Source organism: Rhyacophila brunnea, unplaced genomic scaffold, assembly GCF_057557595.1.
Source record: "Rhyacophila brunnea isolate RB1 unplaced genomic scaffold, BYU_Rbru_1.0 scaffold_11, whole genome shotgun sequence".
NCBI lineage: Eukaryota > Metazoa > Arthropoda > Insecta > Trichoptera > Rhyacophilidae > Rhyacophila > Rhyacophila brunnea.
Window position 1 is genome coordinate 8,894,106 of NW_028232763.1, and position 72,089 is coordinate 8,966,194.

Here is a 72,089-nt window from a genome sequence, read left to right on the forward strand (position 1 = left end):
AGCAGTGGATTGACCCCGGCTGATGATGATGATATGTTGTTACTTAACTCAGCATGTTAAAGAGTGTTCTGTGATTTCAAAATAACTTAAACAAGTTCCGGTTTGTTTTAAGTGCCATTTTTCTATGCCACATCAAGGAACTGCTCCTCTATCTCTTCACAATATTTATATAATTTAAAAGACTAATGACTCTTTTTAGATTCATCTTCATTCATTTACGTTCAATCATAATAAAATAAAGGTTTGTTCAACATCTTTAGTATACGTATAAATAATAATTCAAAATAATAACCAAATTGTAATTTCAATAATTACTATATTACTTCACCAATATCTTTTATTTAAAATAATCTATCACTTTGTTTTTTGTTTATAAGTTTCCATTAACATCATAATGAAGAGTATAATACTATTTAACTATTATAGTAATAAGATCAAACATCCGACTAGTAGTTAATCACATCAAATTAGTATTGAAAAAGAAAACAGCTTATATTTTTTATAAGTAAATTGAGTTGAGAGATCAATAAATTTCACTTTTATTTAACGTCTGTTTGATGAATCTATACAATAATGATACTCGTATCTTATTATCATCCGTTTTGTTCAGATTCATTTTAACTCGACATAAGTAAAAATGTGTATACTGTCAAAAATAATCACAAAATTTTAGAACCAATATTTAATTAAGTAATTAAAATATTGTGCTACAACAATAATTATTATATTATAACAATGGTGTATTTAAGCCAAAGATTTTGAATAAAATTTTATTCTTTGAAGATGAATCTAAATAAATGAAAGTAAAACTGAATAAACGGTTTATCAGATTGATGGTTAGATTACTTGCAACTAATTTCATTTTGTAGCAAGCTAAGCACTTGTGCTCAAATATTTATTGACAGTGCTACACTGAGATACAAAAAAACGCTTTACAAGAATATGTATAGCTTAAAAATGTTTTGTATAGAATAATGTCATTATTTATACGTATAATTTTAAAATACCGTTCTACATTTGTTATCAAAATATCAAACATTGTAAAATATTTTTTTTCTGATTTTTGCTTTATAAACTCCAAAATTTTTAATTTTATCAGAATTTTGACATAACAACTTGAAACCAATTTGGTTATAAGAATAAAATTTAACTTTTTTTATACAATAAAGTATTTTAAAGATTTAACTAAAAATCGAAGATAATAAATAGTTGTCAGTGATAAAATCCACCGCCTACTATGCACTGTTCATATAATTATTTCTGTCAAAACGTTTAAAATATGTACGATAACGTTATAGTTACAGTACAGTATTATTATATAATCTGTTAATAGAGGTACAATGTATTTATAAGTGTCAATTATCATCATTTGTCGTTAAATAATTAATTCGTCAAAAGTTTCGCCTGCGGCGCTAATACGCTGTTTTCTTTAACATTTTTTTTTTTTGTAAAATACTAAAGTTGTCGTTTTCGTCTACATATAAAGCATTCAAACGACACTTTACCTATGTATATCACTACCAACTGCTTTACATGTATATTTTATAATTTTCATCGAGTTTCTTAAAAATGTATTAGAAATCTTTTCCGCCAAGAAAATATGCTGGAAATCACTGAATCGGGACAAAGATACTAAAACACGTTATCTTTTGGAGAAATTTAGGGATGATTTCATATTTATTACTTTATCGTAATAATGCGCGGAGAATACTGTGTAATGTGTGGCAATATTTTATGAACAACACGATTTCACAGCACCTTTTAGGGAACACTGTTTGTAATTATAACTAACTACTATAAAAAATATTAAATTATATGTATATCATCTTGAATAAACGTTTTTTTATGAAAATGGTTCGACATCTCATACTATAATAACTTCGCGCGCAATGTGCATTCACTGCGGAGATGTAATCCACCACTTTCACTATTTATAATACTAGCATCTCAAGTTCACGGCTATAGCGCTAATAAAACGTCCAAAAGGTAATATATTTATTTGTATGTATATTTTGCTCGCGTCGATTTATCTGTTTTGCATATTAGACGATAGGAGTTCAAATATGACCGGAATTTTATAATGCCAGAATTAAAATATTAAACAATTCGACGACAATCTTCAGGTGCCTGGATGTCAGTGAATCATAGTAATTAGTAACAGGATAGTGATATGAAATAAGTATCAATATTTTTTATAAATATTAAGATATTTTTATATCGGTACTTTTTTTGTGAAATAATATTATAATTGATACATACTTTTTCGTAGTTAATGAGTTTATATTAAAACATGGCATAATTATTATTGTATGTTCTATAAAATACTTTCAATATGATTTTTCAATTTTCAATTTTTTTTTTTTTAAATATTGTGGACATTATAAATTATAAGTTTAAGACGTTCCCAACATGACATTTAGAAACAAATATATATAATATAACAGTATTACATAAAAAAAGAGATAGATCAGTAGATAAATTAGATAGGTACAAGGAAGTACACCGAATGAGTTAAGCAGACCCTATTTTAAGAATTTATAAAACAGCATCCACCTGAACTCATTCTCACGTAGGTGGAATATATCAATACCCTAAGCAATTTCGTTGAACATAGTTATCGCCCTCCCAATTGGCATTACCAGTGGCAGGTTGGTTATGCACCTTGGGAGAATAAACAACTGATGGTCTCTATTTCTAAGATAGTTATCAGGGACACACAGGTCAACACTGCCCAGAATGGCAGAGTTCTCATTTATACCTTGTATAAGTCGAAAAAAATACGTAGCAAAATAAAGATTTCTTCTAAATTGCAGACTGCAGTATGTAAGCATGCCTAAGAGAAAGTCAGTTGGATAAAGCCACGGATAGTATCCATACAACCTCAAGTAAAGGAGTCTAAAGAATTTCTTCTGTACCCTCTCCACCATAAGGCCATACTTCAACTGATGCGGTGCCCCAACAATAGGCCCACTCTCAATGATATGTTTTTTTCCCAATAATATACCAGTATTAATAGTTTTGTTGGGTCACTACTGTGGTATTCGATGTGTGGGTTGAGGATGATGACAATGAAGTCTACGATGTAGCAGGGTGAGATTTATTAGCGGCGTATCGGTACAATAGTATATTATACAATGATAGTACATATAATCTACTGAGATAGTTACGAGCTAGGTACTTGGATTCGAGTGACATTTAGATAAATTATTCTTCTTATTTATACAATAAAAAGTAATACATTAACATTTTATTCTGGTACATAATCATATTGGACTAATTATAAAGTCAGCGTTTTAAACCGAGTAGCGAAATGAAATATTATTTATTATTACAGTCGTAAGAAAATATGATACCATGAAAAATGATTATTCGGCTAATACACCGTAATGATATAATGTGCTGTGGTATGATTTAATAATATACCGTATCTAATATTGCCAATCAACTTGCTGATCTAGCTAAGAGTAAAGTTGTTTGCTGGAAATTGATTCGCTGGGAATATATTACTGCAGGGTAATTTGATACATTAAACAATAGATATCTGATCGCTATTTTTCTGCAGCTACAGTTTTATACGATATGATTCTGATACCAAGGATTTCTTTTTAGTTTATGTCGTCTTTTGTGAGCGATTTGTTTTCGCTGGTTACTTTCGTTACAATTTGTATGTATAGGATAAGGATTTCTTTGTATATTCACATTTTCCATATTTAGATTAAAATAGAGATAATGTAAAACACTACAAATACAAATTATTTTACGACACGTGTTTCGCTCATACGGTGAGTTTTATCAAATATTTATTTAAATTCTTATAGTAGATAAAACTCACCACATGTGCGAATGCGTATCGTGAAGCAGTTGTATATGTGATGAATAATAGGTAATAAATTATAAATTACCTCTAAGTAAATAGACGATGCCCACGATGGCCTAGTAGCTTACGCGTCGACTTATAATGTCGTGAGTCTCAGGTTCAAATTCTAGATCTGACAAATACACATTGTTTTTCAATTTGTGTTTGGAGTCAGAGTATGGAACTAATAAGTTGAGCAAGTGGCTAACATCCAGTTCTCTTTAAAAAAAACTCTGTTACGAGGTACAAACTTCCACTCTTTGGAAGCTCATATTATGATCTTATTAGGATCAGATATGGTCAAAAAGAATAAATGGAAAAATCATTTAATATTAATCATCGATGTGTTTACTTTGACGTTAACTTAAATGTATTTTATAATACATATATCTAAATATATATATTATTAAGTATATAATATTTATAACATTTTAAATGCATATTATACATTAAATTTGAAAGAATGTTACTTGATTACATTATTGTGATATAAATAATTGTTATTTAAATATTTTAAATTGTACATTTTAGTAAGAATTAATTGATTGATTTTATTGACTAGATACACTAACGACCGTGAACTTAGTATCTATAGGTACACAATATTATATTTTACCCTTGAAAATAATCCGATCGATATTAAATAAATATTTTATAATATTAAACTACCCACTTCCATCTCATATATTATACAATTTTTATAATACAATGAATAATAATATCAACTAATTGAAAAGTTATTGCTTTCCTGTATAATAAATTAACAGAGTAATATTTCAATAGTATATTACTACGACATTCAAGACATGCAGAATTTAAATTAAATTAACACAGCATGGGTTTCCATATTATAATAATGGATCAGGAAAACGTATTATATGTACGTATTTGAATTACTCAGTGGTTTTTAACCATCAGATATTCTTCTAATACAATATTATTAACAAAAGATTAGTAGCATATCCCACATAAAAATCAATATCTAATTTTTAAGGCATACTCGCATATTTTATCTAAGAATATAAAAATAAAATAAAGGATTTAATGTATATTATGATAACCATACTTATTTATTACCACCTCAAACGTCTTAAAGAATAAATAATTACAAGGTAAAAAGAACTTTTTATATACAACGTTTTTAAATTTTCTGTTGAATTATTATGCTCAAAATGCTCAAACTTGTACTTGATATGAATTAAATAAAAAAAACAAACAAACATTTTCATTTTACAAGTTATTTTGACATTTCATTTTGATTTCCATAGAAACGCACGTATACATTAATAATTTAGTTGCTAGGACCACCCCCTTAGCAACCAATAATAGTCATTTACTTTTTACGGATTTTTCTGAAATAACTTTTCCATACAAAACAGAATTAACTGAAAATGAATTCAATTCTACTTAAAGATGGCTAAAAGTATTAAAATAATGCATTGGTATCATGTTCTGATATATTCTAAAAGTTTCAAATGTCTAGCTAGTCGGGAAGTTAGTTAAAAATCGATTGCAAGATTTATACTGGATAAACAACCACCGGAAAAACAAGAAGATAAGCTAATAAAAACGTTGTTATAAAGCATTAGATGTTAAAAGTACCAATAACACCTATTAATTTGAAGAAAATTATAGATTTTTTAAATGTAATTAGGACTACAAAATTGTCTTTATCTCACCCCAAAGAACGATTTACATAATAAATATGAGAATTTTTGTTATAATTTATCTATTATTATAAATTAATAGGATACTTTATTTCACTTGTTTTGAATGATTTATACATAAAATTTGGAATCAAATACTTGCTTCCCTTATATATGATAATATTTATATTTATCAATTTTGGTCTCGTGTATATTTAATACGTCAAATAATTTTACTTCAATAATCTTTCTAATAAGCTTTTTCAATAGAAAGTTCGTTAAAAATTTAAAAATATACGATAGTATAAGAAAAGCTCAAAACTTTAACAAAGAATACTTATACTTATTTATATTTTATATTTTTTCTTCTTATAATCAAAATTATACGTACTAAACGTCAGTATTTGTCAGTATTGCGTTTTATTTGTTTGATTTTTATCGTATGTCAATAAATTTTTAATATTTTGTTGTTAAAAAAAAGTTTACCTAAACGGAATTATTAATTTTATTTAGTGTAATTTCTTGGTAGAAAGACATGAAAGTTGAACAATAAGAACGACAAAGATATTTTAAGCTGCTATTGCTTTTTATAAACGTGGCAAAATAACTATACCAACATGAAAATATATAAAAAAGATTATTATTAATGTAATGGTACATACAGTACTAATATTATTTTTAAATATCCGGATTTTTCACCAAGAAATAAATACACTAAACCAATAAATTGATTCTGTTGTTGACAATGTGAAACCATCAAAACTTTAAATAGGTTTTTTAAAAAAAATCTAATAATAAATCACTCAATATATTGTATATTATAATGCAAATATTGGAATATTTTTTATTAGATTATTCTTATGATTAAAATCTTAAGCACACGATTAATAGTATCGTAATCTAATTACTTGGTTTGGCTAATAAAATATTGCTTATTTGCGAAAAATGTTTGCGTACAATCACCCAAAATCGTAATTTAGTATGTACTACAACGAAAAGTCACTGTCATCAAATTCAAACTAAACGACCGCTTTCAGTAGTAGTCACAGGTACACTAATCCACGATTGCTGTTATCACCTTGACCATTGCGGTCGTGTGTGGAGCTTGAGCAATCGGCCAGCGAATCGTCTCCGTATCTTTCCGGGTTTAAGCACACTCGCTCCGAGAAGGTCACCACCTGCTTTGCGAATCAGTATAAAACGGTCCAGACGTGACCACCAAAACTATTCCAAAACCACAAACACTCCACGCAACACCTACCGTGACTCATCAATCGAGACATCAATCAAGACGAGCCTACAAGCATCGCATCGCATCGCATCGCAATACCGCTGGATAATAGAACATTATCACCTGCAATTACCGGATACCTCCTCCACTTTTCTGCTGCCCGCACGTTGGAGATTTTCACTGACCACTCAGTATTACAGTCAGTTTTAAACGAGTGACTTAAGGTACAACAAGTGGTGATCAGTTGGGTGATAAAAAGAGACTCTAGTCTTTACAGTGATCTGTGATAAGTGCTGTAGTAGTAGATTTTTTTCTTTTTTTAAAAAGACCCAAGGAAGAATACCGCCAAAATGAAATTCGTAAGTGTGATTTTCTTTTATTACCGTGAGAGTTAAAAAAAATATTCTAACAATACTACAGCAATAACACTTAAATTATTTAGTTAGGTATCTATAATATTACACGTTTACTTCATAATATTGTTTAACACACTCTGTGAAAGCTTTGCTATTGTTCCAAACTAAAATGACATAGGTACGTTAATAATAAACTTACTGTGATAAATTAAATAATACTATAATATTAGCAAAACTAATTATTATTCTTTTTGACAAACTACGTATTTTTTATTATTATAAAATAAACAATTTAGAAATAAATAACACATCAATTTAAAATATAAACTTCCTAAAGAAAATATTTTTCTCCAACTTAACAAGTATATTATATTTCTCCCTATACTAAGTATATGGCCAAACAATGATGGAAAATTGTCAACATTTTATTATTATATTAATAAATAATCAATAATTAAAATATATCTAATTATATAACACTTATTCTATATTATTTAATAAATGTCAGGAACGATTATATTCGCTTTTCAGGTCATTTTTATTTTACTGTTCTTTTTAATCTGAACTTGTCAGCTGTGACTGTCCTGCAAATTGGACATAATCGATTCTGATGTTTAATGGTATATGTATTATGAATGCATTCTTGTAAATCAAGAATTAACAGTTGATACCAATAAAGTTAGGATCAGTTTAGTTTAAAGTTATTCTATAAATTCTAATTAACGATATATTAAAATCATCGTCAAATTTAATGTCTATAGTATGCAGTTAATACTTAAACAAATGAACATATTTGTCATCGGAAAATAATTTGCAAATATCATTGTAATATTTATTTATTTATTATAAATACTCCGATAAAAAAAATATTCATTAAAAATTAGATAAGTAATTTATTTTATTTGTAAAATGTAGAAAAAATATATTATTAATCAAACTAATCGAATGCAAAAAAATAAAACAACTCGAATGCGCTCAAAAATTTGTAACTAACATTATTATTTGACTATCGTTATGCTGACAACCATACAAAAACATTTCTTTTAAAAAGCTTTGTCTTGTAGTGGACTAATCGTGAAAGCAAATACCAATATCGAGTCCCTTCAACAAAAGAAGTTTGACTACGTGCATAATATTGATCACGGAGCATTGGACACGTGTATTGTTTTAATTTGATTTATGAACTATTTTACCATTATAAGAAGTGTTGGGTAAGATCACTGATATCATTAAAAAGTGGCGTATGGAATGTTTCGCATTTCGCAATCTCGGCAATAAAATGAAAAATTAAATGCTATTTTAATTTCTTTGTTCTTATATTTAATGGAACACTGATAAAAATTGACACAGATATATTCGGTACAAAAGTATCAAAAATATTTTTTTTTGAAAACTTACATCTTTTGAAAAATTTCGTAAAAAAAAAACTACGATATTATTGTCGCCTATTGGTTAGTAGCAAATATAAACTGTTATTTATTAATTTTTAATTTATTTCAGTTTTGTACTTTTCCATTTTAGTGTATTTTGCGCACTGGGTTTCGCCTTTCGACATCTTCAGCCACTATGCAGTACCACTTTTATCCGTTGTCATTACAGTTTCTTAAATAATTATTTTGCCAACATTTGCAATTTATACGTAATTCCGTAAAATATATTCTATAAAACTTTATATTGGTATCTGCAATCGACTCACAATCAAATCTTCTCTTCTTCTTCTTTCACCCCGTCACGACCCAGCATCGGGGCATAAGGCTAGCACAAGTTCGCGCCATTTCCCTCGATCCATCGCCAACTCTTGCGCCTCCCGCCATGCCTGACATGCATTATTTAGCAATTCATATTTACCTCGATATCTATATTTTACAATAATATTCAAGTATAATATTATCTCAAGTACCATTTTTTCCATCGAATAAATGCTAAAATAATAATATATAATATATAGTATGGATAATTATTTAATCTTCATTTATATTATTATATTTCTACGTATATTTATAGATTTTTATAATAAAACTGATCGATTAAAATTTATTCTAGTTTCATTAATTTTATTTGTTGTATATTTTTTAAATATTGATGAGCATCTGACACAAAATTATCTCTATGTAAGTAACTAGTACTGATTTATTTGTCTGCCACATTTAATCGGCGCTTTCTACTTTATAACATCAAATTAGAGCCTAATGAAATTATCATTGGCTTTTTTCACATATCACATAATTTCATCGGAAGGTTTAAATTTCACTTTTTGCGACGAAATAATAATGCCCACAGTGCATAGCACGATTCGTATGAGAAATAACACTGGCTTATCACTTCGTATACTTGAATGGGAAGAAAAGAAAAATACGAGATCGAGAGTTTAACAGTTAGTAAAAACGAGTTTTAAGTTAACCGAAAAATAAATTGTCCGCCAGACGTTTCCGGTTTATCTGTTGCCGTGCAGTAGTTAACCCGGCAACAAGCGTAATTGTAATAGTCTCGATTGCCGTATGTTTGTTAATACAAATATATTACATTTTTTTCATATACAAACTCAGTTATTTTGTTATTAGTGTAGCGAGATGTGTTGTGTTTATGTTACATAAATATGATAACGTCTTAGAAATTACGCTAAATAAGAAATTTGAAAACTTCTGTTTGGCAACGTAATCTTCGTTATAATCAAGTAATAGTAATATCTCAAAATAATCATCAATTTAGGTTAAAAAAAAACAGAACAATATTATATTATCTACGATTACAGTATGAACTTACCCATTTTTAATATAGTTGGATTGGATCATATCTTTTAAAGACAATATTTTGAATTTATTCTTAAGACAAATCTGAAATTATTCTTTTTCCGCGAAAATGTTTTTATTTACCGTAGTAGATTTTTGGGTTTCCACCGTGTGTCCTTCTTCCTTTTTTACTCGACGTTTTGGGCTCGTTTCAGAGGCCATTATCAAGAGATAGTATGTTTTATGATATACCTACACTACATTTTCATCATAAAACATATCATCTCTTAATAATGGCCTCTGCAACGAGCCCGAAACGTCGAGTAAAGAAAGAAGAAGGACACACGGTGGAAACCCAAAAATCTACTGGTAAAAAACAACCGTGAAAGCCTCAAACATTATATGTTTTTATTTATTTAAGATACACCTAATCTCCGAAACATATTTTATTTTACAGTAAGGATTTTATACTAAGAACTGCTAATTAAATTCATATATATTTCAGTCAACTATTGTAAGGAAGTTTGTAACTGTTTTGATTAATTATTTTCTTTATATAGGTCCTTATATTATTTTGAAAGGAAACTTATGACAAAATAATTTTAAAATAAGCTTCGTAATATGTTTAAAAAATCCCAAAGTATTGTTTAAAAATCTACATTGTGTCTATCATCCCGATTTTTTTAATTGAAAAATATTTTATTTTTAATTTTATAAAAAAATGCTTAATGAGTAAAAATTGTTATAAATAATATTAGCATATATAAACGAAGACACAATAGAGCTATGGAACCACAGATACACAACATCCGCCACAGGATCAATAAAGCAGAAATTTATTCCAAACATAAACTCTGCCATCACTCTTGCCAGGAACATAAAAATATCACACGAACTCACACATATACTAACAGGCCACGGAGCGGTGCGAGCTTATATAAAAAGATTTAAATTGAGGGATGATGACTATTGTCCATGTGACGGCAACACATCTCAAACTGTGTGGCATGTCATCAACGACGGCCCTATACTAGAAACGGAGCGATAGACTCTCAGTACTCGGTGTAGACAGCATAATCATGAAATTGACCTCTAAAAGCCTCACGAAGTACTAAGCAATAGAACAACACAAGAACACTACACAAAATATTCCTCGCCATAAAAAAAATTAAAGATATAAATGAAGGAACCTTATTAGCCCCACATCAATGCAACTAGCCCACACAACCACCTTGTAAGAAAAAGCAAGGGCATGGTTAAATATTAAAAAAAAAAATACTAGCATAATTTAAGAAAGTTTTTGATTATTTTCCAAAATTCAATAATGTGAAGGTTTCTTGCATTTCCTTCTAATACCTAATTTTATTATTAGTTTCAGGTTTTTCTTGGGGTGGAATTTTTTAGTAAAATGATTTATTTCAATTGCACAGAAAAAAAATTAAAATGACATTGCAGAGGTTGAAAATTTTGCTACTGAATCTAGAATGTAACTTTCCTTGCTCTATAATTAAATAATTTTCTGCTGGCAAAATATTCGTGTTTCAATAATTCCGACCAATTAATCAACACGATCTGCACTAAATTGAATATGCTGTAAATAGTTATTAGCAAATGAAGGCTTCTGTGGAGAAATACACGTGTACCTATCTATACCTTACCAGGATAGATTTCGATGAAGTGGAAGAGGAAAATTAATCTTTGTCGGACCGCAAATGCAGCGCGGTATATTATAATTCTTGAGATTGCACGTTTTAATGCAAATCGCTGTATGCAATTTATTTTTTGCTAAAAAGTGCAACCGGTATTAGCAGGTACGAAAGAAAATGATTTAAGTATATTTTGTGCTAATTGGAGCGGTTTCATTATTTATTCATTTGTAATCCTTAACAAAATCAAGTTATGGAATCATGATTAAACCGTAACTCAATTAACTTTGCTAGTATTATTTTTGACTGTCAGTATTTATATAAAAAAATGTCAATATAGTATCACTATCAAAAATTACTCCTTGTTGTGTTATCCCATTACCTAAAATCAAGCTTATTTTATAAACTTTTATGAATAGTTAATTGTAAGCTTTGTTATCTATATATTATTATGGAAAACTTAAGAAAAAAATCCATTAACTTTTTGTCACTGAATATTGACTAGATATTATTACTATATTTCTTTTGCTCTACATCTTGGATCCATTTGTGCAGGTATCTAAACAATCTTTATAACGAAAGTATCGTTAATTTGTTACCCATTTTTTCAGGTTTTTAAATTGAAAATGATTTATATATTATTATCAATTAACATAAAGCACAGTCGAATAACGTTTTTCTATGTAATATGTTAATAATAATTATGATAAAATTAGATTGATGGGGGGAAATCAATGAGTGATTTTTCTTACTAGATGATTTACACATCGTGTAATCAACAACAACCCATATCTATTTGAGGAAAGTCTACAATATTTAGAGAGAAGAATAATACTTTTATATACAAAGAGAATTAATATAGTTTTAATCTAAATACATTTATTATGTATTTTATTAAAATGGTTAGATTTTTTATTTTAAGTTAATAACCATATTATAAAAGGTAAGTCTTTTTTAATTGTTGTTAGAAGTCTCATTTTATTTCGCAAACATAGAAATCCGATGAAACCGTTTTCAGTATCAATAATAATTATAAATAATGTCATGGATGAACGGACATCACTTTCGTTACTATAGACACATTATTTACTATGGGATAATAGCGAAGCAGACTTACATTTCAATGAAAATTTGGTTATCGATAAATCTTTGAATTATTATTTTACATTGCATGATTTTGTCGGATATTAGATTTTGCTTTAAGCCTTTGTTGGGAAACAGTTTAATGTCTTTTTTAACATTTTTCCATTGTGAAGTAATGGCAGTTTGATTTTCATTACTTACAAAAAGGTAATATTATAATCGTATAACGATTTAAAACGTCTTTGTGTATAACAATATTTATTCATTTAATGGTGTTTTGTTGCACAAAACAACTAAAAATACATTTAATTACGTATTAGAATTTTTCTATAGTGTTCTATATTTAACGTAAAAACCGTTATACCTAAATAAAAAATTAAATAACGAAGTAAATATTTTGAGGTTATAATTAATAATTTAAGGAATATAATTGCACTAGTGATCTAGTATAGTAAATTGTGAGTTTTAGACTTTTTTGTTTTAAATATTCTGTTAATGAGGCCATGTTCTCAATTAATTCATTAATTCAACTCTACGAAAAAAACTATTGATGTTTATGTGTGATATACTTTTTAGTGTTTGAAGGTTTGACAAGTCAAGTAAACACATGTCAAATAATAACAGTTTATTTAGGCATGGAAATTCATGGATTCCACTATAATGATGCTAGGAATATAAAACGTTTCATACAAAGCAGTTATATGTGCTGATGGAAAAATTCCTCGTAACTCAATTTTTAATTTTAATAAAAAAAGAACAACCAAATATTTAATATATACACTAACTATTAATTAATATTATATAATTATCTGATAAATATTATATAATAATTTGGTGAAAATACAAATAAATTATCAGTAAAAAAAAATCATAAAAAATGCTCGTTGCATACCTACATAGGCTTTATTTACCAGTATAAATATATCAAATAATATGGTTACTTATATACAGTATTTACGAAATCAATTTAAATATCTATCTGAAACTAATTAAATAAATTACCATAGTTTTGATTAAAAGTGCGTAAAAATGTGATTAGATGCGTTTATATCCTGCCAATGGGTTTGTACAAAAATGTTCCATTTCCTATACTGATAGCTTTTTGTAATTAGGTATGTTTAAGATTCATATTGAAAAGCCTTCAATTAAATGCAAATTTAATTAATTCGTTAGCAAATTTGTATAGAAGGTCAAAGTCTTAAGTGACCTTAATTACACGTATGTTACAATAATATGCCATGAAATAGATATTTTTTATTCGCCATATACGTTTATTTCAAGAGCCTTCTATATTTTTCTTTGTACTCATTTATTGAATGGTCGTTTGAGTCATTTTTTTCTTCAAAAATCAAATAAATAAATAAATGATTGTTTTAAACATTATAATATCGATTTAAAATTATTATTTTGAAACTATAAACGATAATTGAAAAAACACTTTCAAATCAATAAATATTTTCGGCGAAATAAAAAGTATTCCTTTTTCAAAACTCGACCATCATAAGAGATAGTGGTGCTATCTGTTGCATGAAATTAAAGGAAATTGCGATTGACTCGTCAGTAAACGGAATTACAGTTTAAAATGTTTTTCATCGGTTTATATTAAACAATAAAATAAATTATTTGACTACAATGCATACCAATTTTAATAGGTAGAGCTTTTTGAATTGACAATAACTAAACAGTTTTTTTGTAATGACATTTAGGATATTTCATTTTACACTACCTACCTACTACAATTTGTAAAATAAGAATTATTTATTTCCTGAATAAAAGTTAAAATTAAATTATGATTTACTTACAACTTAACATTGCCAATGATGTCTCTTCTTGTGTAGATAGAATTCGGTTTAAATTGTATAATAAATTACTGTATTAATAAGATTAAAAATATTGATTCCGTAATATATAAAAAAATATGTTTTTCTCTTGGTATCTCCTTCTGTTGAAGTTTTTTCAAATCATGTCATAAAATTGCTGTACATCTTATCTTAAGACAATTTTAACTGAATTAATTCTGATATTTATCTCACAGTCTGGACTTAAATTTTTTTGAAGGCGATAGTTAAAAATATTACACACCTTCGATAAATTGCATTAATAATTATTATGATAGGTCTTTAGTTCATTATCTGAGATATTTTATCATACTTATATTATTAATTACGCTGATATTGTATTACTCGTAGAACTACCAAATACAATAGTAAAAATTAATACTTAATCCATTCGAAAGGTTAAGTGCTGTGAGAATAATTGATATAAAATGAATAATTATGCTGATCACAAAAAAAAACAATTACAATTTGGTTGATAATGATCATTGTTCAAACATATGCCTTGGAATTAGTAATAATCATTGTGGAAATTAATTAATATTCCTTATTTTTTGACAGCATCTATTGCAATCGATAGGTATAGTATTTAAATATTTCTTCACGTGTTCAATAGATAGTTTATTATATGAGTTGCCGTTTATAGTCGATAAATAGTTTGAATTTGTCTAACAAAAGGCTAATTCTAATTGTGTTTAATCCAAGGTAAACTTTCATAGTTAACAAAAATGCAACTCAACGGACTGTATTTCATTTGCATAATGCACTCCCATTACTTAAGTCATTAATTTTATTAATGCAACTAACGTAATTCTGTTGCCTTACTGCAGTTAAAATATTCTGTTTATACAGTTTACAGCGTCATCTTTGATGAAGTTAACGTACATAAAAGTATTGCACTATTTCAGTAGAGTAGTTTTTACGTACATTTAAATTATATCCTCATAATTTCAATTGTTTAAAAATATTTTTAATAATGACATCTAGATAATAGAGCACTTTAAAATTGATTAGGAATATTACTTTATTGTATTATGAGATAAAATTAAAAAAATATATATGGAATAAAATTGTAACGTATTACATAATCTCAGCAACTATAAATTAACGTAGGTACTAAATAAATACATATCTAAGGCAATAAGAGATAAATGATTTAAAGTTTTAATTATTATAAAATGTTCATAATATGTCTGTAAATAAATACCATAGTAAGGTAGTGGAATAAGATATGATTTCAAAAATATTTATTAAAATAAAATGCAATATAATATAGGAAATTATATAATTTAATCATGATTAGGACCGGTATCGCGTAGTCTAGTCGATTTATCAGGATATTGCAAACACGTAAATATGTTCTAAATGCATGATATATTAAATTTACACGTTTATAAGCAATATTGTCAAAAATAAACAACTGCCCTACCTAATTTTGAGAAAAATGTGTATATTGGCTATTTATTTTATCTCTTCAAGATAAACTTGTATTAAATGATTATCGATATATTATACTTAACTGTATGTAATATGAATATATACGAAGTATATTAGTATGTATCAAGTGGCAATGAAACATTGGTAGTAAATATTTGTTTATATTCCAATAAATATATTTAGTAATATGGTGATGACAAAATAATATCATAAATAATATGTATCCGTCAACTGATTAAAATACAATGTTAAGTATTCATGTCCTGACATAAAACAATATCATAGCTTTGCGTGTTTCATGGAGGCGTTAAGCGGACTCTTGTGAAAAGTCGACTAGCTATACTGGAATTAATTTTATTATTACCTATTACTTGTATCGAGAATGAACGCATTCTTGGTCGCATTTCGCTATAAAAAATAGGAAGTTATTGCGTAATACGTATCATAGTGTGAATATATAGTTCGGAATGCAATCCAATCAGACTCAATGTCAGATATTCGAATGTGGTTTTCTTGAATGATATTAATTGGGAAATTTTGTATTCAAATTTAAGGATGCATATTTGTAATAAATTATTATACACAGTTTTAAATTGCTATTATCATTGAATCAATACAATTATTATATAGTGTATACATGAATATCAATACTAAACAGAAATTAAACTATTTTTAATATATCGATGGTCTAATGTCAATACTCCGTATCTAACCTATATGATGAAAATGACGTTTTGATGTACTAAAAACAACAAAAATACTACCCATCAACTGCGAAATTTCTATATCTGTAGTTATTTTAACAAAAATGGTACAGCCATTTCGGTAATTTCCGTATCTAAACATTGCAGGAATAAACCTGTAATATCCCGTATCTTGCCTTTAAGCTGTCAAGCGTGTTGCATGACGTGTATTGAATTCTCACTTGTCAATGTCTGAAATGTCACTTTCGAATAATTATTTAAAATTTAAAACAGTAAGTAATGTTATAAAAAATTTGGATGTTTATCTTTATATATATATATGTCACATTTTATTGGATGTTATCATTATATTAGGCATTGTGTGCTTTTCTTTACCACTTTTTTTACGTTATGGGTTATTGGCATACTATGTAATTACAACATATTGTGTGAACTATTAACAGTCAGATACAGGATGTTAACATTATGCCATCGATATATTAAAATAATTAACCGTTATTTATATTGAAAATAAGTAAATAATCCATCTATCATGTTGGTAAAGATTCAGTAATTTTTAATGGTTTATAAGAATGAAAAATATTATATTTTTATTGTTAGTTTTTTTTAGGTCGGATCTAACTTTTTAACACATCCGGAAAATTTCATCAGTTCATACCGTGAAGGGATTCAGTACGTCCAAGTATCACGCGACAGTAATCACAGAATATACCTGCACAGCTAGTTTCTTTCCTTCGTTATAATAAATAATTGACGCAAGATGCGTGTGTAGATATGTCATGAATAGCTTTACACTGATGGATTATTTTGTAAATCTATACATTGTCATAGTAAAAGTATTTTTTTATCATCGTAGATAATTATTTATATATTGTTTAAATTTCGATTGATATTTTAAATGGAGACATGAATTATTATAATAAGATAATAGAGATCAAAACATAATTATAAATAGGTAATAAATAATTGGAGCTACGATGTGATTATAATATGTTAGATGGAAATTTAATTATTTGATTGAAGTTTGATTATAATAGTTTAAGCTTCAACCAAGCTTCTGGTTGAGGAAAGCGCATAACGCTCGCAAGCTTTGGATCCAAATTATTTGTTAGCATGCTCATTGTTAAACAAATGTGTATTATGTTGTAAATATTTTGGGTATATAACTAAGAATGATGGTTAGATACTGTGTTTGCTATTTAATAACTCGAAATTATTCCACATGTCCGATTATGAAGTTATTGGTCACGGGTTCGAATCCTGGGTCCGGAAAAGATTCATGATGATTTTCATTATCTATTTTTTGGGCCCAAAAACTGAGCCCAATAAATTAAGTAAGTGGCTAACATCCACTCCTCGTTAAAAATCTGTTTTCTTCTTTGTAAGGCGGCCAACGTCGAATTCATAGCAGATTGTAGAGATAATGAACAAAAATGTTCACTTGCTCTTTTAAATTGATTGTTTACCATTAAAATGTAAAATTAAAACAAAATTATATTTTTTAAAGTTTTATCATTAAAATATAAATAAATAGATTACTTAGGTATTGCGCAATATGAAATCGGATATCCGAAAATATGTTATGATAGAAAGTGTTATCATTAGTTTTTGGTAGGTAAATAAATAACATTTTTCTTAATTATTAAAAGACTAGATGAATTTTCCGTTTAGTGGAATACGATTCAAACAGAAATGTGGCATTGTATAATAAAGTAAATCATTAGTTCGATGCGAATGCACAGTGCGTGTCTAGGTACATATTATTATAATATAGGTTTGTGGTCTAGTTTAGTAACCAAGGTAAATTAGTAAATAACTCAGTGTGTTTTGACAGAATGCGCTGATTAGTGATTAGAATGATTACATAAAGGTAACGTTAATTTAGGTTATTTTGTAAAAAGGTAAACCTATATCTCCAAATACCGTGGCTTAATTGGTCACACGTAGGCATAAGTAATATCAGGTACATATCTAAATAAATATGAATTGTATAATATTATATTATGCGATAATGAAGTATAAGTAATTAACCGATAATTCATTGCCATAAAAGAAAACTACGATTCGATAACTTATTTATTTATTTAAGAATACAAAACATTGTGGACATAACAAATCTAAATTCAAGACATACACAACATGAGATTTACATTATAAGTCAAACATTACCCTCACAATAGAGAAGAGAATATAGAAGAAAAAATCAAAACATACTTAAGTACAATTTTATACAGAAAAATATAATTTTTGAAAACAAAAAACATACAATTTTATAAAGAAAAAGTTTCAAAAACAAAATGCAAAGTACATCATTGAAAATGTCTGTCTGTCTTTAGGGAGCGTATTTACTAATCTTGCATCCCTCGCTAATGAAATCTCGATAATGAAACTGTAACTAAAATATATTATCTACTAATATCATTTATTGAACTAGTTGCAAATCATTCAACTCTGTGGATACATTTTTAGCAAACTTCACACTATTATCGCCTACATCTGTCAATAATTTTTAGATTCATTCAAACAGTCGATTACATAAATGATTATTAAATAAACATATATAAATATATACATATACTTACCTACATTGAAATTTGATATAAGGTTTTATGAATTTGTGGTATGTTTTATTAATCAGTACATACATTGACCATCATGATTAATTTATCTTAGAATCAAAATTATAATTTATAATATGCGTATTATAATGCGAATATAGCATACACGTTATAAATGAATAGACGACAATTTATTGTTTTATATTATATAGACAGAAAAATACATTGAAACAATATTATTCGGAATACTTACATGAAAAATCACATAAATTGTAAATGGCATGCTGACATAATCAAAATATTTGAATAAAAACTCGGACCAAATAGTGTTTTTTTATTATTTTAAAGACAGTATTGTTAAATCCATAAGAATTAAATTTAAAATTCCATCATGTACCCTCGGTCAATAGTATTAATATCATAATATATTAATAATAAAGTCGTCAAGATATAAAATATTTTACATCTTCGAATCTTTTAATCTTACATAAATCCAATTTGAAATAATTATTTTAAAAGTTGCTGTAACAATTATCAAATATATTTTTGATTAAAAGTAATTCAAATAATGTTATTTTAAAATCACAATCATTTACATGACGACCAATTTGACTTTTAAGCCCAATAAAATTAGGCAGGCTACATGTATATTAATTAATTATTGTTCTTGTATATTTATTTCTCACGATCATTGTCAGTTTGTCAGATTACGGCCATTAAAATAAATACTGTCTTAATGGATTGTTTTTTTTCTCTCTTAAATATGCTGTATTCACAGCTGAGATGTTATATGTCTAATCTGACGGAATAAAGCATTGCTTTATTTTGATGTTCCTATACGATAAAAGAAACAGTGAAAAGATATTTCAAAAAATATAATATTATGAATAACGTCGGTATTACGTCGATTTTTCTCAGATTAACAAAAATCCTTCGATAAATTCACTAGAATTTATATAAATATTAAATATTGCCTTATTAAAATAAATAATTTACATGTATTAATTGAGGTGGTGAGAATCAAACAAATACAAGCGACATTGACTATTTTAAAAAATGAGTTAGTAGCAGTTTTCACATAACACTATACATGTTTATAAGTGAAACAGAATTTAAACATGTAACTATCTTTTATTAAAAGATATAAGTATTGTATTCTCAACATTTGAGAAAAACCCATGGGAATTGTGTTTAAAATATCGTTAATATTGTCATAGCAACGAATAATAATAAAATACCATTTTGAAAACTCAAAATCATTGAAGCTTCAATTACATTGAGCTTCTTTACGAGCTGTTTGTTAGCGAATTTATAATCTGCCTGTAAAGTCGCCCAGTGTAATCATCGAACACGTTAGCTTGTTCGATGATTACACTATGTGACTTTACAGGCAGATTATAAATTCGCCAACAAACAGCTCGTAAAGAAGCTCAATGTAATTGACGCTTTACAGAATGTTGTGTTAAATTATAGTCGCATATTTAGTTTCAAAGTCAATACTCAACTTTGTCACCGTTAGTACATTTCTGTTTAATTATTGCTAAAACCATTTAACTAAATTATTATACCATACAACATATTATTCCTGAAAGATAGGTCTTATTGAATTATGTAAGTATGGAAAATTTTCACAAAGATCAGGACAGATTGATTTCATTCAAAGTAATACCTAATTTCAATTAGTTTTAAGTAGTTTCGTTGAAAATATAAATTTTATTGAACAGAGGAATACAATGTAATGAAATATTACCAATGCAGAAAGTATAGATTTTAGCATTAAGTATTGGCACATTTAATGTAGTACAGTAAATACAGTAAAAAACTGACTCAATATTTTTTTAGTTTAATCATTATTAATTTCCTATTACGGCTTCATCGATTGTCTAGTATTCTAGTAGAATATATTTATAAATACAATAATATGTCAACTTTCATCAGTTATACCGTTGATGTAGCTGTGGTTAATATAAAATAATAAATTAACATAATTATGCAATTATATAGGGTGTATTCTTTAACAAATTACTTGAGTTATATGAAAACTGTGGCCTTAACGCGTTACGTGAGAAATAAAGTGAAACGCTACAGTCTTGAAAGTAAGAGTAAGTAGTAACTCATCGTCCAAGTTTTCACAACATAAACTTGTCAATACATACTTACTTACCGTATGTAAATCAATTTATTATTCTTTTATTATACAGTAGTAATTTGCATAACAACTCTTTGCAAAACGATGCTAAATTTTACCATCATGAATATTTTGGCTCGTATACTGGACATAAAATATACATTACTTACAAATAATATTGTTGATATGTATACAATTTTACAGTACAAATTATTATTACTATGTTGTCAGTGTTGCCAACTGTCATTGACAAAAGAATACCAGATGATTTACGAAAACAAGTTATTCAGCCGGAAAAAACCCTAGATTTTGTGAAAATAAAATAGCAAGTAAGTTTACTTATTATACCAAGAACGAAGTCAATACCTTTTCTTTCGAATATCGAAAAAAAGTACAAATATCTAAAAATGTCTATATGTGTAAAAATCACAGATTTAGCTGAATCAATTCTTTGTTCAGTTGAAACCCAGTTGAAAATGTCCCTCTGAGGTGGAAGAAACCGGTCCTAATTTATTGATTAAAAGTGGAATAAGTACTAAAAAAAATTATTAAATTAAACAACAATGAATCAATTCTGATATGTATCTCATAGTCTGGGCTTAAATTTTTTTGAAGGCGATAGCTAAAAATATTTTAATAAGATATCATACATCTTCGATAAATTGTATTAATAATTATTATGATAGGTCTTTAGTTCATTACTATCAACTGAGATATTTAATCATTCTTATATTATTAATTACGCTGATATTGTGTTACTCGGAGAACTACAAAATACAATAGTAAAAATTAATACTTAATCCATTCGAAATTCGAAACATCTAAAAATGTCTATATGTGTAAAAAATCACAGATTTAAACATAAAAATATTTCAAAATTGACAAAAAAATCCCATATTAACGTGTCAACGGCGTTCAAGTATAATTTAATGTCATTCCGATAATCGTCAAACTGATGTAATATACCTAACCACACATTAACTAATTATATGATACCATTCCATTATAAGGCCACGAATGCACCTATTGTTTCAAGTATTAAATATGTTGTTTTATATCTCAATCTACTAAAATAGGTACCGTTCTACCTGCATTGATACGAATGTAAATAAATAAACTAAATATCTAGCGTATTTTCAGTACATTTAAAGTTGTTGGAGGCATAAAATATTGCTAGTAAAAACGCCACAAGCCAGATAAGTTTTGTGCAAGCTAAAAACACTTTTTTCTTTCTTCTAAAAGAAAAAGAAAAACACTAAATTGGCAACGCAGTATGTAGTACTGTATTAATTATCATAATAATGTTAATCAATTTTATGAATAGCAATATTATTTTGACTGAAGTATTTATTACTTTTACAGTGTGATGTAAGTTTTATAATTTTACAATTTTTATCTGGTGACATTTACAGGTGTTGCAGACTATAATCTCATTACCTGGATAATTTATCGCGTATCCCTCATACGTGTATAATAAAGATCTACCTGCATGAAGTTGATTAATTTATTGTCAATATAAAATGTGTCTTATTTTATGAAATCAACAATGAAATTAAACACTGCAGAAAAATGATTGTGTACTAGAGATGGGAAAAATGGTCGATTTTGAAGACTTAGTATACTTACTACCAGTATAAAAAAATACTTAGTATATAAACTTGTTCCAAAATACTTACTAGTATTTGGAATACTATATAGATCGTTTGACGTGCGTATGCGATAAAAGTTTCATACTCAACTGAAACTAAAACCGACTCCGTATTATTAGTATTTTAAAATACGTATCGGCTCAGGGAACTCAGACTGTGTATCGGCTTCAATAGAATCGCTAAAAATACGCTGAGCTCCGCTTGCCGAAAAGTCCCATTTATTATAAAATTTTAAATTTATGACTTGTTTTTCTGTTAGGTTACAATATTATTTTTAACAAAAGTGATTTAAAAAAAAAATTAAACATGTTTTTAGCGGTATATAACAAGCCTAAGCCTGTGCGTCATCTCACCACTGTGCTGCAACACAAACGCAATAGACTAATAAATTAAAATATACCTATATTCAAGTGTTATTTCGTTCGTGCGCATTTAATGTCAATAGTGTTGAATGTCTACCAACTGGCGAGTGCACAGAACAGCGACTCGCGATGATATCATCACACGGTTTTTTGGAATAAGTTTATTGGGCCACAAATACTTAGTATGGGTAGTTTCATCCGAAACTTGAGTACACAAACTGGTGACAGTATTTCCAACTCACCTCTATTGTGTACGTGCTTACAGACATAAATGATTACTACTCTTACTTAAATATGCACATTATAAAACACTACCACTCGATATTGTAATTTATAGTTGGAACAACAAAATTTATGATCCACGACCAATTAATATTATGTGAACATCTTCAATGAACATAAGTCAAACTGGTTTCGATTTTAAAACCGTAGTAGTTTTATACTAATAAAAAAAAACAGTAAATATTCTTACACAACGGTATTTTTTTTATTTAACAGTTTCATTTTCATTTCGTATCGAATTATTATTTCCCGCATTTTTTTTTATAATGGCCCTTTTAAAAATACACAGTAATTAAAGCATATTAATTTCTTTTGGTAAAATTCTTCGTATAATTAAAATCGTGATCGATTATTAAAATATGTTGACATTCAGTTTAATCGTACCTACTAGTCTGTATATTGTTAAAAAATCTTTGATGATTGTTATTACTGCAATTAATTGACATGTCACAATAAATTAATGTCTATTGTGTGCGACTCTTGTGGTGCAGTGCCTAAGGCACCGAACTTCTATCCGAGAGTTCTGGGTTCGATTCCCGATGAGGACATACTATATTTATGTGATTTTTTAAAAAGCCTGGGTGTTTGTGATTGTTAAAAATCGAAATTGTACGAAAAAGCAAGGATATGGTTATTAATAATTTAAAAAAAAGTCTAATATAATATGTATGTTTTTAGACATATTAAGTCTCTAAATACAACAACAAAAATTGTCTTTCAAAAGAAAGTATTTTTTTCTATATAACCAATTCAATATATATAAAAGTTTAACGTAATAAATATAATATTATAATTATTGATAGTTTTTTTGGGTTGAAATTTTACTAGATGATACAAATACATGGATGGATGGATATAAACCAATAATGTTAAACGTTTGTTAGGATACTCATAGCATTAAATTTGGTAAGTTTATGTGCTCCACTTTGATGCAATATATCTAACAATTTTTCGTTTTTCATTTTTATAATTGATTGTATTATTTGAATTATTTTACTTGGTTGGTGTGCGTAAAATATATACCGATTCAAATAACGTGTTTAGATATAATAAATAGTACACTCACAGAAAATTATTTCATAAATATTTATATAAGTATTATTATGTTTATTTGTATTCCAGTCAAATGATCAATGAGTTAGTCATTCATTCATTCACGTATTCAAAACGGAACTAGTCTAGTCTAAATCACTAATATCCGGTAATACGCATACCCTTACTTTGCATATGTTTTAGGAGCAAAATTATACGAAGCCCTCAGGCTTTTCATATGATCAGTTGAAACAAGGTTGTAGGATCAGGTTCATTACGTCATATGACGTTTAAACTTAAAGTATTTCCACACTTGTTTAATGTCATTGCCACAAGCGAACTCGTTATTATGTATCAGGAAAACATACAACGAAAGTAGTGTGGCACTGATAATCTACTTTGCCAGCTATTTGCTCTAGAATTGACCGTATGTGCAAATATGTTACTTCCTTAAGGCATTCAAATTCCTTATCTAGTCTAACGTAAGGCACCCAGGTATCTACGTATCTATCGAGAACGAGTTTTATTTGCGTGTGTAATGAAATCATTCATGCATATTCAAAACAACGGATTAATGCAATCAATAGTTAGACAACATATTATAATAAATACGTTTACTGATTGATTGACTTATTAATGCATGCATTAATAATCAATCACATATTATATGGCAATGATTTGAATATATCCAATATATTAGTTTGTCATTTTTTTATATATTTAATTAGACAGCTTTTAAATTAGATCAAGTTCAATATCATATTATTTTTTATTACGTGAAAACTGTGAGTAGCTGCGCTGCATACATGTTATTATTACTTCAATATTTTTTATTCACAAAAGCTTTCACGTAATAATAATGTTCTTTTAAACAAATCTTTCACAAAATGTCAAGCTTTGACACAGCAAAAGTCTGTAATATTATCATAATAAATTAATCCTAACTATAAGACTAATTTAATAATTTTAATTTGGACTTTAGAGCAAACATGGAAAAACATTCGCATTTATTGCAGTAGGCTTGAAATCATCATATAGTTTTTAGTCATGTGTCTTTTATTACATTTCAAATTCACGTTTCAAATAAGTATAATTTACATTCAATTTTATAAAATGAAATTTCTTACTTTAAGTGCAATTTTATTCAAATGATTATGTATTCAGTAATTCTTTTTTTCTTTATTTTATTTAAATGGTTCAAAACTATTCTACAACGTTATCATTATTAATACAAAACAATTGTCTTACAATAATTTACTAAACTTCAACCATTAGAATATTTACCGCTCGAACATTTATAATATTACGAGGTGCAGTATAATTTTATTATTAAAAGCCAATATCGTTTGCTTAAGGTTTGACTTAGGCTAGAGGTTATTAAAGGCTGGGGTGTTATGGGATTTCTCAGCTGCTGTGGTCACATCCAGGCATCCAGGTGTGCCTTAATGTGTAATCACAGCCGCACTGGAATATTAGCTTAACTTAACCCTGTAGGCTTTCATGGTCTAGTAACAATGACATTCAAATCGTCTGAAAGGTCACCGATTATCAACTCAGGCCCACGCAAAATAATAATATTACAAAGAGAACGATACCTTTATTGTGTATTTTTTATTAATCTTATACTCTATACTTTAAATTCATACTATTCGTAATATATGTAATCAATATTTCCACTTAATATGAATCTTGTTATATGAACATATAATTAATAAAGGTATATCTTACCTGACACTATTTTCTCATTTGGAGGCTCTGAGTTCGATTCGCGGTAAAATCACAATACATCTAAGTATGTGGTTTCCATATTAAATTTACTGAATCAAGTTTCAATTTGTCATAAGTGAAATTTTTTCTATCCAACAACATAATATGAACTTCACAAACAATTAATTTACTCAGTTTATATAAAATTAGAAGGTGTTTTTTGCTACACATTCCAATGTGTATGCGCCTTCTTTTGAAAAACTTTCTTCAATACATTCAGTGATTGACATATTTTTATAATATAAAATTAGTCCGTTATTGTTTAAGTTAAAAATATGTATAGAAAAAATGGATTACTAAATACCCTAAATGTTTTTCTACCTTAATAGGTAATATAAAATTTTGGATAATTTGAGTACAAACACCTCAATTGACCGGCGCTAGAATATTACTTCTTTAATAAAATGAACAACGTTTAAAACCTCATAACGTATGTATCCAAGTGCATTTTACAATAGATAAACAATTTAATTTTATCTACTACTAAGATAGTAGTAATATGGAAATCGCCTTCACAAAATAGTTCGAATAATTTTATTGGGCTTACGAAATAAATAAATTAATGTTTTACGAACGATACTATTTGTACACAGTATCATAACATAACTAAGTATTGCATGTAGCATACACATATTGATTCGACACTTGGCGTATTTTCACTTTGCTGGGCAAACAATAGACGTGAAAAATGTCGCCTTTCACAATAATTTAATTCAAATATATATTATATTACGCATATTGTATTCAATCATATATCATTAATAACACTATAATATACTCCATTATTTCAAATAGATAATACAAAAATTACAGTCATCTGTACATTATCAATTTATATCATTGATTAAGAAAATAACAGTATGTGAAACTAATGTATCGCGTCGTGAGTGAGAATTTTTCCAATTACGTAAAAAAAACTATCTAAGTAATTTAAAATGCATTTGCCATTATTTTATATGTATACATTCCATATTACACCAATATATTTATTATTAAATAAACAAATAGCAAATAATATTGTGACTTTACTTTATTTATTGTGGTGAAAGTTAGAATTACTAAGTACTACACATACACTTTTGGGACTAGATATAAAAGCTCTTTCCTTTGTAAAATAACAGTTTGCAATAAAAATAATTAAATATTTTTTGTGTGCTATGCAATGCCTGAAAAATCTATTTTTCTTATTTAAAAGTCAGTTCAATTACGTTTAATTTATCTATAAAGTTTTTTTCAATACACGTGACTATAGTAAGTTGGTAGTCTATTGGATGATTTTATTTACTTTTAACTTTCACTTGAGAATAATTTATCCAGTTTTATTTATTCCTAATGTTCTATTTTCTAGTAAAAATTTAGCGTGTCTGCTGTTTTAAGTTTACACTCTAAACTCCACACTTTGATAATTGTTATTAAAAGCTTTATTAGAAAATTTTATTAGAAAATAACAAAATAAAATAATTAATATTCTGTTGAAACTCTGCCTACGTAACGTTCATAATGTTTTATTTGCAATACTAAGGGACATAGTGTTAATATTTGATAATTTTAATTTAAGTAGTCGCGTGTGTTATATAAATAAAATTTATAACAAAAGTTTCATTAATAATATGGTGTCTGGCGGTATACTAAAATTTTACGTAAAGGTATTTCAAACTTTACCTAAATTAAGCCAAGCCGCAACATATCAATCAAAATGCGTAGATTGTATCGCATTTCAAAAAAATTTAGGCTCATTAAAATTGTTTCTCAAATTTTGATTGTATAATTATGTTGTTCGGGTACCAATCAACCAATCAGCACTTTGTCTTCTAATGTGTAATGACATGTCAAAACATTATTTTAGGGCCTATCTTGACATTTAGGGCCTAATTTGCTTGTCAGACTATCAAGTGACTTTGATACGTCACGTATTAGGTAATTTTCGATACGTTTAATCACATTGTAGTGGGCACATGAAAAATCTGTTATGTCAATTCGATAGAGGATTACACGAATATTTCATTTACATTTTTGTCAACTCGTTATCATTTTGTAATATCGTAATGTAAATTTATTTTAATATCGGTATGCACATATTACAATCTTTTGTAAAGGGAAGTGAACGTGGTGTTATGTGTCGGTTGATACTATTAATGTATTTTTAATATAGATTTTGTAACACAGACTGAATTGAAAATATGCCAGTAGTAACTGACAAATATTTTAGATAAGGATTGAAATAGAGTGATTTATCTGTATGAATATTTTAAATCCCCAAATTGATATTTCGAAATACTTGCAATGGTGAAAATTAGTACAACTTTATTCAACTCTATTCAATTAATACTTGATTTTATTGAAGTAACTTAATGATTTTAATTATTGCTAAATTACTTTTTACTCGATGTAATATCTTGCACTCTGCATAAATATTTTACTGGAAATCTTTGATTAATTAGTGCTGTTTTTCATCTCCGAAGCAAATAATAAAATTACTAAAAGTTCTTGAGAAATTTGTATGTTTGGAGAGAAAATTCTAATTGTAAAAAGTAAATCCGTAAAATAATCAATTTTTGTTGCCAGTGATCCGTCTAAAATAGACCTACTTTATAAAAAGCTCTCTGGTCTACGAAAAACACACAAAAATATTAAAGAAAACGTTTCAGTGCGTGTTTCGGCAATTGTTCAAAAAAAAATCATGGAGTAATGTAAGTTGTTTACACGACATTATTTAGAAACTATTGACTGTCAATTTTCAACATTATGTTATAAATAGGCATTTGACCAAATAAATTTAGTATTTATGAAAGTGGAAAAAATATCTAACACATTTTAAGTACTTAGAGGTAGAATAGTCACTAGGAATTCATTTTGTGAAGGATAGTTTGGCTGATTAACAATACTCCGTCAACAAGCAAATGATATGTTTCATCCACTCCGTATTTTAGAGTATATTTTTTATATAAACAATATGATATTCTAGTAAGTAGATTTTTATTTTTAATTGCTTAACCTTAAACATGGTTATTGAATACAAATAATATAATAATATATTTTTACATGCATCATTGATTTGTCAATGTGGTGGAGAATGTTGTACCTTCTCATAATTACGTGTCCTAGGAAATCCATAGTTATTTTCTTTCATTTGATTGACTGATATAAAATAATCAAAAATAAGTAAGTTCTGAAGTAGAAAATTCTTTTGTTTTTGTTATAGTATCCATATATATTTCGGCAGTAATTCCATCTAGCAATTCTACTCACCTATTTGGCATTTATTATTACTATATTCGTATATTTTTGCATTATTCCCAAAAAATGAATAAAATAATATTAATTACAATTTGATATGTAAATATTTGGCTTAATTTAATAATGCGTTACCAGACACCGCATGTAACTGAAAATAGTTCAATTATTTACCTTTGTAGAGAACGCGTGGGCTAACTCAGGTTGTTTCTCAACGTCTTTTTTCACAAAAATATGCACGGTCAATTCGTGTGATGTCCATAATACGAGACGTGTTCAATATTGGCTGTAACAACGTGTTACATTTCTCGCTGCGCAGGACAGGTTGTATTCAATTCGTGAAATTATTACGCAAATGACTACCTTGCAAAATTGGAACAAACATATGAAACAAGTGACTATAATTAATACTTATTCGTCGAGTACTTCTTCATCAATAGCTATTATATCAATAATACGTCCTACATTACTATATATTATGAACCTCAGAGTAATGATATAATATGGAGAGCGCCTATTTTTGGGCAAAATTAAGCCGTGTTTCTTGCGTATAACGCACAGTAGAACCTCGATTTTATTATTATCAACTTAACTATGAAACATTATACCATCGTGTTGCTTTTACAGTTTGCCTTATTATGTTCTACTAAAATAACTAAAAATAATTACCACTAACTTTATATTTAACTCAAAAACAATAAATTTCAGCTGTTTCACAGTATTTCAATGAATGTAATCAGTCAAATCCATATCTACGGCGAAGTTTTCAAAAAATATTTAATTCAGCTGTAGGAATTCTATCTTAATCTAACGCATAGTGCGGAGATATAAGCGTGCCGAATGCTTACTCACTCGCACTTATGGTTCGTTTTTGTTCAGGCCTTGATATGAATAGTGACTGAGTTATATGAGCAACCGTCTTTGAAGCTCTGTAAAAGACATGTTATGTTTTCTGATGTGTATTTAATCGGATGCAAAGACATAGTTGGTTCAATAGATAACAAATATTATTCGTAAAATATTTTAGAGGCTCATTTGATCCACTTAGGAGCGAACATGGTAAATTACTTACATATTTTTATTTTCTTTGCATTAACAAACATAAAACAGTGAATATTCTCTGCATTAACATAATGTAATGTAATGCATTGTTGTTAAATAAAGATAAAAATGATTGCAAATTGTTGACCTCTTCATTTAATTACTTACTTACGTATTGCGATATTTAGTTTCACGTGAGTGTTTATATAAATATTGATCATTCAGTACATAAAAGTGTAGCACTAATTAATATAAGTCGTTTTATCTTAATGTAGCTCAGGCAAATAAATATGTAAAAAATCACCAGTTCTAAGCTTGCTATTAATTACATTATAGCAGTTTAATCACTAGTTTTAGTAAAAAAAAAGTTGACTGTCATATCTAAAAGCTCTATTTAAGTTTTAGATGGTTCTTCAATATTATGCATTAAAAATTATACCTACCACATATTTATTGTTAACCAGTTTGACATCGCCGTAGACTTTAATTAATTTTTTTACATTTTTAGATCTGAATTAAAGATACTGACTATAAATCCGACACGTAGAATTACTGTAAAAAAACATCTTTAATAGTTAATATAAAAACACAAAATTTTTGTTATTGTTTTAATACAAAAGTATAATATTTGTTTTGAATAACCAAGTTTACTTTTAGGGTCCAGAGTTGTATTTTTTTTTCATTACAAACACACTTAAAAATTACTTAAATTAAATAAATTTTGTCTATTGAAATGTGTAGTTTTACTAGCAGACATAAATCCATAAGGCAGTGTAGTTAATAATGTAATTAGCGACTATCAAGGCGTATTGCAGTAAAGGATTTATTACCATCGTTTATAATATAACTGTGTTAGTTGTAAGTTATTCTAGTGTTTGCTTCATTAAAAACTGTATTATGAAGTATTATGTCCTTCAAAGTTATTGCTAATTGTTGTATGCACCAATAAACCTGTACAGTTTGTACAATCAGTAGCCTGTATCGTCCCTATGGAGCTAATGCAGTTATTAATATGTGATAATAGTGTATATCAATGCAAGTATTAAGTAAATCGAAGATTGATATATTTTTATTACTGTTACATCGTTACTAGAATTACGACAGGTACATCTATTGTATAGCAGAGCAAAAGAATCGAGACGAAACGAATGTTAAAGGAAAACTGTCTCGTAAAACAATGCAATTACTAATGCCGCAAACAGTAAAAATCGATTTATTATTTCATTCATCAGCAAAGATATTGAAACATGAAAAACTAGCGACATCTGTTAGCATCATTAGTGCGTATATTATGATAATACTATTAGCGACTTACGTTGTAGAAAAAATAGCAGGATTTAATTTTTGGATTAGGCTAAATATGACGAATCAAAATGTATCATGTTATTTGGAGTTGCGATATATTGTGGGTAATTAAAAAAATAGCTATTATTTTATCTTGCTATTATACTCGTTAAACTCCGTTCAATACTGTGTGCGACTGGCTTAATTAAAAAACAAAAAAAAACATTAAGTTAACAATGTCATCATTTCTAATGGTTTTTACTTGTTCTTTCCAGGTGATGTGCGTGTTCCTTATTTTCGTGGCCGTAGCCGCCGCGCAGTTCGGTGACGTATATGGACCAGGGGTCTATGGCCCTGCAGGCCTCGACGTTCAGGGCTTTGCACCCCTGTCCGCCGCCGTTGGAAGGGACCCCCGTCAGAACACAGGTACGAATATCAAATGATCTACTTACAAGATGCAATGGATTACTTATTTTGTCTAATAATATCAATAAAATATGGAAAACATATTATTAAATATCGTCAGCACCTACATCTTCTAAAATTCGTAAATTCCATTTTTGGTAAACAATTATATTTTTATTGAATACCTATACAATTTAATCGCTCTATTTAAGATTCTCGCAGCTATGACACATTTATTTGTTATTTTTTTAATTCAGAAAACTTAATTATTTCTGTATATAGAACGATAAAATGTTAAAACCTCGTTAATAGTTGGAATCATTGATATTTAGAAAGATAATTTTGTCCTTATTAAATATTTTTATTTGGAAAAGACTGTATCATGACAAAAAAGTTGTTTTAGATTTACGAGAATTAAATGACGATATTATGAAATCAGTAAAGATATTCAATTAAAAATGTACTTATAGCTTTTTGTATTTGTTTTACATATTTTGCGAAAAACGACAGATAAGCATACTGTCTTACATGAGGATTTTATGCAGCGCTCGAAATGAAAAATTTTACGAACCTGAACGCGCAATAATTTGCCAAAAATATTAACATAGTTATCTAATTTTATGTATATTTTATAAAAAATAGTGTGTTAGATTTTTTATTATCCGGCTTATCTAGGATGGTCAAATTAATTTTTCCACGAAACGGAGCGATAATTTTGGGGATGTCATGAACCAAAACGGCACTCCGGTTCATTTTGAGCCCTGATTTCACGAAAATTTGCACAAAAAAACGATTGATAACTTAGTAATATAAAATAATAACACTGCCTTATTTACTCGAATAAATAAATAATTGAATAAATCCTATAACTGCGGAAGATAATTAAAAACATTTGCAGCTGAATAATTTTAATCATAATAGTATATTGAAATCGACTATTATTATAATATTTATATTACTGATAATTATATAATATTAAAATAGAATCATACATTTAGAATAGTTACAACACTCAATGTCATATTATTTACCAATTGAATAAAATTACAATATAAAATTATAAGATTATCATTCGTAGGCTGATATTTTATGAGATTTTATATCTGATTTGATTTGAGTAAAAGACATTTCCGGATAAAACTGAACAAATTTTCTAAAAGGTTACAAGTAACAAGTGAAAGACTTTACAACTAGAGTCGACATATGGAAAGAAATAACTATAGTTACTTGGTATCGATACTGATATCGTTTTGATAGATTTTTAAATATTAAAAAAGTGTAGTAAGTTTTGATAAATTTAATAACAATCAATCGTTGTTTTTTAAATAATCGACTCAAAAAACTGTGAAATTATTAAGTTCAAAGCGATGTTGATCAATATTTTATTTATGATACATATATTTATATCGACACCCACGGTGGCCGCACGGCTTAAGCGTTGGACTATCACGCCGTGGGTCCCAGGTTCGAATCCTGGGCCTGGCAAGTACACATATTGTTTTTCAATTTGTGTGTGAGTCAGGGTATGGACCTAATAGGTTGAGCAAGTGGCTGATATCCATTTCTCGTAAAAAACAAAATCTATTAATACAAACCTCTACTCTGTGGAGGCCCAATGATCCTATTAGGATCGGACATGGTCGCAAGAAAAAAATATTTATATTTATTTGAAAACAACTAACAAAGAATATTTAAAAAAAAATACATTTTACTCTAAAATATATCTAATATAATCCACCTGGAGTAAATAATACGCTGATAGTAGTCTAATGAAGCTTTTAAAAATTCCAACAATGGAAAGATATTGATAAAATTTAATAGTCTCAATACTGGTATCGTACCAATACTTGAAAGTATCAAATACTTTTTTGACATCCCTACGTAAAGCACACATAATCAGACAATAGGTTTTATTATACGGGCATGTTAGTAAGGTACTCTTTTGCAATGCATGTTGAATCAGAAAACATATTACGCCAAAGGAAAATAATTTCTTTGTTTCAAATTATTTATCTGGCACCTAAATAATATACCTAGTGATATAATTTTAACAAATCAATTTAAGTAATATTATTTTCCATATCAGCTATAAATTATTTTCACATTTATTTTATTTATAATACTGTAATGGTATATAATCAAGTTGGTTTAGAACAAAAGATTTTATTTTAAATTGAGATATACGTTCTTGAGCTAGTAATCGTATATGGTTCTGAACAAAGACAATGGAGACAAAAGAATAAATCGTTCACACATCACTTAGCAATAATTATTGTTTTAACAAGATAGTTTGAAAATCTCCTTGGTTTTTCACAAAAAAACCGAGATCACTTTTATATTGTTATTATGATAGTGATCCAGTCTATATACGTTCAGAAGCATTAGAAAGATTAGCTATATTCATAATTTATTTACTTATTTAAACGAGACTTATATATGTTTACATTTATACACCGTTATTACATTTGTGAATACATATTATTTATAATGGCATAAAATTACCAAATTAAGGTCCTGCATAAAATTAAAATTTAGCTTTAACCATGTGATATTAAAATTTCAGATTATTTAAGGTTACATGCTCTCTCAAAAACATTCAGATATACAAAAATATTTTGATCTTTGGCTGAGCTATAAATATTTTTAGATTGAATGGTAATTGGTATTTTTGTCTACTTAAATTTTCATTGCCAAATAACGTAATTCATTCATTATCACTACCGCCCTTGTATCATCACTTGTAAAACCTAAGCAGGGTAGGGATGCTGTAAGATTAAATCATTAATTATTTACCAGCTGAATTTACTCGTCATATACGGTGTGATTATATGAAAGATATACATTGATATTAATACTATCGACTGAGGGTACTTGATGGAATTTGAATTTAATTTGTAATGGACTTAAGTTTTGTACTATTCCATTTGAGTAATTTTTTTGTGAGCCGAGTTTCAGACAATAGTATCAGTGTGTATTTGCCTTTTGGTGGGTGTATACAGTGCCTGAAGATGCCGAAAGGCGAAACCCGGGTCGCAAAAAATGACTCAAATAGAATAAAACAAAACTTAAATCCATTAGAATTTATATATACATTGATACTTTTACTAGATACGCTGGTCGTTGGAATTCATGGTTTTTATTTCACCATTTAAAAATCACCAAGCCCGCCACTGCTACCCATTTCTTTGATAAAACGATTAAAAATATAATATTTATAAAACGATTGTCATACAATATAGATATAAAAGTTTAAATCGTAATAGCCAGTACAAACAAAGTAGAAATATGTGTATTTTTTTATATGTGGTGATTATTAATTTCTTAATTTATTTTAATTCACGAAAAACGTTTCGTGATTAATAGTATTTATTTCCGGATGCAATACTTAGCAGTGCCCAATAATTATTTTTTATTTATTCCAAATAACTGGTAGCTTAATTATTATTGAGACAGTTGGTGCATTCCAACATTATGCACCAGTCAATTGTTTAAGAAAAGTTGCTCTGGTTTGTTTTTTAATTGATTCCTACGCTTCAGAGCGTGACTTGTTCTTAGGAACACACACGAGAGTAATTTTCGTGGATCGATAAAAGTAAAATCTTGAATATCGTTAAAATTTATTTCTAGAAATAAATATTATATTTTACAAACACATTGATGAATTCTTACACCAAAATGGATAGTGATACATTAATAATATCTATTCTCTGATTGTGAATATTGAAAAGTATCAAACAGCTATGAAAATACATTATCTATTATTTATATTAGTATGCACCATCTTATAAATTAAATTCGAGTAGACAAAAATCAAATCATGAATAGAGGTGTTGCCCAATAGAATCATTCGTGCGATAAATAATAGTTATGTAGTGACTTTTCATGATCAAAAATGAATTAAACGTGTTATAATTGAATGCCCATGATCTATTTGATTTTAAAAGAGTTACGCACATGAATGTCTGCGGATTTCATTAAAATATTATTCAGTTTCACAATATGTATTCAAAAAAAAAATTAATCACGAGACCTGTGTATGTTTTAAATTATAATTATTCACTTCTATAATTTATAATGTAGCTAATCTTACCGTAAATTTAAATTGAACTCTGAATCATAGAAAGATAGCGGTGCAATATAACATTGTTTCTGATAAAAATATTCAAAATATAATCTTCTTTAAGGATTCTATAATTATCATGATTGTATTTTTAATAAAAAAAAATTACAAGATAAAAAAAACGTTTTATATACAAAGTTTTTAAATTTTCTGTTAAATTATTATGCTCAATATGCTCAAACTTGTACTTGATATGAAGTAAATAAAAAACAAACAAATATAGAATACTAAAATGTCATTTTGACATTTCATTTTCATTTCCATAGTAACGCACGTATATATTAATAATTTAGTTGCTAGAACCACCCTCTTAGCAACCAATAATAGTCTTTTACTTTTTACGGATTTTTCTGAAATAACTTTCCATAAAAAACAGAATTAACTGTAAATGAATTCAATTCAGCTTAAAGATTTCTAAAATTATTAAAAGAACGCATTGGCATCGTGTTCTGATATGTTCTAAAAGTTTCAAATGTCTAGCTAGTCAAGAAGTAAGTTAAAAATCGATTGCAAGATTTGTACTGGACAAGCATCCACCGGAAAAACAAGAATACGAGCTAATAAAAACGTTGTAAAATAGATAAAGCGATTCGCTCATTACCCAGCATTAGTTTCAAATATATGAATCAATCTAAGTATTCGAGAATAGATTCCTAGGCGTTTGGTGTAATTGCAAAATGTTGGGGCAGTGTAAAACATGTTAGTACTTATAAAAAAATAATTTAAAAGTTTTTCAAAATCCTTCACTGTATGTATTTTAACATGGCGGCCGGACTCTGCTTGATTGTGTCGAAACGGAAAGTGACCAGTGACCACTCGTGAAGGCACACCAGTTGAGTAACTTTATTATGTACATTACCTGGATTGTAAACAGTTATAACGCACTCTGTATAAAGTGACTTGCACAATATTTCTACACTACAAAAGGGTCAAAATGCATATTCAATTTATGTCTTACTTATGTCTTTCCGATGATAAGTTATCTTTCTAAGTATCAATGATTCTACTTCCTGGTAACTTTGCAACTGTTTATAAAATATAACATATACTTACAGTATGGGATTTATATTGAATGACTCGTTGATTTAATTGCTTTCCATTCTAAATAACATATGAATATATTCGGGAGGAGAAATATTAGGGAGTTAGCATGAATAAAAAAGAGCTTTTTAACTGAACGTATTTTTATAATAATTCAAAAAACTAAAAATTGTTAATAAAATTCAAACATTACACAAATTTAATACTTATTCCAAGATTTAGTAACACGAATCATTACCTACTTACCAAAATAAAAATGGATTTTATACTCTTTTATAAGCAGAATTTAATAAGATTGTGGAATACGTGAAAATAATTTAAATATGCATACATTTGGCGCCATTTTGTAACGATATTGTTATGTAACACCAGGAACACCAAGAAAATGTATATACTCATTTTTAACTTATAAATTTACAGATATTATTACAATGATACAAGAACAATTTGAAATTGAAATTCACATGACAAACTTGAGTTGCAAAATAAAGACAAATGTCAATAAATTTATAAATAATATGAAAGTATATACAAGGATTATCAAGTCATAAAATCTTGATTTATTTATCAATATAAATTACTGATAACAATGATCATTATTTATGTGCTATATTGCAAGTCTATTTCTACTATCATAGCCTAGTTTAGACATAAAAACCAAAGCAAAGTTTTTGTTTTTCATTTACTAGTAGTATAAGCAATATTATCTTATTGGCCTTGCTATTAACTAGATCTACATTCCAGTGACAAAGAAAATATTGAATCAATGACAATAAAGTCAAATACCAAACATGAAATAGTAGTATGCTTTACATAGATATGGTTACTTTAAGCTTGGGACAGGTGTTGGAAAATTTTAATAGTTAAAATACTTACAGCAATTTTGCAAACGTTAGCATATTCAAAACGTCAATTATTTGATCGCGTTTTATGTATAATCGGCACAATTTGAATAAACTGGCGTTGATTTAATATTTTGAAAACTATCTCAAATTTAATAGAGTTATTAAGTAATAAATAATTTTACTACAGAACGCGTGTGCATTTGAAATGGCACTTAATATTCAGATTAACGAAATATCAATTTATTATATTAATTTGAACAGAATTATAAAATTCCACATTAATTAGGTAGGTATATAATATTGTAAAATGAACAAATTAGCTAATAATTTTATTGTCACTAATTTTATAAACTGTAGTGAGTAATGAATTTAACACTCTCACCTCACAATCTTTAGATATTTATCTTATCATTATATTCTATGAACTATTATCCAAAAATTTAAAACCATCTTTACTATTCTTTAATATTCTAATATACTGCATACCTCCTACCTCTAGTCAATTAACCAATATTTCAATAATAGTATTATTGTAACTTCTAGTTAAACTGGCTTTTTAACTTTTAAACAATAAACTTAGATTGTCTGTAGATAACTGAATGAATGATAAGCTTACCGCCAATTTCTGGGTCTTTAAAAAATTGTTCTACTTTTGTATATTCTATTTTTTAAACATGCCTTCCACTAATATAATATAGTCTTTTAAATACTTGTAAAATACTAAACAATCAATGGAACCTTCCATGAATACTATCCTATGCATGGCCTCCACAAAGGGGGGACTGACAGGGCTCTAGTCTGGGGCCCGCACTAGTGGGGACCAGGCGTGGCGAATCGACCGAATAAGTGAGATAAACACACATCACCAATTTGCTCTAATAGTAAAAAAAAAGTCGCCTGCGGCTCTATTTTCCTTTAATAAGAGTTATATTATTTAAAATATGTGATTGCGCGATATAATTTTTAATTGTGTCATTACTTGATATCTCCATAATTCAAGTCGATGTAAGTATTAAAAATATACTAAATAGGTACCCTTAATTTTATCGTAAACGCCATTTGGAAAACGCTACTGTAGAGCGTCAGATTGCCTTTAACCTTGACGATAGGTAGGGGGGCGACAAAGATCCTAACCTCGAGGTCCGCTTCAGGATTTGGGGGCCATGATGCTATATTTATATTTAAATCTTCTCGTAGTGATGACATCATCTATTATATATCAACTTGCTGTAAATCTTTCCATCCTGGACTAATCATTTCAGATCACCAATTCTTTAGACGTTCAGCCAATTCAACATGTTGCCTAGTCAAGAGAACCTCTTTCTATCTAGTACATCTCTGCTGTCTTTTAAATTTCCATACTCTATAAGTTATAATTTTGAATACATCATATTATTTTCTTATTGTGGAAAATATGAATGCACCTTTTCTCCATTAACAGTATAGCCTTATAATTATATCATGGCTGCGGACATCTGCAGAACTGAAAATTCGAACCCTGTCTCCGTCTTTGAATAATTTTGCAAAGAAAATCATCGTATGTCAATACAGCCATTATCTGTTACTTTAACTTCGATAAAAATTGTTAATAATGTCTGTTCTAATTCAATCATCAACAATAATAATTGAAACTGTAAATTTTTATAAAGCAAGAGTATAATTTTCGTTTCTAATAATGATTATTTTCTTCGAACTAAAAGCTATTATTTCCGCTAAGCCACGTACAGAGTTCAATAGTCACGTAGGCCAATATCGAAGCTTACTTTTTAAAGGTTAAAAAAATATCACGGTCATTGCTGCCATAAAACAGTTCTGCCCCTTGTCTTGATATATTACATTTATTTGTATTTATTTATTAACGAGAAAATAACTTTTTAATCGTGAGTTTGAGAGACAGAGCAACTGAAATAACCTTGTTGGTCATATCGAATCGGTGTATCCGTATAATATCGTGTATCCTGTTGTTTTTTTATTGTCTTCTTGGCAAACGTATTAGGTATTTCTGTAGTTAATCACATTTTTTTAAAATTAGAATTAATCAGATACACCTTCTAAATTAGATAGTTTTTTATAAATATAATTCATTGTGTTTCTTACGTGTTTATTAAACAACATTGTGTTAAGTTCATGTTAACTTAATACATATAGAAAAAAAAACTCATTATGATGATGGTAACGTATGATGGATTTACATATTTTAAAATATTTATATTTATTTATCTTTATATATATCATAATCAAAATCGTATCTATTAATTCAATACGCAATGTTTACCTGTAGTTTATCTTAATTAATATCAATCGCATGATTGGTTTTTATATTCTATTTATATAATTCATATTTGCAATTACGTATTAATATAGTAAATTGTTTAGTTAAAAAACTGAGTATGAACTACTGATAATCTTTAGGACTAAATTCACATGAAGTTTTTTTTCTATATATATATATATATATATATATGTATTTTAGGGAATGGGATAACTGGGCAACAGGACAGTTGGACGCCGCACAGTCGAATGATGATGATGAATGATGTTTCGATTTTATACAAAAAAGTAGACGAGGAATTTTAATCAATTTCTATCTACTACTTAGTAGTTTTAATTCATTTTGCTCTTAACATAATGTTTTTATCGCGGGTTGAGAATAATTTTTTTGTCAGAGTTTTATATAAAAATAAAAGAACTCTCTTTTCGTTGGAACTTAAACATAATATGCACAACTAAATCATTATTTATTCATTATTTTCGTACATCTATTCACTAATTAACTAATTTCTCAATATATTGGGTAAATTATACGGTAAATTTCTATCAATATTATACAGTTAGTTAACGGTATGAAATTAACTAAAAAATAGCTTAAAAAAATCAAAAAAAGTAAATATAAATTAAAAGTGAGACTTTTTTTTTTATACCGATGATAAACTAAGATATACATTATGTGATAATTAGATCAACACCTTATAAAAATGTTTAGTGTAATACAATTTAGTCTTTTCCTGTTTAGGAAATTGTAATGTAGATACCATAGATAGAAATGTAATCTTTTCTGATAATCTTTGGCCTAAGCAATAGTCGGTGCTACAAATGTGTGTAGTTTAATTTGTTTGAATTCATAGGTGACTTAATGAAAAGAGACTTGAATATATATTATTTAAAACTAGTTTTAACTCAGTCTTATTAAATAGTTTTTTCGATGAACTTTTTCTGTAGGTATTTATGCTGACATAATAATTATACTTTGTATAGCAATTCAAGGTCTTACATAATTATTATTACACAAAGAATGACCGACAAAGTCAGCAGTTCTGCCAACCGTTCAAATTATTTTAACCTTTATTCTGCTGACGGCCAGTTAAAAAAATAGAAAATAATGAAAAAACAATACAGAAATTAATACGTTGATAAATAAAAAAAATCGTCATCCTAATATTATATTTCCGTACGATTTAATTTGGTTGTCAGAGAGCATTACGTAACTATGTTTTCAATCGACCGGTTTAAGGAAAAATATAATTTAACGGTCTGATGACGAGTCTATAGTCTGGAAAGACAAATAGATCCGTAACTCTAATCCTTTTAAATGAATAACAATAAAAAATACTCACACTAATTATTATAATATCCATAAATAATTATACCAGGACCTATGATTTTGTTATCATAATTTTTACGAATATCTAAGGATTTAACAAAATATAATTTTATTATTCTAAACTGAATAATACAAGATTGAAAATTCTACATTTAAAAACGTATGACTTAGAAAACATTTGAAAAAATTTGGGCAGAGTGAGATTTTAATACATTTTTAGATTGTAAGGCAACAGGTGAGGTCTCTAATCTACCGACAAGTACCATCATTCCTGATATTTTATAAAAACTTAGCTCTCAGAGGTGTTTTCAAATACCGCCAACAAAGTTATTTATCATCATTATAATTTAAATTAAGTTAATATTAGTTGCCTTATCGTAATAGATTTTTGGGTTTCCACCGTGTGTCCTTCTTCCTTCTTTACTCGACGTTTTGGGCTCGTCGCAGAAGCCATTATCAAGAGATGATATGTTTTATGATGAAAATGTAGTGTAGGTATGTGAATGTAAACATTGCTGTAAGAATGTCAAAAGAAATCCGATTAGCTAAGAGCAAAAAAGCCATTTTTTAATATTTCCGCAAGATGGACGTTAAACGTGAACTAGAAGGCAACCTAGAAAGGAACCGTGATCCATCATCCCTATTAATATTTTCTTACTGCTTTTTTGCTCTTAGCTCACCATAAAACATATCATCTCTTGATAATGGCCTCTGCAACGAGCCCGAAACGTCGAGTAAAGAAGGCAAAAGAACACACGGTGGAAACCCAAAAGTCTACTACGATAAAAAACAACCGTGAAAGCCTCAAAAATTATATTAGTTGCCTTCTTTAAATATTTATATAAATCAGGACGAGGATTTGTTTAGATCTTAAATTATCTATTTATTAATTGTTATCTATTTAAAAAAAAAACTAAATCTTACTGTGTTAATAAATTCTTTTCCAAATTCAGCCGTCACATTACGTTAAAGAACTAGTTTCACGGTATGACAGACTATTGTAATATAAATTCGAAAGCTGATGAGTCTAATATTAAAAGTTGTATTTTAAAATGGAGTCATTGAGATTATAGAAATTGCCTGTGTTTCAAAGCACCGTAAAAGTTAACTCAGTGACTGCATCGTTTCGTGGGATTCTTTGTTTGATTTCATTTGACATTATCGACCGCAGGGATCATGATTTGGCAAAACGGCCAGGCAAACTCTGTCATTAAATAATTATTACTGTAGGTCTCAATTTCAAACGCAGCAGTTGGGTAACGAGATACCTATATTTCTGCTCGATTCACGACAGACCGCCGGTTCCAATAATGTGACTCTCAGCTGATACGATAAAATAATATTCGCAAAGCGGATTTTTAGCGATTCGATCCCAAAGATTAAGTTGGGACATTTCAAATATTTTGATACTTTTGGAAGTCTATTTTTGTGCAATGAATAGTGTAATATAATATACTATTCTATCGTTGCCAAATAATTGCTTATGTTTGACTACTATGAGATGCTTTGATAAGGAAATTAAAGAATTTCAATGAGAAAATTTATATCGTTGACCGTTTCACCTGAAGAGAATCGACTGTCACCATGAGAAATGACTCAAGCCTCTGAGGGTAATATGAGTAAGGCAAGCAGATCATCTATAGATGGAACGCCTTCGAAAAACGGTACCATTATGGTGATGAAACCTATAAGTGCGGTAAAATTAAAAGAATTAAACATTGTTTAATCCTAACCATGCTAAATGCAATTTTAACAAGATCTCACAATCTGAAGAAAATAGTGTTACCTCTACTATATTCTAATGTAAATTCTTGTAAATTAAATAATACGATAAATTATTAAGAAATACTTATTTTTATGCCAGTTAAATGAATGGTAAATAATTCACATTTATTCACGTTTATGAATGATACCAGGGCGTATGTGATAATATATCAACAAAAACTAAACTATAGTCATTACGATAAAAATAAATTGGCAAGAAACAGTTTCTCACTATAAGAACTCTTGTAGAGCTCCTAAAGATGAATATGTATATTCGTTAGATTGACAAATTCATGTCAGAAAATATTTCAGGAATATCATACAGGACGTAGATCTTAACGAATCGAACCATGGCCCCCACAAGAAGGGGGGAGGCTCACTGGGGTCTAGCCTGAAGGCTCGATCTGATAAGTGAGATAAACATACATCACAAATTTGCTCTAACGGCAAAAAAATCGCCTGCGGCGCAATTTCACATGGAGAGTATTAATATTTAAAAAATGTGTCGATAGTCAACAATTCCAAAATTCAAGTGAATGTAAATTTTAATGGATTTAAGTTTGCTAATAATAGACTGAATACCCTTAATTTCATTTCGAATACCATTAATTATTACAAAAAGCTACTATAGAGCGTCACCTTTAAAATTAGCGATATGTAGAGGGCCCCGTTTCAGGATGCAGGCCATGAATTGTACCATTGTTTGTCTAATAACAACGATACTGTAAATTCTACTGAATAATTTTTAGAGTTGCCAAGTATATAATATGTCTCTCTGAATCCAGTAGGTATTGAATAAAAATATGTATAATAAAACCAAAATTTTGTAGTGGGTTGCGTGTTTGAATCAAACGTTTGCCAAATTCAATAATGTTATACATTATTGAAAGTGAAATAAAACATGCATTTTTACAAAGTACTTGATATATTGCTAATGTTTGGGGATATCTTTGGAATTTTGAGCTATATTTTAATCTCATCTACTGTCCTGCGCTGTCTATTGGTTACTTCGTTTGTTTTTTGAATGAAACGACCGTCTGCAAGGAAATAATTAATCAGTCTACATCCGCCAACGTTCAAAAACACAGACCATTCTATTTTCATTATTGTCACAGAAAATTAGTTGTGTCTAAGAAAACATCCCTTACAGACTAAGTACTAATAGATTTACGATAAAACGCGTGAAAAACATAAGCAAATGCTTTGCAAGATTCGTATGTGCTTTTGAAATATTCCAAAGGCAGTAAGATTTGTATCACTTAATCAAGTGTGTTACGAGTAATTTCAGCTGTTTTTCTATATGTAAAAAAGACGTAGGTGTATGTTTTTTTTTGTCAATGACAATATAAAATAAAATTGACATATAATCCACTATAATATTATATTACAGATTATCGTTTTGCGATTTAGATAATATGCAGGTTATAGATTCAAGTCCCACTGGCTCGGTCAATGCGAAACGTTGTTTTTCTTTATTTCAATTTAGAGCATATAACTTGAAGGTAAAAAATAACTATGTAACAACTAACTGCCCCGGTCATAAGCGTGATTCGATACTACGATGGGTCGTACTATTATGATTTACTTTTAAAGTATAGGGTACTAAAGCAAATCATTTCGCACTGCGGATTCATTCATATCAAGCTTTATACATATGCTCTGAGATTTATATTATGTTAGGACCATACTCGCGTACGTAAAACGCTTTGCTGTCTAAAACGTTTTTTTACCCTCGTGTGTGCCCTCATTATTTAGACAAACAATCACGTACTTACTATCCCACGTATTAGTACATACGTCCGATTAATTTTATTTATGTTGTATTTACTTGACAAATAATGTTTCCAACGTAGGTAATATTTATTTTACTTTTGTAACTAAATTGAATTCAGTGTTCTTAAATCGTTAGTGAAACGGTAGAAATTATTTAATAATTTCTATAAAAGATATATCATATCTTTACGATGTATCTTTTTGAATTTAGAATTACCATTGGAAATTTAAAACAATTAAATTATTTATCGTTTTACACTTCATAAAACACGTAGGTAACTACAATATCTTATTAAAATTGCCATTACATCATTGAGATAAAGTAAAAGTTTGGTGATATTTTAAATCAAAGGGTACAAATTAATGTACAGCTGAGTTCTGCTGAACTTGCATTTAAGCGAGATTTAATATTGAAACTTATTGTCTCGGTTGGCTTGCGCATAAATTAATTAGTCACATTCTGCAAAGTTTCTGAAATTAAAGGGGGGCTGGGGGGCAGCGTGACTTTAGATTTTGGTCACAGGGGGACAGAATTGGGCACGGATGGATACTGAATGATAGCGGTCTGATCCAAAGTAGTTATTGCGGTTTCAGCCGACCGAGACAAAGGAATGGCGGCGCTTATGAAATAATTCATTATTGCTTCGATCGGCTCCTTGGGATATTTTACTGGTCAATAAACGTGTAAGATGTAGACGAATAAATGTTATTTGAGTTGAACTAACTTCTATTATTGTTTAAGTAAAAACTTCATACAGAATTATTTATTAGAAATAATAGTATTAATAATATATTTCAAATAAAGTATCTTGTATACTATAATTTTGAATCAAACATCATTTTATAAGTACCCACTTGTGGATACTTATAAGTGATGAAAGTATTTAATACATCGTACAAAAGATTTTAATATATTGCATAATTGGAGTTGTCATTATAATTGCGGTCTATAGAATCAAAACCAGAACTCTCCACAATTCAATATAGGAGTTTGTATGCATCATTTATTTATATAGTATTTTTTTTATATTTACAAATGTACCCTTGTATATAAAAAATATAATTAACTCCTAAAATATACAAGATTTTTTCAAAGTAAATTTGAAATATTGAATAATGGATAGTTCTATTTTTGATTATACCTATTCAACTCAATTAATTATTGTATGGTGAACTTTTGAGTTAACTATTAATAATACATGTTATTAAATGAATTACACAGCAGTAAAAAACTTGGGACAAAGAATAGTGGAAGTATGACCCTCAGATAACGATGATTAAAACCCACGATGGCTAAGTGGCCAATGCATCGATTTATAATGTTGTGTGTCTGGAATATATATATATATATATATATTGTCTTTCAATGTGTGTTTAGAGTATGGACCTAATAGGTTGAGTAACATCTGTTCATCGTAAAACAAAATCTCTTAATACAAAACTTCACTATATAGAGTCTCGTATGATCTTTGTGGGATCGGACTTTATCAAAATAATTAAATATAGATTACTTTGCAGGATATCAACTGATACTATAATACATTTTTACAATTTATTTATTAGAAAGGAAATTTAATACAGAAGGTAGAATGCTTAGCATTAAAAACATTGATTATAGGTACAATAATGCGATTTTTTTTGACATTTTTTTTTCATTTTTTTTTCAGGACCAGTCGTATTCCCCCCATCTCCCCCCGGCAATCCCGCTGACAGCAGCGGCGTCGTAGTAGGAGCATCAGGATACGGCTTCGTTCCCCCAAGCGCGCAAGGTAATCTACACTAAGCGAAAAAACCACCGAAAAATAGTCAATAATAATAAATTAAAAATAATTCCAAGTCACCCTCCACAACACCTCCTTCGCTTAACATATTATTTATTACCATAAAACTTCCCTAGCAAAATATGAACTCTGAAGGCCGCAAGAAATCACTTAAGATTCAAGAAAGAAGAAGAATCCCCTGTCTTCATTATCTTCGTCTTTAACATTTAATCATCATAGACTGTCTTTTTTAAATTAAAAAATATTTTTTTTCCAACTAAAAAAATACAGTAACTACTGGATTACTTATGTAAAATAGACTGATACTTATGTAAGCAATTATGTCTGTTATCATTTTTTATAAAATAAATGAAATATTTACCTACTTAAGTAGTCAAATTTTTGTTCATTAGAAGTCCCGAATTATAAATGTATTATTTATTAATGTATAATTCAATTTCATAGGCATACTCAAATATGATGGTGCTGTATTATTTGTATAGTTCCTGTGTGTTTTAATCTAATTTTGTCTTAAGTAAATGAGTATTGTATTGTGTATAATAATTATTTATGTGAAGTAAAAATTGGTTTTTCAATTTGAGTGTGTTTGTTTCAGTCATTTTTATTTATGTTTTCATACGAATTGTAGTCATAATGCTTAGTCTGTAAGTATAATTGTAATAAATTAAAATAAACTCAGTTGTGTTTTTGTGATTTAAATGTGCAATAAATAATTTATGTATTAGTTATATGATGCAAGTGATGTACAAGTTGCTCAAATAAATAAATCATAATACATGTATTGAATTCTATAACATAGAAACTGTGGTGTGTTTTATTTAAAATATTCTAAATAATATTATATGTCACATGTTAACATGTATACAATGCAAAATTTTTAAGAAATACAAATATCTACATACTCAAGCACTTACATAAAATAACACAAATTTCATTACATTACAACACCTAAGGTAAAACCTTTTTCAGAACACAAACTTTAATATAATATATATTATACATTACTCTTAATATAAATGTTATCTGTGCAGTGCGTAAGGCGCTGTCCTGTCATCTGGGAGTTCCGGGTTTGATTCTCGATGAAGACACACTATATTTTTATGTGAATTTCTTAAAGATTGGGTGTTAACCTACACTACTATCGTTGAACCTCTTCGCATGTTGTAGTGTTAAAAGAATATATTATTATATTAATATTAATCGGTAGATCAATACAATTTAAACGTAACATATAGATAGAGTAAATTTAATTTTAATTAAGTCATATAAGTAGGTACTTAATTATTTTTGAATTAAATGATGGATTATAAAAGTTTAAATGTTTACTTAATTATTATAAAGTGTTGATATATATTATAACAACAATTATTTTGTTATATTAAATTAAGTTAAAAATTAATATTCAATATTAGTACATTATTTTAACGCTCTTATATTAAATGAAAAAAATATTCTATGAGAATGTGTTAGGAAATAAAGGCTTGCTAAAATTAATTATGAATGGTTTTTATAGATTACAGTTGGAAAAAATAGTGTTTGCTAAATAATATTTAAAAGTTTGAATTTGTGGACCCCTCGTTAAAAAGCTCCTGCGCGGACACCTAAATCTGTCTTGATGAAAGTTATATTAATATTTAAAAAAAAATACATGTAAGGTACTATACAAGTATTATAATTTATAAAAATAAAAGTAGAGAGTTGGTATTGATAGGTAGATAAGATAAATTGGAAAATATTAAAAGAACTGATGTAATGAAAAAATATAAGTCAATGTTTGACAGAAATCAGTAATAAGTATGTTCAAGTATATACCACTATTAAATATATATATATAAAGAGATAGTAGACTTGTTAAACTTCTTAAAATAAAATTTTCTCAAAGTCGATCAAAATTTCATAAAAATATATACTTTAGAAATATTGATAGATTAGTATAAACTTATATTAGAAAGCTTAATACAGATGGTTAGAAAAGATAGAAACGGTTAGAAAAGATAGATAAATGTACGTATCTATATGAAAACTCATTCTTTCTAACACCTTTATGGTTATTACAATATCAGTGGCAAAACGTGGAGGTAGGCTGTTAATATCCGACATACATAGTGCAAACTAAACTTTGTCAATCATACGAATTCGTTTTCATTGGACTAAGACTACAATGTGTAGATAGTATTTTTGTTAGTTTTTAAAATTAAATTAAACCTGCTATAAAGGCATAGTGAATAATAGTCAAAAAATATCCGCTTATAAACAAAATATCTAAAATTTTGCCATTAAACCATACATAATTTTAGATATTTTATAGAGAGAAGAATATTTTTTATCAATTATAGTTTGGTTAGGCAGGGTTTAGTTAATTAAAAAAAAAACTAACCCACATCATCAGCTGTAATAATATGTGCTTATTCTTAATTCAACGAAAAAAGATCTTAAGTATGACTGAAAAAGAATGCATTTTTTTTGTCGGATCGCCATAGCATACGTGAAATATTATGATTTCGTTTAGGCAGAGTTTAATAATTGAAATTAAAAACTAAATAGCACCATCTTCACTGGAAAAAAAAAGTGTGACAGACAAAGTTTAGTGTGCACTATTTATGTCGAATCTTAACAGCCTACCTCTATCCTTTGCCACTGTATTATTTATAATATGCATTCGGCTTTGTATAATAAAAATTACATTAATTTTTAAATTTTCCTTTACTATATGCGTTTAATTTAGACTAGTTCGTTAACATTATTTGCCTGCGACAAATTTTTGACATGTTAATACAAGTACGTATCCAAAAATTCCGTAATAATTAAGCAGAGTGAATCGTATCGGAATGGAAATAAGGAAAAAGGTAAATAGAAAGCTACGCTGTTTTATCGAGTTTATTTTGAAACGCAAACAATTTGCGATCCTTCGCAGCGGCAAACCCAATATGACTGAGTGCTTTTTCATAAAGAACAGTAGGGCATTTTATTTAGGACACCCCAACAACTCAGTGTTCAAAAATCAACGTGCCCATACATGATTTATTTTATAATATGATAACTATTTAATTTGTTTAAAAATATCATTTCAATATAGGTAAAAACGAAGTCTTCTCTCTAGTCTATTAAGGTAAGGAACCAGGGAACTCAGAAATCATGGGAACTGAAATACCTAACGGGTAAGGCGATAGCAGATAACCGACTCGAGTAAGGAAGAATCCGGGTTAAACTTACACACGGGTCAAGAATACATTATACGTCGAATACTGAAAACTGCTCTCGTTTAAGCAATTACGCTCATTTACTGTTGGTGTATTACACACACTATTGCACGTGCATAATGCGTGCTTCATTTTCGTAGGACACTCACACATTCAAAACCCTGCTTCAGAATGCGGCGTATTGAATATAGCCTATCGGTATTCTATTTATTATCTGTTCTGTGGGTATAGCAATTCCTCTAAAAAGATGAAAAAAAATCTTTTTAATAAATCTAAAAAATACCACTAAAATAGAAAGCAGTATCAATTTAGCTAAATATAAATTATCGGTCTACTGTTGAGCTTTTCGACTATTTAAATAAATTCTACAAATAAAGGATTAGGTAGGTAGATACTAATCAAAATATACTACTATATTAATTGATTAAAGTTTTACTATGCAATTTGAATCGGTATTAGAAGTCCATGTTTTGTCTTTCAGCATCCTCGGGTGGCATAAATACCTAGAAAGTATATTATTAAAATTTCATCGAGTATCAATCGATGATTGTCTATTACTGTAGTTTGATGTTAATCCAACTGATTGGTAATCAAGAGATATAGATTTAAGTTTCAATTAGGTCATGTCGTCTTAAGCTTTTATTTTATTATTTTGTAGATTGGGTATATAGATAGATAGCCTCATAGTGTAGACTGTTTGTTTCTGAAGTAGTGTTGCAGGTTCAATCCCGCGATTGGTAAAAAATATATGTTATGATACAGTGCAATGTATTGGCTACCTAGTTAAAAGTGCCATGCCAATATGCTCCGCTTAGGAATGAAAATGGTAATTTACTTATAATAATTATTTGTAAGTATTGTTGAATTACTTAGAAAACAAGTTTTCACAAAAATTATCAACGTTCAGTATAAAACCTTTATTTATGCATTATGCCCACGATTGCTGCGCGGCTTAAGCATCAGCCTATAGCATCGTTGGTCCCAGGTTCAAATCCTGGGTCTAGCAAGCACACAATATATTGTTTTTCAATTTGTGTATGAGTCAGAGTATGGACCTAATAGATTAAGCAAGTGGCTGACATCCATTTCTTGTAAAAACAAAATCTGTTAATACAAACCTCCACTCTGCGGAGGCCCATATGATCCTATATGGATCGGACATGGTTGGAAAAAAAATATATTAGTGGTTTTAGAAAAGGCATAGAACTTTAATTATACAAGGTCGTGCAGATAATATATTATATAAAAATATATATATGAATAAAAAAAGAAATCAGTATACATAATATTTTCCCGACCATGTCCGATCCTAATAGGATTATAATATGGGCCTCCACAGGGTGGAGGTTTGTATTAACAGATTTTGTTTTTACGAGAAATGGATGTCAGCCACTTGCTCAACCTATTAGGTACATAGCCTGACTCACACACAAATTGAAAAACAATATGTGTACTTGCCAGACCCAGGATTCGAACCTGGGACCCACGGCGTGATAGTCCAACGCTTAAGCCGCGCGGCCACCGTGGGCGTTAAAATAATATTTAAGGAATAATAATTTAATATTACAAATAAACAACTTTTCAGTAACACTGTATCTGGAGTACGTATACCTGTAAAACTGGATTTTACTCCCCATATCAAAGTTGATATACGTCCACCAAGGTCTACGTCTCTAATCAAATAAAAATCAGTTTGTACGTTGAATTGTATCTAGGTAACGCATAATAACAGAGGTACGGTATTGTATTATGTTTCCATCTATGTCCCCTTTCCCTTTGATTGCAGTGGTCACTTTTGATATGGAGACAGATTTCAATAACGATAACTCAGTCAGTGACCACCCCATTTATTAAATTCCAAAATGGCTCCTTGTAAATTTGATTAAATGGCGAATATTTCATACGCAATGCTTATTTCCGTGAAATTTGATTAAAAATAAAGTGATGGCACTCTGTTTAATACATTCAAACCTTTATTTAACAAACAAATTGTTGTATCGCAGTCTTTCTAGGCAATCTAGATGGATACATTTTTAAAAAACGTGAGACAAAAATTATAAATTTAGATTTAAAAAAGGAAGCAAATTTGTTTAGTAGTAAAATTCAATAAAGGTGTCATTATTGTGAATCGTCATTCAGAAATTGAGGAACGTGATGAGGTTTAGGAGTACATCTGTATGCAAAAGAAAAAGCGAGTTAGTTGAATATGTATGCTAAATAATAACGTTCGTATCCTTTTATTTTCTCAAAAGTGTTTTCAAAAATTATGTAATAGTATAATATTCAATAATAAAAATGGTACATTCTTAAATATTGTGAATTATTCGTTGAATAAAAAAAGTAACTAATTAAAAATCATTAGCAAGGAAGCTACAACACTAAAGTATCTTGGAGTGATCCGTGACGTCGGTTAGTAATTAAAGTAATACCTACTTTGATTTAAAATAAAATAGCCGATAGCCAATAGCAGCTCATTTTAGAAAATGTTTCAGAGAGTTATTATAAGAGCCATTAGTTAAGATTTGTCGTAATTAAATATAGTACCTTTAGCATAGTGGTATATGTGCGTGGGCACGAAACCCGGGAGATGCAGGTTCGAAAATATTTTTTCTATTGGTTTTAATATATTTTCTCAGAAGTGTTTTCAAAAATTATGTATGTCCAATAACGTATCCGTTTATGAAGTCGAGTCTACAGTTTGAATAAGGGTCTGGTAAATTTAGTATGCTTGAATCCAGAGCATTGAATATTCGAAAAAATCTTTTATGAAGACCTTCGAGAAGTGATTGTCATCTACATCAGATTTTAGAGCCAATAAAAAATCTATAATGCATTATTTATAAATATAAATGTGATAAATCGAACCAAGTTACTGGATTAAAAATTTTCATCCTGAATCAGTCCAAAACACATTATTCTTTTTTTTCGACCATGTCCGATCCTAATAAGGATCATGTGGGCCTCCACAGGGTGGAGGTTTGTATTAACAGATTTAGTTTTTACGAGAAATGGATGTTAGCCATTTGCTCCACATATTAGCTACATACTCTGACTCATACATAATTTGAAAAACAATATGGGTAAAAAACAAAACAGACCCAGACCTTAAGCCGCTCGGCCATCGTGGGTAATTGTTCTTTTAGCTCTCCTGAAAAGTAGTTATTTTAGACTATCTACGTTTTTCTGTGATACGCAAATATTAAAAGCGTTCATCTCACTGTCATAATTTTGGACGTATCATAAATAAAGTCACATATTATATTAACAGAAAAATGATGAAAAGTTAGTATACAAGACAATATCACATGAGATTGATCTGAGTGCGGAATTGGAATCTGGGACCCACGGATTCTGAGATGGATGGATATTTCGTCCATCACTAAATCGTAGGCGCTTTAAAGTGTATAAAAAAAATTGAATGCAATGCATTACTAAGTGATGGTAAAAAGAAAACCTTCCATTTTTATAATAATTATTGACTTCTATTCAGTAAGATATTTAAGCGGTTTGGTTAGTGGTATTTCTTTTCTGGTTCGTTTTTATTTATTCACTATTCTAAAAAAAATATATGTTGTTAAGTTGTTGGTATTTAAAAATATTGTGCGAGATGAGACACTAATAATATCAATCACGAATGTAAAACAAAATAAAATTATACATCCAGAAGGTAATCCAATGGTATTTGAAATCCGGATTCTAATAAAAATACCTTATATAAAACTGAAAAGGAGACTTGTTGGAAAGACAAAAAAAAACAAATTAAAATATCAGTTTTAATTCACATCACAAAATATTAAATTAATAAAAAAAAATTGCAACGAAAAAAATATGCACACACTTTTTAAATTATTATCACACACAAATAACATTTTGAAAAAAATAATCCAAGCAATAAATCACGATAGTCAAATTAATTAAATTTTAAGTGAGCCTGGTATCTAGAATTTTTTATGATAAGGCTACATTTTCCGGTATAGTTAAATATACATAAAAAGTTGCTTTAAATATATATATACCACACTAGGTATTAGTTAATAATAATAGACGTCATGTACATAAAAAAAATCACAATAAGTTTTACCCATAAATATAAGGTAATATGTACACCTAATTAATATTATATTAAACAGTGTTAGTCAAACTATTATTCTTTAAATATGTAGTATAGAATACGCGTAATATATTCTGATGGCTTAGGTGCAGGTAATGAATATTCCATCTACATCCAGTACCAAAGTATTTTTTAAATAACGCTTTATTAAATTGCATAAAATGATCGAAAATCGCTGTTGTGATATTTAAATAATATTTGTTTAAGTATTTATTTATTAAAAAAAATACAGTATTATGACATAGCGATGATTGGCTAATACGCCATAAAGTATGCAAAAAATAGTAGTAATAAATAAAAGGACATGTACTAGTCAAAATAGCAAGAAAACTATATGATAGAGTAATAAATAAGTATAAACATACTAACATATTTGACATAGCCATAATAAATAATATATTATATAACAAAAATAGAGACGGCTCTATCTTTATGGCTGTAACGTTAATAAACGATAGCCATAACGGGAAATATTTAAATACGTAGGTACCAATATTTGTTTTTATTTTGTGAATACATTATTATGCATTAAATGTCTTTTAAATACATTTGTAGAGAAATTTTAGGATTCCTGGAGATTGCATGACATCGTAGAGTAGCCTCGACTGGGATAATATTAGAATTTTTAAATAATTAAATGTATGTACGGTAGTGTATTATATTTATCAATAATTCACGTACTACATTAAATTTATAAATATTAATATATTATAATACACTGTAATATTTCGAGGTTTATTGTAAAAGGCTCCGGAGTTAACATTTTGAGAAACACTAGTTTTAACATAATAAAAAATGACACACCCACCTATGTGTTTCATTTATTTACATTAAATTGTGACGTGTGTCTATAAAAAATACTTAATTGTAATAATATATTGCCACGTATATATCATAAGATACTTTTTTTCCTTGTACGTTTAATAATGATATGCAAATATATAACGATATTTTATTGTTGTAAGGCGTTTGAATATAACATTGAGTTGCTATGGTAAACTTTCCGTTTCTAAAAGAATAAGTGTATTCGCATTTGAACGGTATGGTGTGTAATAATATAGTAGTTATTCACCTTTTAATGACTTATGTATGAAATTAATTATTGCTGACTTTCAACTTCAGTGGTCATTTAACAGTTTACTAGTAGTAGTTATACTTTGTTGGTACTAAAAAATCTGTACATGTATATATATATATATATATATATAATGTATTGATAACATAAAATTAAAATAGGAATAATTCTATAATTAAGTAATATTATGTAGCATATTTATGAATCAGTTCTGATTGATACAATTTAACAAAAAGCTGCTACCCTAAGGGCGTTTGATTTTCTATTTTATTATATGGTGGGGTGCTAATGGAAGAAATATGATGCGGTGGCAAAAAGCTCGCGGATTATATTTGCATTAAGAAAATTTGAATATTTGCAACAAAAAGCTTCAAAATCCGTATCGAGCGACACTCATCATGGCAATGACACTTGTCAGATTAACATGGAAAAAAGATTGTATGAGATTCACTGAGCTAAAAATATAAAATGCTCAAATATTTATTCAAATTGAGCGAAACTCCGGAGAGGATTAAAATATCAATTTCTCGTTTTATGGTATGAGTATTTGATAGCTTCTCTCACTTATTTTGCTTTTATTCTACGAGTATTTTAAAAATAAATTCATTAAGAATACTGGAGTTTGTCCCGACTCCCGAGTCATCCAGACTGTATTCGACTGTAGATCCGTCACATTCCATATTGTAATACTTCAAGGTTCGTCCGATTAACACCAGCTGTAGTAGTACATGGTGGTCAATATTAATTTAACTGTATGCCGTCATTTAAATGAATGCATGATAAATGATTATTTATGAAGATTACCTATATTTATAAAAAAAAACATTACAAAACTTACTAATGATTATATATAGACTACCAGGAAATATTGCGCTTAATGGTTTGAAAATAAAATTATTAATGGCGTTGTTAATTTTGACTTGACACAGTTTCCATAATTTTTGACAAATACTTCGATACTTTGATATCAATACTTTCTTTCGATATGATATCGAATCTGTCTATTCGATATGACTTCCACCATTTTAAAAATAAAGCCCCTATCTCGGATCCCAGATGAACCTCTAACAGGACTCAAAACGTTATAGAATTTTAGAGGCCATCGATCCGATTTTTTCTTAACAGGCGGTTTAGAACAAAACGTAGAACATTACAAAATGAGAGATGATAGCTAAAAAATGTCCTGGCAATGAATCTGAATATAATTGTTATTGAGAAGAAAACCATGTTGACAGGAAAAAATGTGAAATGAGGTTAAAGAAAAAAAGGCATTGACTTCGAACTTGGACGGAGATTTTTATTGCTGATAATTTAACCTAAAATAAATGGCCCCCAATAAATACTGGAGAAAAAAATATTTTATATTTGTCTATGGATTCTTCCAAGAAAATTTGGACAGCGACGTGAATGAGGATGACAAGTATTTGGAGGAGCAAGAGCATAACTAGATACGCTTAAGGATGTCTAGTACAATCCTTAATCTTCTCCATGTGCATTTGCGGTGCGGAAATATGGACATGGTTGAACAATTTTGATTTGTGGTGCTAGAAGACGATGCTCCGAATTTCATTTATATCCAAGCGCATAAACTCCTATATACTGTATAACCAAGATATGCTCTCAACGTTTTGCATAAGATGCATACTTGTACTTCATTTATATGATTGAAATTGAGGTTGATAGTCACAGAAAAAGTCAAAAGTCGAAGAGGACGTGGACGAATCATAACTCAATAGAGTGGTTAGTCAAAAGAATCTACAGAGTTTGAGTGAGAAGTGAATGATTGTTGAACGTAATGGAGCTGTTCCGATCAGTGGAATTTGCGACCCTCAACGTAAATGACGTTGATAATTACACAGAAAAAATCAATGTAGCTATTAACAAGAAAACATGTCATTATTTATTATCTACATTGACTATAGAATTTATTAATAATATTTACTTGGTGATTACGATGAATATGTGTGAGAATTTATGTATTTACTGAATCATGATTTATTACATCAAATATTAATCAATTCGTGAGAGTTTTCATAAGATGTAATTTTAATAGTACGTATGCATGAGAACATAATATTTTTAATGTTATATTATTAGGACGCTGTGAGAATTTTTCTATAATATAATAAATCCAACCCGCTGAGTGCAGCGAAACGTATGAAATCGTAAAATGCGAGTCTGATCTTGTAAATTTTGACGTGACGTTAAAGCCTCGGTAATGGAAATCACCTTTAAATGTCATTCTTAAGTGATAAAGGTCAAGACGTAGAAAGGGGGATTCCTTCGATCATTCTACACTAGACGTTTCTTGATGAATACTAGGGAGGGTTATCGACTCGCCTGTAGATTAAATTTAAGGAGCTTTCGCATAAATAATAATAATTCAACCGGCCAAAGTAATGGTTTAAATATTCCCAAACATCTTGAAAATTGAAATATAAAATTAATTAGCGTTTATTGTTTAATTATCAGGAAATTTTATAATTAAACGATTTCGAAGTCTTAATTAAAATTAAATATTCATAATTAGTACCATTTTGTATTTACAAAGCTATGAGAAAGTAATATTATTACTATAGACTAAAAGTACTTGTTCGACATTGAATTAAAACTGTTCGTAGAATTTTATGATTAAAATTCAAGAGCATACTGTTATAAAAATGAGACTTTATATAACATTAAATATAAGCTGAAAAATTATTACCGATGTCAACGGTTAAATTAACTGCAAATCACTACACACCTTAATTTATTTGTAGCAAAATTGTCACTTGTTCTCCGAGTTTTATTTAACCAATCCCCAGACATACGAATCGTTACGATAAACAAGTTATTTTACTCTTTCTATTATAATAAATAAATAAAATAAAATAAAGAAACCTTTTATTTCTTACAAACAAAAATGTAAATAACAGTGAATTGACTAAATCTAATGTATATATAACCTATGAATATATCTATTCTGTATATATATCTTATCTATGATTGTATTTTTTTCCTTTTCTTTCTTTTTCTATCTAGTTTATATAATATTAATTATTTTTTTTTTTTTTAATTTTTGTATAATACGAGTATATTAAGATTTTTATTATGTATATAATATTAATAAATAATGTTTATATAATAAACAGGTGTATTTAACGTTTATATTAGCATATATTTTGTAATTGTAACTTAAATAATATTTTTAATGCTAAGATACTAGTTAGTTTGGTTTGCAAGAATCCCTCTTCGGGTGAAGGCCTCCTCCAAAGAGTCCCACTGGCTTTTTGGCTATTTGTGGCCAATTTGGTCCCGCTGTCTTTGTGATGTCGTCTTGCCATCTCGCACGGGGTCTTCCTCTGTAGCGTTTCCCTTCTGGGCCGTTCCATGAAGTAATTTTTTCGCGAATATTTTGTTGCACTGTGTATATTACATATTAATTAGATACGTACATATTTTTTTTCTTAATATTCTAGCTGCGTTGAATAAATACATTTTAATCTGTATATTTGAAATTATTATTTATATTATGTACATATTAAAAAAATAATTCTAGTCTGTATATTTTTTTAATAATCTGAATTTAAAGCAAAATTCAATATCAAAAAGGCATCTCGTAGTTCTTGCAAGTACTATGTACCTCACTTACTTTTAATGATTATATTTCTGAAGGGGATTAAATCGGTCGCTTTTTCCCTTGTCTTCCATAGTTAGTTGTTCGGACATTTAACCATTGGCAGCCGTTGAGATAAATTATAGAATTAAATTCATTATAATATTATATTTATGAAAATAAATATGTAACAACTTTAATTTTATCACCATAGTTAGAAGGTTATTGATCGGATTAAAAGAAAGTATTTCAATTCATTGATATTTTTATAATGATAATTTTGACAGCTTTAAAATTATCTAACGTCGAAATGTAATTTCAAAAAGCTATTTTTTTAAATATTAAAATAAAATAAAATCATCGATTTTCCAATAATATATATAATTATATATAAGTACTTATTTGACAAACTTTAACGAGGATTGGTTGTTACTTATTTTAAATTGATTATTAAAATATAGACAGTAGATTAATTAAAAAATATTCATTAAATGTAACCTAGTGAGTGGGATAAATATGGTTCATTGCTCAAAAACATAATGCACGAATTTAAAAATATGAAATATTTATTTTTTCGCTGAATTAAGAGGTTATTAAGTACTATGCGCAAGTGTAATCGATAATTATTATGTGTATCTATAGTGTGTAATTTTATTTATGTTATGAGATAAATTCCTGATGTCGCAAAGTATCCGTTTTTAAAACAATGAATTGCGTATTCAAATCGTACATTGGTATCTCGTAATAATCATAGAGTACTAAAAGTCTTTTAAAATTGCATTAATTTTTCAAAGAAAATTATGATTTAATTTTTTAAAATAGTTATTGTGAATTATATTAAAATAATGTCATTGCTTAGTTAGGTAGTAAAATAATATTCTACAGTATGCAAAAATTTAGATGCCGCACTGCAACCAATGTCCATCCTCTGTATACGTCCAGTCGAGATGGACAGCGGACCATAATTTAAAGTTTAGCACAAATTGGCATGGAGAACAATAGAAACTTCTCGACCATCCCACTTGTATTGTATAATATATATGTATATATGTGAATCTCAAAAGGAGGGTGAAGTGACGAGATGTAGAGCAGGAAGGGTGACCAATTAGTTATGAATCATAAATGCGTATATAAATCCCACTTTTATATTATACATGAGAACATTTTAAAATAGTAAAAAATAGTAATTAGTGCTTCGAATTTTGCACTATATTGAAGAAGATTTTAAAAACCTTTATTGACTTAAATTTAGACTTTGTTTTTACGTCTAAATATACATATTTATCATATATATATTATATGAGTTATAATCAACAAACTTTTCTACCCTTTTGTCTCACTTTTCATATATGTAAAAAAATGGTCTACTTACATCCAATTATCATAAAGCATAAATAAAGGATCTACATTATGCAGAGGTTTATATGCAGTATTCACAAAGAAGAGCATAAACATAACAATATTGAATGTAAATTAATATAATAACTGAAAAGCTAATGATATAAATATCAGAACCAGTTCTGTTCATCACTGTTTTTAAACTTATGTATTAAGCCTAGTCGAGACTGACATATTTATAAAGATACTTAAAAGATTTTACATAAATAGCCATATTTTTAGTATTTTGCTATTGTGGTTATGTTTTCAAGAAAAAAATCTGTTTCATCGGACATAGCAACACATGATCTTGTATATTAGGTATTGTTTTGATTAAAACACGCAAGTGTATACAGAGTGGAAGGTCCATACTACATTTAATTTAATACCAATGTTTACCAGAATTTCAAACAAATACACGTACAGATAATAATATTATGTAGCTGAAACCGCTTATAAATAATTGTATAGTTTAATCAACTGTCTAAATATGTACTCCTATACAAGGAAATCCGATCCTGATAATTACCTACTAATTATAATATTATTACCTCTGAGTAAACTTTTAGAGGAAGAAAATAAATGTTTTACCATTATTTATATATTATGTACATTTTCTCTTGTATTATATTAAATTTGATATGGTTTAATATTTTTTTATAAAATATGGCACTATGATATTACGATAATTAACGTAGGTACTTTAAGGCGAAGTCTTCACTGAGCCTTTTTTAAAGAGGCACCTAGCGGAAAAATACGAAGCTTGCAATTTGAGACATTTTTTTGATAATTTACAATTTCAACTGTATTAATGAATAAATATGTATCTGAAAACATTAAAAATAAAAATATTTTTTATTTTAAGTCAAAGACAAACACACAATTGTAAAAAATGTAATAAAATGTGAATTTGTTCTATCGATCCGCACCCTATTATTACATATACTTTATGGTCATATTTATTATTAAAATTTAGTTTATTAAGTTTTCTAAGCATCACCTAAGCGATTTTTGACAAATTCATAGTTTTAATATTTTTTATATCTATTTTAAAAAACATCGATTTTTATAAAAAATATAGATGTGTATAACTTGAAATCCTTTTTATTTATATTAATATAAATATTTTATTTATATTTATAAAAATAATTGATTTCATATAAATAAAAAGGATTTCAAGTTATACACATTTATATTTTTTATGAAAATCGATGTTTTTTAAAATAGATATAAAAAATATTAAAACTATGAATTTGTCAAAAATCGCTTAGGTGATGCTTAGAAAACTTAATAAACTAAATTTTAATAATAAATATGACCATAAAGTATATGTAATAATAGGGTGCGGATCGATAGAACAAATTCACATTTTATTACATTTTTTACAATTGTAAGTTTGTCTTTGACTTAAAATAAAAAATATTATTTTTAATGTTTTCAGATACATATTTATTCATTAATATAGTTGAAATTGTAAATTATCAAAAAAATGTCTCAAATTGCAAGCTTCGTATTTTTCCGCTAGGTGCCTCTTTAAAAAAGGCTCAGTGAAGACTTCGCCTTAATAGGCATGTATATAATATGACTATACTATTGTGGTATTCAATATATAACGTAAATTCTTAATAAATAATTGCTCATTATCTACCTGTCGTAATTGAACAAGTACAAGTACGTATAATGTTACCTTAATCCAGTAAACAATAGAAAGCCCGCTGTCCATTTCTGGACATGGTTTGTAATATTCAAGTACTATGATTAGCAAGTATGTATGGCTCAAAACTGCCCCATGCTGTCGACCATTATTGTATGTGAAATGCTAACTTCTAATTAAGTGCCCTCCCAGAGCTTTTGTGATGCGAGGGAGCTTTCGCGCTAGACCAGACATCGCACGTGCGTCAGGCGGATGCCCGTCAATTTAATTTGCTTGCATAAATTTAACTAGATGGATATATGACAAGGAAAGCTCTGCGTGTGCATTTTTCATATCACGGTTTATGTGTATATAGTTATTGTACATAATATGTGTTTATTACAAATTTTATTTTATTATGTTCGACAAATTAATTGTTTAATAACATGGTATATTTTTTTTATAAACTGCCAGTACAATAAAAAATAGTGTATCTTGAAATTGTATTTTTTTTAATAATTTATAATATTAAGTGTATTATTTTTATGAATAACTCTTTTTTATGGAGATCAGATATGATAAGTACATAAAACTTGGTCTACCACAGGATACATAATGTAATGGGAAGTGGATTGCCTTCTGGGTGAAGTTGTCACAAGTTTTACATCTTGAATGTAGGGAAATATACGATAAACTTAAACATGTGATAATAAAATATAAATGCTATTTAATAGTTACATCTGTTAAGGGGGGACATGCTCGTCGAAGGTCAAAATTGAGTTTTTATTGTATTTTCAAACCATGATCCTGGACACTCCTTAAACGTTGTAGATAATCTATTTATATAATTTTGAAGCCTTATTATCCTTTATAGTTATTTTAAACATTTGATGACTGCATAAAGTATTTTTGTTACATAAAATAGTATTCTTTTAAACCTCTCGCTCTAATGTTTTAGAATACAGTCATATTTCGGTACATAACTGTGCAGTGGTGTTAAGATTTTTTACATTTATTAATTTTTAAACGCATTTATAAAACCATTAGCATAATTTATTACGAGATAATTTTTGTAAAATATTCACGATAAAAAATTATATTGATAATCTCTGTGATCCCAAATTTGACAAGAATTAGGCATTTTATTATTCAAAAAATCGGCAAGATTAACACATTTCAAGATGATTCTAAAGATATTTATTATAAGCTATGTCTTTGACCATTCAAGTGTGATAAACATCTTATGAATAATGATTGCTTTATAATAATTATTGACCTAAGAATAAGGTAGTGTTTTTTTGAAATACGCCATTTCTTTTGTCATTCCCCAGTGGTTAAGCTACAACATACGGCCGTAGCCATAAATTGACAAACTATAATTGAAGTAAGGAGTAAAATGATATTGACGCGCGTGTTTGAACATGTACCGTTTAAAAAAAAAATAAAAAAAAATTCGGTTAGGTACATGTTCAAACACGCGCGTTAACATAATTTTACTCCCTACTTTAATTATAGTTTGTCATTTTATGGCTACGGCCGTATGTTGTAGCTTAACCACTAGGGAATGACAAAAGAAATGGCGTATTTCAAAAAAACACTACCTTATTCTTAGGTCAATAATTATTATAAAGCAATCATTATTCATTAGATTTTTATCACACTTGAATGGTCAAAGACATAGCTTATAATAAATATCTTTAGAATCATCTTCAAATGTGTTAATCTTGCCGATTTTTTGAATAATAAAATGCCTAATTCTTGTCAAATTTGGGATCACAGAGATTATCAAAATAATTTTTTATCGTGAATATTTTACAAAAATTATCTCGTAATAAATTATACTATTGGTTTTATAAATGCGTTTAAAAATTAATAAATGTAAAAAATCTTAACACCACTGCACAGCTCTGTACCGAAATATGACTATATTCTAAAACATTAGAGCGAGAGGTTTAAAAGAATACTATTTTATGTAACAAAAATACTTCATGCAGTCATCAAATGTGTAAAATAACTATAAAAGATAATAAGGCTTCAAAATTATATAAATAGATTATCTACAACGTTTAAGGAGTGTCCAGGATCATGGTTTGAAAATACAATAAAAACTGAATTTTGACCTTCGACGAGCATGTCCCCCCTTAAGATACTAGGCATTGAATTTTGATAAGTAAACGAAACTCGCATTCAATATTGGTAATATTTGAGCACAATTTATGTTTATTGTGCTATATGCAATGACATTATTAATAGACGACTCACTCACTACAGTAGTTAGCAAATAAATTCACGCATAGCGACATTCGCACATGTATAGGTAGACGTCACGCAATTTTCATTATGCGACATCACGCATCGGGAATTTATAGCAATATCACCTTTATTGTAATGGCGTTAGAACAGATTATGCCATTCGGCAGACCCGACAAAAAAGTGAGTGTCATTTTTCTTTCCAGATGCGTCGTCCATATTAATGTCATTGGCTATATGGTATTACCGTCATAAAAACAGAATCCTGGTTTAAAATGTTGATCCATGGCGACTACCTTCCACGCTTATATCTTCGATATATTAATTACTACTGAACAGAAAACTTATAATTCTGATATTTAGTAGTAAAAATATAATAATAATTCATCTATCCGTAGATCGATACTGGCATACGATAATGAAAATGAACATGTTATTAATTATGTTTTTTTAAATATTGATACTGGATAAGTTAGATTAACAATGATCGATAAGTAGTTAATATTTAGTTGTAAATACATTGTAGTGTATGTATATTATATTGTGTGTAATATACTTATACATACGATACATATTATTAATTAATTTAAGTTTCAAAGTCGGTAACCTCCATTTTTACTTTTTTTGATATTTTTCTTGATTCCAATTCTTTAACTAGGTAGGTACTTTTACATCGTATGTATTTTCATCCGATATCACATTTAGTTTCGTTATTATAATACATGACATGAGGTAAAGACATTTTATTTCGCTATTTGCCTTTTCTAATTGTTTACTGTAACAATATGTTTGCAAACAGAAAATATTCTATTTGCAGTCCGAACTTGACGATTTGCGATTATCTCAAAATGGAGGTTACCGATTTTGAAATTAATAGCCTAAATTATTGTAATATAATTTAAATATTGTAAGCACCTATGTAAATAAGTATAATATATGTAAGTGTTGATATTATTTTTCCAGGATTCTTCAGATTCTATCACCACAACTCATTCTTCTTCAAGTGATTTGTCAACCATTTGTCAACGCTTTAAGCAAAAATAAGTCACTCGTTTCTATTGGTAAGACCATAATATTTACATTATTTTTTTATCTATACTCTTCACTTATTTGAACAATATAACTGAACTATCTGTTCTTTTATATTTGAATTAAATAATTTATTTTAAATATTATCGCATAGACCTTTCAGAAGTTTATAACAAAAGTTATACTTATAAACGAAGATCTTTGTATAATATCTAATAGTAAGTACACACGCACGTTCTTGCTCGATAGTTTTACACTCATTCCAACATGTCTCAACGTGTGTTTTTTGTTCGACATCGAACAAATTGCGCTATCCAAAAAAGATTGAAGGTCCGTAATTCTCGCTCGATGTAATTTGAGTGAGGGAGTGAGGACGCACCGGCAAGGCTCGTGTAGCTTCGCGCTCACTCGTGATCGAAGTCGTGGTGGTGCTACGGTGGCCTCACAGCGTCTTGTGTCGACTGTGTGGACGCAACGACGAGCATGCTTCCGAGTCAACATGCTCGATCGAGCAAAACCATCGAGCAAGAACGTACGTGGGTACTAGGGTTATGACTTAATTAATTTGGTTATAATAATATGTATTAATATACTTAGTTCGTGAATAGTTGAAAATTACTTTCTTAAATAAATTATCTTACAATAATTAATAGATCACAATACGTAAATATAGTCAATAAGGTGGGGGGTGGGATATATTGACAAGTTTTAAGTTATTTTTCCAAACCGTTGGAATTTTCATCGGATATTGAAAAACAACGTGAGTTTTAACGCGGGATCGAACCTGCGACTCATGGTTGTTGTTTCATATTTGTTTTCATTGGTAATTTATTATTTTTTGTACATTACAAGTTATCTACTTTACAATATAGCTCTATATTTTAAACATATAACATATTATTACTGTATTAAATTAAATATTTCGAACAGCAAGTCGTTTTTTATTGTCATTGTAAATTGTTAGAATAATCATATACTTTAATAATATTATAAAGATACTTCAGTAGTAACAATAATTGTTAGAATATTCATAATATTATTTAAGTATATGAATATTTTAATAATTTACAATGACAATAAAAATGATTTGCTGTTCGAAATATTTAATTTAGTTTACTAATAATATGTCATATGTTTAAAATATAGAGGTAATCGACTTTTAAACTAATAAGTTCAATTGTATCTTATTTATTTATTTTCTTATCATTAATAATCAATATAGGTTGAGAAACTGTCAAAAGTATTTTATTCAGTAAGAATATAGTCGTAAGCCGGCTCACACATCAAAATCGTGTCGAATACGTCGATGTGACGTCATCGTTATTCACAAAACATATGTTGCCGAATGGAGCTCCGCACGTTGGTGGAATGCAACTTTTTATTTTGAAAAAAACATCTAGTGCTGCTACCAACAAGTCGCATGCATCTCGGGCTGCAAGTCAAGGCCGCCAGTATGGATACGCATACGCTACGAATTCGTCGTTACTAGGGTTGAGGGGTTACGCGCGACTTTCGCTAGGCGTATATGTGCGCGGTCTTCATATGCAACATTGGTGCGACGTTCCTAGAAGGTTTGATTTATTCGTATGTATGCGTATGCGTTCCGGCGGCTTTGACTCGCGACCCGAGACCCATGCGATTTGTTGCTAGCATCACTAGATGCTTTTTCAAACTAAAAGTCGCATTTTACCAATATGCGGAGCTCCATTTGGCAACATGTGTTTTGTAAATAACAATGTCGTCACATCGAAGTATTCGACACGTTGCAGACAAGACGAGTTTTGATGTGCGAGCCGCCTCCGTCTCGTAATTCTCATAAATATGCATGTATCGGGCATATATTATCACTACCCATGAAAATTAAAGTAATATTTTTGTAATTATTTGTATATACTTAATTATTTTTCATTCAATACCCATTGTGTTTCAGGTCACCCCATCAAAGATCAAAACGAATATGAATCGAATGACATGTAGATAACGCCATAGCTAGGTAAAAATAATATTACTTAGATAAAAATCTGTAAATTTCTGATAAATTAACTTAAAAAAAAAACATCTTCTATTGTAAATATGTTTATATTTATATCAAATCCATTTGGTAAAACAATCATCACATCAAAAATAATATTATACTGTACCGTGTATATTATTAAATACTAAAAAGCATTACTTTCTTTAATACATTATAGAGAAATTTTAAAAGAACAATCTGTACATAATATAATAATATTAATATTATATTTCATACAAAGAAGAAGTAAGACTGCTGCAGAAATCATACATTATTTACCTATCCATATAGAAATAGATGTGTATAAAATAGATAACTATTATTACTAACATAATAAATTTTAATATTATTAAATAATATATTTAATAATATTTTTTTTATTACTTTAATTGAAATATTTTTTGGGGATTATTTTATTTTCATCATAAAATGTAAATAGCCACTCATAATTTCACTGTAAATAAAAAAAAAATAAGTAGTTGTACTATGGATGTAGAAAGAGTATGGGATTATATTGGTTCTGATTAAATGTGTTTGTATTTCTGATATTTAAAGCATGAAAATATGTGTTATTGCTGTTGGTATATTGTGTTCAAGTCGTGTGTTTTGTTTATAAATTATTAATACTATAGATCCACCAGTAAGTTGTCCGCTGACTAAGGGCGCTACATGCTAATAATTTAATACTTTTTATTACTGAGATGAGCTTAGTTCTAAATTCGAACACCTGACGATTTATGATGGTCTATCTATAACACAGGATGTGAAATTATTTGAATGTTAAACTCAATGTATCTAGTTTGATAAGGAGTATTTTATTTACAATATTAACATTATTTCAAAATTATTTCCTATGTATCTAATTTTCTTTAATATAAATAAATATGTTTTTTATAATTTTATTAATATTAGGCCCTACCAGACGTAATATTTGTTTTATTTTAAAAACTATGAAATTTAATATGTTTTGACGACATTGGAAAACTTAAAAATAATTTATATATAGACAGTTAAATAATAATATAAACCACGTTATGTTTTCTGTTCAAAGTTTTTGATTGTACTGAGGTATCTACAAAACTTTTTTTGAAGTAACAATACCCTTTCTGTATTGCATGTTATTTTAAGTAGACGTAGATAAAATATAAAATTACAATATTTGAAAAAAATCAGCTACAAAATTCTTAAAATCCCAACAAATTTGTAAAATGATACTGTTTTTACATATTGAAAATTATCAAAACATTTTTGTAGATATTTATTCAAAATAGTGATTTTAATTCATTGACACAATACTTTAAACAATTTTCAATAATATAAAAAGGAAAAATAATATTATTTATTGTTTTATAAGTACATAAAGTTTTAATGATTCCATTTGTATGCAAGTTAGTTTATTACAAATATTAGTCAAATTTGTATGCTTGAATTTGTAAGATATCTAAAAAAATCATCAGTTCATAAATCACTCTCTCGTAATGTTGATAGAAACTATTCTTACTGTGCGCCTTCTATATATTGACATCTACGTCATGGCGCTGTTTGCGATTACAGTAATACGCCACGCGCCTTTTGCATGCTGGCGGTATTGCAATGGTTTTAGTTGCAGAAACGACCGCCATGACGTGTATGTCTCGATATAATAGCCGCAGTCTAACTCCTTATAAAAAATGTGTTCACTCTTTACCTGTTGTATATTTATAAATAAATTATTCAACAAAAAAATGTTTATTTATTTATTTTATTTTACTGTCCAAAGAGTCAAATTTATTAAAAAGAAAATCATTGTACAAAAATGAAATAAGCAATATGTTCACATTGTATACAGAACATCTTATTATAGTATATTTGTGAATTTAATATAGTATCTTCAATTAGAATGTTTTGGTAAGTTTGATTAACATAAAACATCAGTATAAATAGAGAACGCCCATCTTTTTATAGTTACTAATTTATATGCTTCGGTTATCATACAAACAATTGAATCGAAGAACTGAAAAGAGATAATAAATGATATTAATAAAAGCTTAAAGCTGTTTTCGAGGCCATGTGTTATACAAACATTGTAAAATATTCTAATTTTAATTTTCAGGACAGGAAAACTAAGCTAAAACATACTTAAAATATTTGAAATAGGTAGCGAATAAATTAACAGGTAGGTATTGGATTCGATTAGTCTATATATATTTTTAATCATCATTATTGTCAACTTTGATAAATACCAGTTCTGGAGCAAGACCTCTTAAAGCCGATTCCATTCCCAATAAACTATTTATACTTTTATTCTTCTTGTGTCATTTCTTATCAGATATTACCCATCACCAGGGACATCTTTGATATATGATGTGCGGCTCGGAGCAAATCGACAGAGCTTCTCTCTTACTAGTCCCAACCACGGATGTTCTTCAGTGACAAAATGAGGCGTCGTCCTTTTTGTTACCTTTACCATTAAACTTAGCTTGAATAACGAATTGGGAAATGCTGTACTTACTTTTATCCTCTCAAAATGTGTCTGTACTGTCATTTTACAACGTTTTTATTAGCTCGTATTCTTATTTGTCCGGTGGTTGTTTATCCGGTACAAATCTTGCAATCGATTTTTAACTAACTTCCCGACTACTAGACATTTGAAACTTTTAGATTATATCAGAACACGATGCCAATGCATTCTTTTAATACTTTTAGCCATCTTTAAGTAGAATTGAATTCATTTTCAGTTAATTCTGTTTTGTATGAAAAGTTATTTCGGAAGAAATCCGTAATCCAGTCCACTATTATTGGTTGCTAAGTGGATGGTCCTAGCAACTAAATTATTAATATATACGTGCGTTACTATGGAAATCAAAATGACATTTCAGTATTCAGTATTTCTATATTTGTTTGTTTGTTTATTTTTTATTTACTTCATATCAAGTACAAGTTTGAGCATATTGAGCATAATAATTCAACAGAAAATTTAAAAACGTTGTACATAAAAAGTTCTTTTTATCTTGTAATTATTTTGGTTTGTGATTACTACGCAGAACTTCTCTATCATTTCCCATACGTTTGAGGTAGTCATTATGTGTCAACATGTCAGTCCAAGGAATTCTGAGGATTCGTCTATATAGCCACATCTCTAAAGCTATAACTCTCGTAATATTTCTCGACTTAGGGCTCATATCTTCACACCGTAGAAAAGAATTGCGAGAACATAAAAGTGATCCATTATAGTCCAGTAATTGTCTCTACTTTAGTATATTACCGTATTATATTGAAACCGGAAGTTTTTTCTAGTAATCCAATTCTTTCATTGTTTGTCGGTACGCGTTATGTCTAGCATGTATCTACTATTTACCCATACTTCACTGTGCTATTGGTTAAAAAAATCCCTTGTTAACTGAATAGCCATATTTTGCATGCATACTGGAAATACAAGGCACATCGGAAGGTTAGGTTTGAAGACCTTATTCAGACAGTCAAATATGTACCCATCTGTAGATGGTTACAGTCATGTAAATCGTACGTATTATATTTCACCGTAGCACAATTCGCCGTGAGCTTTCTTATTGGAAAGGAATGACCGTGTAATATACAGTCATATATCATCACAATATACGGTACATACCTATTTTCTACCTTTCCATATATTTCAGTAGTTTTATTACGTATTTTGTAAGTGTTTTAGGTAAAAGTCAGTTTACAGGAAGTCAGTCGGGAACAGCGCCAATTTTTCATAGCCAATTTTGGCAAAATTTAAGAATTCAAGAATGAAAACCTAACCTAACCTAACAAATAATACAGTATATCGGCTGTGTTCATTTTTTTTTGCTGCTAGCTTCCTGTAAATAAAGTGTAAACCGACAAGAACTGTATTTTATTTAGACATGCATTTTATCTCAGTACTATACGACCTAAAAAGGTCGGACGGTGTTTAATCTACGACCATATATTTCGAGATACAAGATTTCACGGTGAAGTGTGATAGGACGGCGAACTCCTAAGTACAAATTTCCGGACACGTCTGTAGACACGTCTTGTCCCAATAAATGTAACTATTTACCCGTTTGAGGTGATTGCTATTTATGAGAATCTCTTTTTGGTCAGCAAAGCAATTAAAGAAGCCTTTGAATTTAATATGTCATTGAAATACCTATGTCGTGATAAATATCTTAAAATTGGTATTATAAAATAGACTTCAATTAGTAACGTGATCAGTGTAAAATAATTATTGTTTGTAATAAATAATATTGAAATGTCAAGTTATTTATCATTACTGAAGGTTATTTTAGTTATATTAAATTATTATGATTATTTCCAGTGATAAAATATGCCAAATATAGTATGAAAATAAGCTAGTAGAAAAATATGCCAGATTTCCAAAAAAGGTCATATGCGTGAACATTGCTATCACGATAATGAAGTTTAAATAAGATTTTATTGTTTTGAAATAAATACATTTAATCACAAGATAAAAAGAACTTTTTATATACAACGTTTTTAATTTTCCTGTTGAATCATATAAACTTGACTTGACTAGCTTAAACGATCAAAAAAAAATGTATTTGATAGAAATAATACTGAAATGTCATTTTGACACTCATATTGATTTCCATAGTAACGCACTAGGCTAGGA

The 72,089-nt window shown here is 28.4% G+C and overlaps 1 protein-coding gene across 1 annotated transcript; it reads left to right on the forward strand.

Moving 5' to 3' along the window:
- The first annotated feature begins 6,727 nt into the window (after positions 1 to 6,727).
- LOC147078335 (uncharacterized) lies at positions 6,728 to 47,989 on the forward strand. Its single transcript, XM_085960541.1, has 3 exons — positions 6,728 to 7,092; positions 32,136 to 32,286; positions 47,077 to 47,989. The coding sequence occupies exons 1-3, from the start codon at positions 7,084 to 7,086 to the stop codon at positions 47,190 to 47,192; spliced, it is 276 nt and encodes a 91-aa protein (XP_085816667.1). The 5' UTR covers positions 6,728 to 7,083; the 3' UTR covers positions 47,193 to 47,989.
- The last annotated feature ends 24,100 nt before the right edge of the window (positions 47,990 to 72,089 follow it).

Excerpts from the sequence above, each read along its gene's own strand:
- LOC147078335 (XM_085960541.1), top strand. Across the intron at positions 32,287-47,076 it reads GGACCCCCGTCAGAACACAG|GACCAGTCGTATTCCCCCCA; the intron begins GTACGAATATCA and ends TTTTTTTTTCAG.